Source organism: Phragmites australis, chromosome 17, assembly GCF_958298935.1.
Source record: "Phragmites australis chromosome 17, lpPhrAust1.1, whole genome shotgun sequence".
NCBI classification, from domain to species: Eukaryota; Viridiplantae; Streptophyta; class Magnoliopsida; order Poales; family Poaceae; genus Phragmites; species Phragmites australis.
Genome location: NC_084937.1, coordinates 28,636,189 through 28,704,786, shown reverse-complemented (window position 1 = coordinate 28,704,786; position 68,598 = coordinate 28,636,189). Strand labels below are relative to the sequence as shown.

The window sequence follows — 68,598 nt, the reverse complement described above, 5'->3', positions numbered from 1 at the left end:
ACATGATGGATGGTATCTTTGCTTCTGAATTGCTATTACACTCATGCAAGATCATGTTTAATAAATATGTGCTCTTATATTATTTTATATTTATATGTGAAATTGTGTCTATGCTCTTATTATCGCAATATATACAACAACAACCAGCAGCAGCATTTTCTTTGTGCTATCTTATACTTCAGATGTGCTTGTCTACGTTTTTTTTCCTTTGAATGTGCTTGTCCATGTTTTTTCTTCTGTAGATGCGCTTGTTTATGGTTTTTATTATTCTGTTCTTCAGAAAGCAATATTTATTATAATTTTCACATATGAAAATAAATAGCAGGGAAGTTTTGTATCTGATGGTTACATATTTAGAACTGATGAGCCTTTGGCTAGACATATTAAATTTGATTTTGTGGGCTTGTACGTTTTTTTTTTTGCAATAATCCTGTCTGTGTCATGAACACTTTGTGTCCATACTTCAAATATGATCAAGCCTATCAGTATTTGTTGTATCTGCGTATGTCTTAAGACTAGCGATGACAACAGATACAGTATATATAGGTAGAAGCTATAAAAACATATGTACCTATTACCTGTCATAGGTAAAAATTATCACCCTCACCTACTACCCACGGGTACGCTCATATACCCGCCAATATAGTAAACATGTATTGAACATAAGATCAAGTATATAACAATAATATCATCCATGTAAATATGCATCTTAATTAAGATAATAAACAAGTATCTCACAGATACATAGTATGTATATCACATTACTATATTACTATATAATTTACACATACAACATATTGTTCCACAATTCAATAATGAGTCAACATATCAAATGTGTAGAGCGGGTACACAAATAAAACGGATACAGATAAGCCTATTTCATAACCGTCCCTGTGTACCCGTTGAGTTTAACTTCAAACCCACGGGTAAAAAATGCATCTCAAACCTGCATCCGTTAGGATTTTTACCCATAGACATATGAATAAAATATGCTTATTGACATCCCTACTAAAGAGCATATTGTTCAGTCACATCATAGTTCTTCTTGTGAACTTTGATGGCAGCGATGGCACGCTAGTCTGATTAAGGTTCTGTTTGTTTAGGTTTTTACTTTTGGGCTTTTATGAAAAGCTATGATTTTGATTTGTCTAAAAAGCTGCTTTTGGAAACAGGTTGTTAGTATATATAATAATTTTTTGGCTTCTCAGTACATAGCTTCTTAAAAAATCGTCTCTCAGCGAGCTTCTCAGTTTTGGTTCATTTTTCTCAGAAGCAGGTTTTTGATTTCTCCAAAACACTTTTTTCTAGAATCCTATTTGTTCTGGCTTCTGACAGCAATAAACAAACATGGTCTATTAGAAGTCAGAAGGCACTTCCCTGAAACCTTGTTTATTCTGATTTTGTGATTACAGACTTTAATAAAATGGTTTATGTCACTATTTTTAATTTAAAATAAGTATAAGTATAAGATGGTTCACCCCAACTACACTGAACAAAATTTTGAAATTAGAAATATCTAACTTCAAAAAAATTTAAAACCAGAGTTCTACCAAACAAGCCCATTATACAGGCTGACAAGGCCCCCACAAAAAAAGAAATACTAATCCCAGCTGGTATCGAGCTAACAGTCGGTGCCCATTCTAGACTTAGCGGCTAATCTTCCCTCTAAGCTCTCCATTACTTTGTTTATCAGTACCGTGAGAGAGTTGCACTTGCATGCTCTGCCGTTGCACACCACGCGTCTAAAAAAATCAACTAAACTTCATCTGAAATGTCCATTAAACTTCGCAGACTAAGGCCCTGTTTGTTTCAGCTTCGGATTCTGGCTTTCAGCTTTTATAATTCGAAGCTGAAACAAACAGGCAGCTTTTAGTTATAGCTTTTTAAAATCTGCTGGTTGGATTGTGAGAATCTGAGAAGCTGGTTTTCCTCAGCTTTTGATAGATTGTGAAAGTCCATTTTACTAAACTGTCCATTAAATTTTTTTAGAATCTACAGTCTAAAAGTTTTTCACAATCCAGCTTTTCACAATCCAGCTTTTAACAATCCAGCTTTTATAAGCTGCTTTTCAGAATCTCTAGCTGAAACAAACAGGCCCTAAGGGACAAAAAAAACAACTGTAGGTGTGTATATATACCCTCTTGAACAGAGCTGCGCTGTTCTCATGAGATTCCTAACGGAACACGCGAAAATTTTGAAGCGAAAGCCATTCAACCGAAACAGCCACCACTTACAGTGCTCTTTTGAATTTTCTTTCGTGCAAACTTCAATGGCAACAAAGTCTAAATGTAACTGAGCTTGCACATGGCAAAACAGACAAAATATCACAAAACAAGAGGATGCCACCAATCCCATCCTCCAACAATGGACTACCATGTCACAGACATACGCAGCACTGATTGAATAACAAAGCACAGCTTCCTGCGCATCACAAAGCAAATCAGAACAAAACAAGACAACTACAGATGCAAATCGCAGAGGGCCACCAGCCTTGTGCAAAGAATAGGCTTGTATGGATAGCTTCGCACCCGGGAAGAAGACTCTTCAAAGTATAAAAACGCAACGAAACAAATCAATATACTGTATGCCATGGAGCAATTGACCTGCAGAGAGACATCAAGAAGCAAAATTCAGTACGGGCAGGACATAGGAGGATAAAAGGAGGTCAATCTTGATCAAATGCTGAAATGCATTTACTTTATAAATAAAAATGTAGTAGTGATATCCAGACTAGTTTGGATGCGCAAAGAAGTAACTCAAAGCAATAAATGAAATATAATCATGATTGACGAAAATAGGAATTCTAAAGCATTTCATTGCAATGCAGCAATCACGGGCTCATGGCATAAACAATGACCTGTATTCTGGTACTCAAACAGCAAAACAAAAAACTGGAGAAAGGAACCCTAAACTGGTGTAAACCTCCATAAACTCATAACCTTTGAAGACAATCTGACCTGCTTGTTATAAATCGTGCTTAAATTTGCTTAAAAGAACACTTGAAAAGAATTTTATCACCGGAGCTTACGTCAAGGATAAAATTAGTAGTGCTTACTGCCTAGGTCGAAGTCCCTCAAAATAGACCATAAAAAACTGTATAGCTGGTATAGTATTCCCATAAATATGCTACTGTCAATTTCTACATAGCAACAACCCTGTTCATCTGAAATCTAATGGATTGATGACATAGTGTTGCTCCTCCAATGAATCGACACCATAAATGTTGAAAGGAAAAATATGTGAAATTAGCAACGTCTCTTGATGACAAAAGTGGAAACAGCACCAAAGTTGTGGTGACGATTCGAAAATCCTAGAGCTTGACTGGTTTAAAAACCGTTGTTGGAAAAAAAATGCAACAAACTTGTGCCACAACAATCACATAACCACCACAACCACCTTCAAAGCGAAGTACATCAACTGTACTCCAAACAACATGTCACAGTAAGGCCCGTAGTCTCAAACATTTTACATCATCAGATGCAAGGATGCAGGCAAAGGAAATGAGCAAGGAATATCATAACTGCAAATGAATATCCTATCTGCATATGAAATAAGCCTCACCTATTGAAAGGGAGATAAATATACAGATATTATACTCACCTAAAACAGAAAATTGACGCTGATAAAAAAGCCCAGAAATTTAAAATGTCTCAGAGCAACTTCATTTGTACTATATATACTCCAGTGCAGTATGCAATTGTGGAACTCTTCTCCTAAACAATGGCTCAAGGCGGAAAGATGGAACACCACGCAGCCACCGTTTAATGTCATACATTTCATTGCAGGCTTGCACGATTTCATCAATCTTGAAGCCCAAACCTACAAAGCAAATGGAATAATCTTAGAAACTAGATCTCCAATGTTTCTGAGAATTCAAGGATAACTTTGAAAAATAAGAGTGGGATTTGGAAACATTCGGTATAGTATACAATGCAAATTTCAGCATTAGCAGATCATAGCCTCACAGTGCTAATGCCACAAATGCACATTATGGGACTCACCCACTAGCAGTTAATGAATGTGCTACATAATAACTCAATTTTCTTCTACACAAATGTCATCAGAAAAAAGTTCAAAAGATATAATATTCATAACAATAATACTAGGTGAACAACCCAAAAGCCAAGTTCCAATAATCAATTTAACAAACTCAGTGCGTCTGCTATAAAGGGTTCACACAGCAAATGGTAATCAGCACAATCTAATTAACACTTTGCATAACCCCTGTATAATCAGCAGCATGAACAGTGTAGTTCTCTCATGGCAAAATTATATAAAAAGGAGTAAATTTCTCTTACCATCTTGGGCAGTTTCATTTGCACAGTGGTTTTTTACCAATACAGCAATATCTGTAGCCGAAGTTCCCCCAAGTTTAAACTTTTCAATAGCTGCCATCAGACAGTCCTCCCACATTGGAAGGCCTAATTTAAATTCCACAACTGAACGCTCATAAAGGAGCATACCCCACAAAATGTTTATCTGAGACCTCAAATTGGAAGCCTGTTCAGCCGCGTCATCAGTGGATACATCCTTGATATACTCCTCAAGGCCCATCTTCTCTAGCACAAGATTCTCCTGGCTAGGTTTGGATCGATTCTTCAGACGCTGTTCTTCCATTTCCTCCCACATTTCTATACCCTTCTCAATGTTATCCTCAGCTTTGTTAAAGAGCTCCAAGACTTCAGATGAAGGCCATGTGTCCAAATCCACGTTACTCCCAATAGCATAGTACCATGACAGTTTTGCTTGCTCAAACTGCTGATGTGCAAGTGCAAGAAAACCTTCAAAAAAGTTCGGTTTGACCTTCACGGCTTCTTCATATCTCTTTCCAGCCTTATTGTACTCTTTCCTTGCCCACTCATACGCCTCCTTCACTTGCTCAAGCACCAATTCCCTTGGGGAGTCTCCTGACAATAACAACCTCTTCCTGGCCCGAGACATATGAACATTACCCCAGTGGAAAAATGCAAGCGCTGCCATCTCCTGGAAGTTGCCCTCAGCAAGTTGAAATACCTCCTGCGCTTCCTCAGTAGTAATAGTGTCCTCAATGGCCTCGGTGTAGAGCTTCATACTAACCTCATGGAGATCCAAATATTCATCAGAGCTGACCCCAACATGGTTCTTGAAAAGCCGAGCAAATTGCACAATCCAATCATCAATGCAAGTCACCGTGCTCCTTTCCTCATCCTGCCTATTGCTTCTGGTACTTCCATTATCCGAAGTGTTGTTCACATTTCTCTCCATCGGCCCACTATTGTTGTCATCTATGTAAGGTTCATGCTCTGGGTTGGCCTCAGTGACATAGAGCCGAAGTGAGCTCCCCGGCTCAGCCAACTCTTCAGCCCATTTCAGCTCATCCTGATTGGTGATTGTCACAAGATCACCCTCCTTGTCCTTGTATTTGACAAGAACTGCCTTCAACCCGGGAAACTTGCTCCTGACGGCCTCGCGCAGCTGTGCCATGCTGCAGCTCGCCGGCACCTGAGCCCACCTTATGTCCTCACCAAACACAAGTTTCACCTGCCTCTGTGGCTCCTCCACCTCCTCCACAGCTTCCCCAGCCTTCTGCTCCTCCACCTCCTCCACAGCCGCCGCCGCCGCTTTGGCCGCTTCCTTCCGCCCCTTCTTCTTGCGCAGTTTCTGCTTCGGCGCAGCAGCGACCACCTCCTCCGGCGTGGGCATGATCTCCTTGTCGTTCAACACAATCCCCTTCTCCTCCATGGCCTTCTTGACCCTGTCGGCCACATCCAGCGCGGTGAGGTTGTTGGGCTCCAAGGCTAGCACCTTGTTGACGTCCCTGCAGGCGAGGTCGAGCCTCCCGAGCGCCTCGAAGCAGCGCGCCCGCTTGAGCAGCGCCTTGGTGTACTTGGGCGATGCCTCCAGCGCGACGTTGCACTCGTTGATGGCGCGGTAGTAGTCGGGCGGGCTCATCTGCATGTAGCAGGCGGCGATGTTGCTGTGGAGGTAGGCGACGTCAGGATGCGCCCGGGGCAGTAGCTTGATGGCCTTGTCGTAGTTGAGGAGCGCGCGGTCGTAGTCCCGGCGCTGGAAGAGCTTGTTGCCCTCCTCCTTGTGCTCCTGCGCCATGTCCGTGAAGAGGGTCTCGTCGCCGTCGAGGACCTTGGAGCCGGAGCGCTCCAGCGACGCCGGCTTGCCCCCGTGCTCGCCGGACTTGGCGGCGCCGCCGCCGGAGGCCCTCTTCTTCTTCAGCGACGGTTTGCCCATCTCCGGTAACAAATCTACAACCAAAAAGGCCTCCCTTTCCCCCTTTCGCAATCACACCAACTCCACAAATCCTCAAGAAAATCACAAAATCGATGGAACCAAGGCGGAATTCGACAAAAGTCCCACCTTTTCCCGGGCAAATCCTCAGAAACAGAGCAATTCGAGGCTGTAGCTCGTCTGAAATTCCAAGAACCAAATCCCCTAGAAGGTCGGAGCCTCGGAGGAGGAGAAGAAACCCAAGCCAAAGCCGCGATGGACAGAACGGAAACCCACAAAACAAAGCAAGGCAACACGCGATCGGAGCAGGGAATCTCGCGGTGGGAATTGTTGGGATGCGTGGAACGGAATAAACGAACAAGCTGCTGCTACTGTTTCCCCCTTCCTCTACGCAAGCAATCGCCAAAGCGAAACGAAACCAACAGCAAAACAATTGTATTCTGTAGCTGAGCTTAAGCTTCCGGTCTAATCTTGCTTAAGCTTCTTCAGTGGCGTGGTCGCGTGACGCAGGTGCTAAAGAAAAAGAAGAAGAAGAAAAAGGAATGGCCAGCGCTGCTAATCTTTTTTTTGTTTAGTGCGTGGTTGGTTTGCGGGAACACGGGACCCGGTCGGCGTCGGCGGGCGGGTGTGGTGAGAGCGGAGACGCGGGCGCCGCCAGCCGGCCGGCCGGCCGGTCGATGCGCATGCGCTGGGTGTGGAAGCGACGGTGGTTGCGCTTTCAGACAGACCGGGCCGGGCCGCCCGTGACCAATGTGGACCGGAATACATGGCACTGGTCAATGGGCCCAACCATCCGTCGGCCCGCTCGACTCATTGACAGCGCCTCTCTCCGTGACGTGCGTCGGCCAATCAGCGCCTGCCACGTCAGAATCGCGGCTTTGACTGACGTGTGGGCCCTCCCCGTCCCGCCACGGCTTTACTTCTCCCTTCGATTAAAAAAAAGGGAAGAGGAAACTGAAGTGAAGTCGCCGGCGCCGCCGCGGCAGGAGCCAGGAGAGGAGGGGAAGCAGGAGCGGTGCCCGGCGATCTCAGCGGCGCGGGAGAGGGAGCGGAGGCACGGCGAGATGCATTCGTTCGGGCACAGGGCGAATGCTGTGGCGACGTTCGCGGTGACGATACTGGCCGCGATGTGCTTCGCCGCCTCCTTCTCGGACAACTTCAGCTCCCCCTCCCCCACCGCCTCCGTCAAGGTACCACCACCTTCTCCTGCACCCCCGTATCTCTCAACTCCGTCCCGCCTGTCCTGTATCCGATCTCCGCTCGCGTATCAGGCTTGGTTTGTGACGACGAGCGTGGGCACCTCGATCCGCCTGTAGACTCTAGCCGATTAGCTCGTCTGGCCTCTTGCGAATCCATCTGTTGTGCTAACACGATCCCCGCCGTTTCAACTGCGCAGATCTTGAACATAAACTGGTTCCAGAAGGAGTCCAACGGCAACGACGAGGTGATCTCCGTGGCGTGCCCCTTTGTCTCGTCCGATTTGGTCAAAGCAGCATGAGATTCCCTCAGAGATAGCCATGAATTGTTACGATTAGTCTTTCTACTGTAATTTCAGGTTAGCATGACGCTGAACATTTCCGCCGACCTTTCATCTCTGTTCACGTGGAACACAAAACAGGTAATGTGTATTTTCTGGTTCTTTATAATCAATTCTCTCAGTGTTCACTGTTTCCACATTATTAATAAATTCATCTACATAGTATGGTGTTAACAAGTAAGATAGTGATAGAAGAATCAAGTTTTTTCTGTATGAACCATAGTGAAACAGAGTATGTATTGGAAAAATGAAAAGGAAGGCAAATCATCCACCACACAAGAAGCACTAGCTCCTTAATATCTGAAACGAAATGAGAATTTTTGCCTCTATGTTCTGGGCACTGTAATTCATAGTGAAAAGTAGAACGAAGATGGCTTGTCCATAGATTTGGGTGTAGTTCTCTTATGCTTCTGTGCTGCTGAAGTTCTAATTCGCCCATTCTCTTTATCCTGTGTAAGCAAAACTTATGAAGGCTGCCCTACTTCTGGTCGCTTAATGTTACTTATCTTGTATAATTGTAGGTGTTTGTTTTTGTGGCAGCTGAGTATGAGACTTCACAGAATGCACTGAATCAAGTAAGTCAGTTGATAATTATTCTTGTGTAGTTGTGTTGATACTCTTGTATTCCAAACATCGCTTTCTGTATGGGAGAGACTGAGGGAGAGTATAAAATTTGATGTGCACCTTGAATGCCTGCAATTTTCTATTTAAGACTGCATACTGAATCACAGTGCATCTAGGCCCCCAATAGAACCAAGAGACTTGCTTCTGCAAATCCGCATCCAGCACTACGATGCTGCTTTCCCTAGTTCCTCACATGATCTGTATTACTGTGGGCCAATATGGGTGCTCATGTGATTATAAGTAGCTGCAGTTTCAGGCTATTGCTAGTTTGGTACATACTTGTAGCTCGCAGTAATGGAGTCACATATAACTTTCTTCTTAGTCTACTCTTCAACACCCATTGGGATCTGTGGCATAATCGCTTTTCCTTATTTAGTGGTTTTGGAAACTGAATTTACTTCAATGTGCGGTATCTTTTCTAAGCCACACAATTTAACCTGCAGTGCTGTTTGGCTTTTGCATGCATTGTTGATTGGCCATTTGCACTAGCTGAACTATAGTTAAAGCATATATTTGTAGAAAGACACCCAAGTTAATTGATACATTCGCTTTCAAATCCTGTTGATCTAAACATGGTCAAAATTGACATCGGTACTTGATAAACATTTCTAGCGTGGTGTCGACTGGCCCAAAATAATGTTTAACTTCTGGACAGACAGTTTACTGGATGTTATCTTTATCATACACGCCTGGTGTTGGTTTTCCAAATTTTGGGTGGGTGTAGTTTCCATGATACATCATATGACTTCATGGGGTCCTGTTAAACCAATATGATGTTAGTTCCTATCTTATGGAATCATTTTCCTTGCCTGCCGCCATTCTGCAGTAATTCAGGTTTTCCTCTTACAATTATAATGTAAATGATTGTATTTGGTTTATGTCACAGGTTTCTCTTTGGGATGGAATTATACCATCAAAGGAGCATGCAAAGTTTTTGATCCATACCACAAACAAGTACAGATTTATTGATCAGGCAAGCCCGTTACATAGTTGAATTCTAATTTAATATAATTTACGAGATTTGATCACTGATTCATTGTGACTGTGATTGTCCACATGAATTTTGGCATGATTATTCTGATATCTGGATGAATGAATATCCTTTTCCTTTTCTGTATATGTTATTTGAGATAGGGTATCCTGAACCATGTGAATCATATTATGTGTTTACACTGCTATCAACTTACTAAAATTCTGAACCCATCTAGACTCTAGTTTTCGTATATGGTGCTTTAAGATGGAGTACAGCTTTTGGTCCTGAACTCACACCCATTTCCAACTGACCATCTTTTGGTCTTCACTTATTAATTTTTGGCTACCTATATCAGTACAGATTGACCGTTGCTGGTGTTATCTACATCCAATCTTTTGGTTAATACCAAATTCTTCTGTTTTTATTATTGGATATCTATACCATGTTCTATGCTTTATTCAGAGCGGAGCTGTTGTATATCGCAACTGTCTATCCAGTTATTTTGCTCTGCGACACACTATTTTTCAGAAATTGCATTGCTTGTTTGATTTATGTCCTCTTTTATCTCATTACAGGGAAGCAATCTAAAAGGCAAGGACTTCAACTTGACAATGCACTGGCATATTATGCCAAAGACTGGCAAGATGTTTGCAGATAAGATAGTCATGACAGGTTATCGGCTTCCTGAGCAGTACAGATAGTCAGATAGATCCTGAGCGGCAGCTTGATGGTCGCTGTGCTATGCAATGGTCATTACTGGGAGCAGAGACCTGCAAGAAATTTTAGCAGCAGTGACATAGCTGATACTGAGCTTTTTGTTGTAATCTTAGCCGAACATGTAATCCTATGAGCAACTTTAGCTGAAACCAGGCGAAGCTAAATTAACCCTGTTGAGGAGATACGTACTTTTCAACTTTGGTTCGTCAGTTAAAAGTTGAGACAGAATTTGATGGAAACAACTTTATTGAGCCCTTGGGTTGCAAAGCACATTGATGCCCTATTTGTCTCTCGAGAATTATCCTGATTCCTGCTATACTAGAATTGTTTATTGTGAAATTCCTTAATTCTAAACAGGGCTGAGTTTTGTTTATATTGTCTCGTTTAGTACAATATGTTGATGTGAAAATGTTGTCAGGTTTTCCTACAAGAAAGAAAATTGGTCCGTATGTAGTATGGAGAATATTCGTGCTTGTTGGGAAGGAGAAAGGGTAGCTGCTGGAGGAAACATGCAAGCGAGCACACAGGGTGGTAGCGGTGGTAGCAGACTAGCAACAAGCTTCCTGGACACCACGTCGCCGCGGACGCTGAGACTTCTCCGTGAGCGGCGGCGCAGGACCGGAAGGAGCTTTGGTCATCAGCCTGCAGGCTGCAGCAAGCGTCGGTTCGGCATGACCGGCGGCAACCGCGAGCCAATCGTCATGCAAGATTGCAAGGTGAGCAAGTGTTTCTTTGCATTACACGGGGTGGTTTTATAGTTGTAGAGATGCTCTGACCGGAGCCATGCTAAGCAGAGGCGGATTTTGGGCCTGCGCAACTGGAGCTGCGGCCCAGGTTGTGGTTAAGAACACTTATATTTTTTTTTTCAGACCCAAGCTGCTATTATATTGATTGGCCTAGGCTTCATTTAGCCTATGGCTTAGGCCAGCGGCCAATGTCAAGGCTAAATTTTCCTCCAGCTCTCCCTAGCAATCAATTCGTCATCCGTGCATGTCTCGGCCTGAGCAGCTGAGCTTGACGGCCTCCATCTCTTGCTTGCTCTATCTCTCTCAGTCCCTAACTCACTCGTAACCTCATACTGCTAAACCCTAACCACAGTGGACACCGTCATCCAGTTGGGCGCAGGGTGCAGGCGGCAGGCCGAGCACCTTGTCTCTGCCTCCAAATTCCAATCGCTGCTACCCTCCCTAAACCTAGGTCATCCTCCAATACCTCCTCCTATTCAGTCCACCGCTTAAACTTTTGTACGATCCTTGATGGCAAGAAGAAGGTGCTGCGCCACCCCCTACTGAAGCAAGTGAATCTGGTTGTCTCTCTTATATGTTTGGATATGTAGCAATGGACTCATACGATTCAGATTCTAACAACTGTGCTTTTTGGCTTTTTTGCAAGAGAAATTGCTTGCCCTTCGATGTAACTAAACATAGGAAGCTACTTGGATGGCTTAAAGAAGATCTGCACATTTGTGGGCACAAGGTTCGAATGTTCCCCCCTCCTTTATAATGAGAAAAGTGATTATTTGGACTTATGGAGACATCTGGGTGGTATTTAGGAAAAATATTTACTTGTTTTTTATTTAGCACTTTATACAACTTGGTTCTGTAAGACTTTGTCAGGCACATAGTTCAATTTGTGCAGCTCAATTTGCAGTGGTGCCATTCTTGTTTGCTGGCTAATTATAATATCATCTTAAGTGCAGGGGAACTCTTAATGTGTTGTATTAGATTTATTTTATGGCTGAACATATAATAGATTTGGTATAATGGAGAAAGGAAGGTTATTATTTAGGGTTTGTTACCACATAATGTCTCTTTTGGTACTTTAGAAAAAACGATCTCAATTTCTTGAATTCTTTTACTTTCTGCCTATAATTCAATTTGGGTTGGTTCATCGTGACTTTATTCAATATATATTCTCTACAATTTTGGAATAAGATATTGAATGAGTGGTTGAATCATGGGATCATTTGCTATATTGAGCGAGATACTTTTACAAGCATTAAAGATGAAGATATTTTATATCATTTTCAAGAACCAAATAGTTGTATAAAAAAGCTATCTCGATTAACTCCAGTTAGTGCTAGTGGTATGTTGCATTCTTGATTACTAATTTTTATTCATTAATTAATTATAATTTTACATCCTAATTTTTTCACATATGCAACTTGTAATTATAGTTCCAGTTTCACACGCTATTGCTGATGAAGACATAAGAGGCTCGAATGAATGAAGTACTCATTAATTAGGTAAATACTTTTGTATTATTACATGTCATTATTACAGAAATAGGTTTATATGTCGGCCCATTAATGCCAGTTTCTTATGAGCCGGCAGTGATGGAACAACTGCTCGGCCTCAGCCACGAGCCCAACATCAGCGCACATGCTCAACAGCGTGTTGTAGAGGATGTTACACAGGTATGACAGCTTCTTCTCTCTCATTTGCTCCTAGAGCTGGAGCGCGTTGCGGACCCATCGTGTCCTCCCTTAGATCTTTGCGAGCATGGTGAGCGTGCAATTGTTGAACTCGACGCCCTGGGTCGGTCATTTCATCGAACAGGTTGCGCGCAAGGCCGAGCTTGTCGGTCTGGCCCAGCGCTTCGAGAAGCACGTTGTAGACGAAGATGCTGGCATCTCCTTGAAGATGAACTGGATGCCCTCGTAGTCATCGGCCTCACTAAACATCTTGGCGAGGACGACGGAGGCAACGTGTTTGAGCTTCGATCCGCTGCCCCTAGCGAGGTGTTCGAGCATGAGCACCTCCTCCTTCATGCCGAACTGCGTGTAGACATCGAGCACGGTGGAGTAGGTGACCTCGTCGGGAGGACGTTGGCGGCAGCGTACAAGCGCTCGAACCACTTGACGGCCTTAGCAGCGAACTGTTGGCATCAGTGCGCGATGGTGATGAGGGTGGAATAAGTGATGTTGTCGAGAAGCATGCCACATCGAGCATGTCGAGTGCGAGTTGATCGGTGTTCGACCACTAGCGCGCGGCGTGGAAAGACTTGAGCGACGTTGAAGAAGATGGTGTCGAGCGGGAAGATGCCATGGGGGAGCGTGCGGAGCCAGTGGAGGATGGAGAGAGATTTTCGCCAAGGGGGGTGGAGGTAGTTGAGGAGGAGGAGCACGTCGAAGGGGGAGGGCGGGAATGAGGCTGCAGGGAAGCAGGAATAGAGGGTAGCGGCAAGGTCGACGTCCTCCGGGAGGGCATGGATGGTGCGGAGGAGTGGCTGGAGAAGGGCGGAGGAGGGGTGCGCAGAGGGGGAGTGGCGGCGGCGGCGGCGGAGTGAGAGAACAATGGGCTTGTCTGGAGGGGTTGGCCCATCTGGGCACCGAGGTGGGGCGGTTGGCTGGCATTGGCACATGAAGAGGAGGGGCCAGGGAGGCGACGACTGGGATTGAGGGTTGAGGCGCGGGCGAAAAGAGTGGAGCTGGTGCATGGGAGGCGCGGGTGCGTGCGGGAGGCAACGATGCGTACCGGTGAGGGAGGCGGAGGGTGCGCGTGGGAGGCGAGGATGCTCACCGGTGTGGGAGACGGATCGAGAGAGTTCGAGGAGGACGTCGACGACCGGCGATCGCGTTCGCACAAGAGGCAATCCTGACCCTTTATTTTGCATCCAATGGATGATAAAAAAAAAAAGATGATGTGGCCACGCTCCCATGCATGGGATGTGACCAGATTGAGGTTAGAGATTTCAATGTAGCCAGATAAGTCCAACTGAATCCTGCTGCTGGGCACTGTTCTGAAACCCAAGTCTGCATGAAACTTGGCATCTCGGTTGAATCTGTTGAAGTACTGAAGAAGTAATAAAATGGCAATTACATGTAACTACTAGCAATATATGTCTACCTTGGTCACATACGGTTAGGAACCCAACCCTGATATTTCAGCATTCATAGAATGAGATAATTCCATGGCCCTACCGATCGTGCTGATCTAAACATCCTTTCATGTTCATCTGACTACCTCTGATTCTGAACAGAGCAGAACAGAAAACTCGCGTATCGTATAACATTTTCCCCAGAAAACTGGCGTTGGGTTCCACCTCCTTGATCGACATATTCCTGTATAACACAATTCTCTTTTCTCTTGTCCTACGTGTAATGCTTAGAGGGATACAACCCTGAGTCCCCCAACACTGGAAAGGCCTGCATCATCGGCAGCTCGTTCGTTGAAGGACACCTCCTGGATCGCGGACGCCGAGCCGGCCTCGTTGGCGAGAGCGTTTCTTGCATGACCACAGGCAGGAGGCAGGCAGCACCCACCGTGGTCGACGGTGAGCTTGTTGGCCAAGTGCAAGTTGAGCGTACGATTGCCACCACTCCGACGGCCTTCGAACACTCACGGTGCCATGGTCGCGCGGTAGACGATGAAGCACCGACCCGGAGAACCACACTTGTTTGCTGACCTCAACATTTCTCCCCTGCCTGACCTGAGAGCTGGGCCTTGAAGTCATCTCAGTGACTCTAATGCTATTCTGTTCATGGCGGGAATGGAAGGGAACGGAATCCACGTTGGCACGCGGGGATAGGTGCGTGGGTCCGCGCTGCGTGTGCACTGCGTCTGCATGCATGCAGAATTGGAGACGCAGGAGTTGAGCTTCGCTAGCTTTGGCGCCAAAGGAAGAGAGACGGGAAAGGAGCGGAGCGAGCAGGTGAACCCAAGCGGTTGAGTCCACGATACTTATAATTTCATTAATTATTGGTTAAAATATTTAAAGTTTGATTTTTTTAAAATAAAATATGCCATGTATTTTTGAACAGGTGGAGTAACTTTTAAGCCCAAGAAAAGGGGCATCGCCTTTGACTCTCCAGTGGTCCGGCCGCGCATTATCCTCAAAATGTAATGTAACATCCTAGTTTTCAGCAAAATATCGAAATTACAGAATCTTTGCAAAAGAAATGATTCAAATCAAAAATCAAAACCTTTCTCTTTTTCTCCTCTTCTTGGGCTCAACTCCGACCGGCCCTCTCTCTCCCTCTCTCTTCTTTCCTTCCGTGTGGCCCACCCCACCCTCCGACCCACTCCCTCTCTCCCGTGGCCGCTCGCACTAGCCCAGCCCAACCGCGGCTTTGTCTTCCTCCCACCTCTTCACTCGCCGCATGCGCTCGCGCCTGAGCTTGCCGCAATTGGACCCCATCCCGCCTAACCACCTGCCACCTGCCTAACCCTTTGCCACTGTCGTGCCACCTCCACCACGCTATCCCCCTCTCCTCTCTGCGAAGTCGTCGCACACAAAAGTTGGTGACAAGCGCACAGCACGCGCGCGGACCAAGCAACGTACGACAAAAAGCAAGTCACCGCTACCCACTCTCTCCCGCTCCCTCTGTGCTCGCACGCGTGGTCACTGGCGCAAGTTGACGCCGTCCCCGCTATAGAGCCAAAGGCACACACTACGGCCCGACTTTCTCCATGATTGTCGGCCGCTGCCGTGCCTAACCCCCTCTTCCGCCTATAAAAGGCCCTACCCGAGCTCCTTCACACCTCGCCGCCTTCCACCGAGCACACTGAGGCAACCTTCACCTTCCTCTCCTTCTCTCCCGCTTACACTGTCATTTTTCCCTCCGCTGACAGTGCTCGTTATCGATCCACCTCCAAAAGCCACCACTGTCCAATTGGACTTGCGAGAAGCTCCCCCAGACTTCACTCCACCTCCCTCACCCCTTGGCCTAGCCCCTCCCCCTCTCCCTCGAGCCGTCACCGAGCCGCCATGGCCCAGCAGGCTCCGTCTCCGTCGCCGATCGCCGTTGATGCCCCACTAGCCAAGCTGAGCATGGATAACACTTCCTCGTACCCCATACACACTCCCAACACCCAAAACCCCGAGCCAAATCAGCTCCCACGTGTTTTCCCCATCGACCACCGTTGTTTCAACTCTGGCAAGCTGTTGGCCCTGTTCCGACCATCGACCATCATTGAGCTTCCCGTCACCCGCTCCGCCACCTCATATCGACCACCATGGACCCCCTCTCGGCCCAATCCGAGGTTGAGAGTCGTCAGTGGTGTGATCCTCGTTGAGCACCTGCCACGAACACCCCAACATCGACGTCCCAGCGCCACCCCACCCCACTGCTAGCACGTGTCCACCACGTCGGCGCCACGACGGCCGCCACCTCAGCCGACCCCACCCCCTTTAGCCTAGTCAGTAGCCACATCAACATGTCCACGCCCCTGATCCACCGCGAACTATAGACTAGAGTTCAACCGGTCCACAAGATCCATGAAATCAATCTACAACACAATAGCCTTTTTCTTTTTCCCAAAAATCCTTTTTCTAAAGAATATTCCAGGGAATAATCTTCTTTTATTTTTTCTGGATTTATTTTCTGGCCAACTTCTGAAGCCCATATCTCATATGTTTCAATTCCAATTTTGACAATTCTTCCACCAATATTAATCTAAATTCAAATCCTATCTATTTATATCAATATCATATTTATTTCAAATTTATTTGTATTTTATTTATATTTATTTGTGTGTTCGTGTTGTTTGGCTGACCGCGTTTTAGCGACCAGAGAGTTCGAGGAGGAGGAGGAGGAGCCAGGAGCGCAAGACTTCGAGCAGTACCCACTCGAGGACTTCAACAAAGACAAGTCTTAATCCATTTCCCTTGTTGATCATTTGAACCTAAATTTTATCATCATAACCCATAGCAGCTATTTTTTTTTCACCAAATGATTGCATAGAATGTCATTTATCTACATAATTTGAAATGTTGAGCTAGTTATGTCCTGATTAGAATAGCCAGGCTGATTTCTTTTGACTTGGATATAACCTTGGTAACCCTAGGACAGTCGTCTCGGCAACTTGTATTATGCTAGATGAAAACCTTGTTACTAGTATGCTTAGGATTGTGTACCTTATTGTTACTTCATGTTTAATCTTAATTGGTGTTGTGTGAGTTGTTGGGATGGGAAGGCTTATCAGATAATGTTAATAAGATATAAACTGTTAGAGTTGGGGCAAATCAGGGTTTCCACGGGAATGTTTTGGGAGTTTAAGTGCTGCTTGTGTGGCAGGTTTATTGTGGAGATGTTTGTCTTGGCTTGATTAAGAACCGAGTTGGTGTGATATCCTACCTAGTCTTCACCGTACAACCACTTGACCCTGTAAATGGCAGGGCTTAATCTAAACCCCACCAGCTAGTCTACTAGTTGTTCGGAGGTAGGAGTGTAATGGGAGGCTATGGAGCAGGTATAAGTAGGTGCATGCTTGATGACCCAGTTGGAGACCTAGTAAAGGTCAAGAACCCTTGGTTAGCTCCCGTAGGCAGCTAGTGAGATGTTGTTTTGGTGGGTAATGTCTTTGTTGAGTCGCACTACCATGACTGTGGTTTGTACCGAACTCAGCTTGTGGGTAAAGTTTACCACTCTTCGAATAACCATATCCATGATCATGGACGAGCTATGGTTCGATCACAGCAACTAGCATATGTTGTGTGCGTATTCCTTAGAGTGTGACTGGGCAAGGTGTGACCATTTTTTTGGAAAATAGGTCCGACAGTATATCGTGGGTTGCTGTGGATGGAGTGTCCGATAACATTAAAAACTTGGGCCCTGGTAACTTTCACCGCGGCTGAAACCTCCCTTCACTTAATAATGATGATATGGTTTTTCACAAAACCCGTCTTATGAAAGTAAACCCTTGCATGTGTTAACTTGGCTTTTTCGCAAAAGTTAAACTTATTGATTTCAGAGGAAGATCTGGATTTCACTGACGCTGACGGTGAGGCTGGCAAATAGTCTTGATCGCATCCGCACCTGAGTTGCTTGTGGAATGGCATGCTCACCATGCTAGCCATGCTGTGCACTCTGATATCATGGATTGTGTTTCTCGCAGGGCTTAACATAATCTTTTGTATATTATTAGCTTGGTGGGGTTATTTCATCATACCCTTTGTTGTATAACTATGGTTCTACCTATCGTAAGACTTATATTTACCTGCGACTGATCCAAGGATTGGTAAAAGTAAAGTTTTAAGCACCGGAGATGACCTGAGGCGCTTCATGTAACATGTTAATAATGTTCTCCATTCACTCGTTGATAGGTGTCCTGCATGCCATGAAGAATAAACTGGTGAATTGAAGTCCTTCTGAAGCCATTCTATTTATCTATGATCAGATCAGATCTGATACCTTAGAACATCTGATACATTATTATTTTCTTGAAGTGTTGCATGTTTGTATCCTAATGTTTGCAAGCATCCAAATAAGTGTGTGCAATATTATGATCAACAATTAGAATCAAGCAAATGCATGCATGTAATAAAATTCCATTGCTAACACTAGGGATTATGGATCATTTTGTGGTGCAGAATTTAACCTCTCTCTCATCTGTGATTGATAGTGAACTAGCAAGATGGCCAGCGCAAATAGTGTGGCTAGACTCATTGAACTATCTTTTTATATATTGCCTGATTTTTTGAATTTTTAACGAATTCAATCATATATAGTCACATAGGCTTGTTCAATTGGTCATATAAACACTCAGACCTTGCACTCGCTCTCATGCCATTACTCTACAGTTCTGATTGGCAAAGCTATATACTCTTTTCATCCTAAATACTTATTGTTTTGATAAAAATCTGATTATATTTTTAAAACTTTAGCCGCTAATAATTTCTAAAATATTTAGTTTAAGGAATATAAAAAACCCCATGTGTAGATTTATCTTGAAAAATATTTTCTTAATATTATATTTTTATTAAATATTATAATTATATTTTAATAAAAAATCATAGTTAAAATGGTACATCCAAGACTATAAAAAATCAAAGCTATTAATATTTATGATCCGAGCGAGTAACCTCGGAATCACCTCTGGCTCTTTGCCCGGAACGGAATATGTCGCGAATCGGACGGCCACGGGAGCCACATCATGCATCTTCTGTGCACGAATATCCACCAGGGCTTGGACAAGACGTCGCATGCCAGCATGTTCTGCTATTCCTATATCTTCATGTTCTATATGTCATGTATGTTTTGCACACAAGCTTATATCTTCCTTCCTCGTGAGTAGCATAGGTAGCAGCCGTCAGATATGCAGTTCGGCCGAGAGAGGTCAGTCAGAAAAAAGAAGCCCAAGTGACGTCCGAAACCAAGATGCATGGCCCAGCAGACTTCAGACGAACCACCGGCCGGTAGTACGTACGTACGTACTAGTCCTTCGAGCCCCGTGGATATACATACACACGCTGCAGACACTCTGTATACACGCCGTTTGCTGCCTGTACAGGACAAGATTCACAAGTCTGTTATTGTTAGGAACCAAATCCAAGATTGCAAACATACGGACAGAATTATTGATGGGTACCAGACGAGCCGAATCCGGAAAGAAGCCTGGGCAGGGTGGCATCATGACGAGGGAATTGAAACTTGAAAGCCAAGGCCCTACGCAGGCACTGACGAGCCAGACGGGGATCGGCACGTACCAGGCATGTCACTGTGGCACAACAGTCGGCCCTGCCGGCTTTAAACGGGCACGCCGTACGTGGGTACGTCCCTGGAAATAAAGCAAAGCCGCGCATGCGCATGGCCCGGAAAAACGAGCGCGCATCTTGATGCCATTGCTAATTTACGACCGGCGGCGGCAGAAAGAACGTCGGTCGACTGATCCGATCTCGATCTCGATCTCGTTCGCATGCAGTACGATCTGATGGAATTGATCATTTTCCCTTTGGATTGGAAGCGCGCTCCAGGGTCATATCAGTTCGAGATAGATCGACACCATCAGCTTAATTACTGGTTTGCGTACGTAGGTTTGGAGGGCGTAGGAGGTGTTTGCCTGCATCGGTGGGTCGATTGGGTATGCATGGCATGGCGCGCGGCGGCGAAGGCGTTCGCTGTGGTGATCAGTCAAGGGCGGCATGCAGGTACGTAGCAGCAAGCTCGGCAAGATGGGACAGGCGGTGCAGCGTCAGCGTCGTCGGGTCCGGCGATTGGACGCTGCCGCGGCCTTGGAATGGATTCTCATCCTCTCCGCGCCCTGGCAGTATAGCATGTATGGTCGGTTCGCTCGCTCGTGTGTGCACCCGGGCCACACTCATCATGACTCATGTATGCACGATGCATCCAAGAGATAGGTAGCACACGAAATGCCATAGCCAGCACCCGTGCGCCACCAACGTACCGTGCGCATGGCCGGCCGGTCACAAAAAAAGCAAGGCAAGAAAGTAGTAGTACAAGGCATGTCCATGCATGCGTACATACTCCGCACGCACTAAAGGGACCGGCCGCGCACGCGCAGAGAATCCAGCCAAGACCAGTGAACACTCATCTATCCGGTACTACTGCTGCATGCACACTGCATCCAGTAGCATACGCCACGCCATTGCCAGAACTTTTTTTAATAATGGAAGGAAATTCCAGCCTCCACACCGGATGGGGCACATGATCTAGGTTATTATTAAAGTGGTAATGCAAAACAAAAATATGCTTAAGAAAAGCAAATAAAATAGCATATTATATGGTAATTATCAGCACTGTGTTCATCAATGTACATGCATACGCCATCAGACTAACCTTACGTCAGATAGTGGGGTGTAAGGCATGCGTACACTGATTTCCTCTGGTTCAATGTCTGCAAATATCACACCAGCCATCAGATCGACATGCAACGATATATCATAGTCATAGTGTGAAACAAAGTGTGCCTAAGAAAGCAAATAAAATAGTACATCATATGGTAATTGCCAGCACTGTGTTCATCAATGTACATGCATACGACGCCACCAGGCTAACCTCACAACAGACAGCGGGGTGCAAAGCATGCACACCCTGATTTCCTTTAGTTCCAAGTCTACAAACGTCACGCCAGCCATTGCATCGATAAATGATGGTATATCACAATCATAATGCGAAATAAAAGCGTGCCTAAAAAAGTGAATAAAATAGCACACTACATGGTAATTGACAACACTGTGTTAATCAATGTACATGCATATGCCATCAGGCTAACCTCATGGCAGACAGTAGGGTGCAAGATATGCACACCTTGATTTCCTTTGCTTCTGCGTTGTATACGAACATCACGTCAGCCATTGGATCGACGAGTGATGGTATATCACAGTCATAGTGCGAAATAAAAAAGCATGCCTGAGAAAGCGAATAAAATAGCACACTGCATGGTAATTGCCAGCATTGTGTTCATCAATGTACATGCATACGCCGCTAGTCTAACCTCACAGCAGACAGTGGGGTGCAAGGCATGCACACCCTAATTTCCTCTTGTTCCATGTTGTCTGCGAACGTCATGCCAACCATCAGATCAACAAGCGATGGTATATCACAATCATAGTGCGAATAAAAGAGTGCCTAAGAAAGCAAATAAAATAGCACACTATATGGTAATTGCCAGCACTATGTTCATCAATATTCATGCATATGCCATCAGGCTAACCTCGCGACAGACAGTGGGGTACAAGGCGTGCACATGCTGATTTCCTCTGCTTTCACGTCTACGAACGTCACGCCAGCCATCAGATCGACAAGCGACAGTATATCACAGTCATAGTGCCAAACGAAAGCATGTCTAAGAAACTGAATAAAATAGCACATTATATGGTAATTGCCAGCACTGTGTTCATTAATGTACATGCATACACCACCAGGCTAACCTCACGATAGATAGTGGGGGTGCAAGGTGTGCACACTCTGATTTCCTCTAGTTCCACGTCTTCGAATGTCACGCCAACTATTGGATCGACAAGCAACAATATATCACAGTCATAATGTGAAACAAAATCACGCCTGAGAAAGCGAATAAAATAGCACACTACATGGTAATTGACAGCGATGTGTTAATCAATCTACATGCATACGTCGCCAGGCTAACCTCACGCCAGACAGTAGGGTGCAAGGCATGCACACCCTAATTTCCTTTGGTTTCACATTATCTACGAACGTCACGCCAACCATTAGATCGACAAGTGATGGCATATCACAGTCATAGTGCGAAATAAAAGCATGCCTAAGAAAGCGAATGAAATAGCACACTACATGGTAATTACCAGTATTGTGTTAATCAATGTACATACATACGCCACCAGCCTAACCTCACGGAAGACAGCTGGGTACAAGGCATGCACACCTTGATTTCCTCTGGTTCCATGTCATCTGCGAACGTCACGCCAGCCATCAGATCAACATGCAACAACATATAATAATTATAGTGCAAAATAAAAGTATGCCTAAGAAAGCAAATAAAATAGCACACTATATGGTAATTGCCAGCACTATGTTCATCAATGTGCATGTATATGCCGCCAGGCTAACCTCACGATAGACAGTGGGGTGCAAGGCGTGCACACGCTGATTTTCTCTGGTTCCACGTCTACAAATGTCACGCCAGCCATCGGATCGACAAGTGACGGTATATCACAATCATAGTGCCATAAGAAAGTGAACAAAATAGCACACTACATGGTAACTATCAACACTGTGTTCATCAATATTCCACATCCGCGAACGTCACGCTAGCTATTGGATCGCTAGCTATTGGATCGACAGACAATGGTATATCACAATCATAGTGCGAAATAAAAGTGTGCTAAAAAAAACAAATAAAATAGCACACTATATGGTAATTACCAGCACTGTGTTCATTAATGTACATGCATACGCCCGCAGGCTAATCTCATGATAGATAGTGGGGTATTAGGGTGCAAGGTGTGCACACCCTGACTTCCTCTGGTTCCACGTCTACGAACATCACAAGCGATGATATATCACAGTAATAGTGCGAAACAAAAGCGTGCCTAAGAAAGCAAATAAATTAGCATATAATATGGTAATTGACAGCTGTGTTCATCAATGTACATGCATACGTTTTCAGTCTAACCTCATGACAGACAATAAGGTGCAAAGCATGCATATACTGATTTTTTTTCTAGTTACATATATATGAACGTCACGCCAACCATCGGATCGACGAGCAACGACCTTGATATGATCAACCTATTGCTCGATCGGGTGACTGAAATTTTACGAAGTTCCAGTCAATGTTGAATTGAAGGTTGCTGATGAGGTTTAGCAGCTGGGATTAGATTTCGATGGGGGGATTTCATGACTGCCGGATTTAGAGGAAGGTCGTGGAAGGCATATCGGTTCGACGGTGGCGGCGGACGTAAGGTCAGGGTGGCGAGGGGGTGGTGGCCGCCAGATGGGATGGCTCTGGACGATCATGAAACTTGGTTAGGACCACGGGCCACGTCGTCGGAGGGGAGCATATCGGTTGACGTCTAGCATGTCCATTTTCTTCTCTTTTTCTGCTAGAGGGGCGCCTCGCGCGCGACCTGTGGGCCCCACACGCCGCGTGGGCCGTGCGACCCCTCCACCTGCCGGTCGCCCTCTCTCTCTCTCTCTCTCTCTCTCTCTCTCTCTCTCTCTCTCTCTCGCTGCGCCGCGGATGCATATATTGGCGAGAGGCTGCAGCCAGCGCTCGCAACCACTCCCACTACTATTCCCCCAGCCGGGAGATATCCTAAACTCCAAAGCATCGGAGGCGAAGGGGAAAGCAACAAGCGGTAGGGCTCGCTCGCGTCCTGCTCGCTAGCTGCTCCTCGCGTGAATTCCTCGCCTTGCCCTTGCGCTATTTTAATCATATCGATCCCCTCGATCGGTCGGCTGCTGGTTTGTTTCTCTTGTTGTTTTCAAGCGTTTGTTGGATGGTACTGGGAGAGTCATCTCCTCCGATCCGCTTCCAAGCGGCTAGCTGCCTTTCCCCAATCCCTCTCTCTCTGTTCCTCGTTTGAGCCATTTCTCTCCGGCCTCTTCTCTGAGCTTGGCACGGAGTTGAGTTTCTCTTGTTTTGATCGATTTCTTCTTTGCGAGTGAAACTTGTTTGTCATCTCCCTTCCTTTGTTCTTTTGCACAGGGATGGGGGTTTGGTTTGGTTTGGTTTGTCCCGTGGCATATATGCACAGATCCTTTCTTTGCTAGCTTACTGCTAAATCTTGGTCATATTTATCTCTTTCTCACACAGCTCTTTTCGTTTTCTTTCTTGCTCCTCTTTGTCCTTTAGATCGGATCTCACAGAAGACGCCGGAAGCGAGGCAGATAGATACACAGTGCCATGTCGCCTCTCCGTGACTTCGACTGGCCGGTCACCTGAGTCCAACAAGGGAGTTAGCTGCCAGTAGCACATGAACCTGCTGACTAAGCCATTGGGGCAAGGAAGCTAGGGAGGGTGAACAACCTGCCGGTCTGTGTGTTGTTTTCTTGCGATGGCGGCGGCCTCATCCGCGCCCTTCTTTGGGCTCGGCGACACGCAGATGCAGCCACAGGCCTCTTCTCTGCAGCAAAACTCCACACCCGCTCCTGCCACCGCTGCCGCGCCGCCGAAGAAGAAGAGGAACCAGCCAGGCAATCCAAGCAAGTCTCCTGCCTCTTCCCGGTCGATATATGCATATAACCCTAGCGCTGGATGAGCTTGTTCGTTCAATCGGACGATTTCTTTTCATGTGTTACCCATCGGCTGATATGTCGTGCGTGCAGATCCTGATGCGGAGGTGGTCGCGCTGTCGCCGCGGACGCTGATGGCGACGAACCGGTTCGTGTGCGAGGTGTGCAACAAGGGGTTCCAGCGGGAGCAGAACCTGCAGCTGCACCGGCGAGGGCACAACCTGCCGTGGAAGCTGAAGCAGAAGAACCCCAAGGATGTGCGGCGGCGGGTGTACCTGTGCCCGGAGCCGACGTGCGTGCACCACGACCCGTCCCGGGCGCTGGGCGACCTCACGGGGATCAAGAAGCACTTCTGCCGCAAGCACGGCGAGAAGAAGTGGAAGTGCGACAAGTGCAACAAGCGCTACGCCGTGCAGTCCGATTGGAAGGCGCACTCCAAGACCTGCGGCACCCGCGAGTACCGATGCGACTGCGGCACACTCTTCTCCAGGTCCGTCCGTCCATTCCATTATTCCCTTTCGTTTCCTCGACCAAAATACTTTGTATTTTCCTAGAACACACGTACGTACGTGTAGATTCTTGTTGAAGGCCTTGTTTCTTCATATACTTCTTTACAAATTGTATTGGCATGATTGTGTCATGATGAATTAGTTGATGAGGAGTTGATGTGATGCGTGTGCGCTAGGGTTAGGGTTGTCGCTAGCAAAGGTCTCTCTCTGTGTAGTTTGCTGGTGAGAGAGAGAGAGAGGGGTATTCTAGGAGGAGCTGCTCCCACGTGAATTGCTCTTGTCGGGAGGGGACTGGAGATATGCGCGCAGCACACTTCTGTTCTGACATGGTCATTTGAGGGCATGCAGTTCCTCTTTTTCACCTCGGAATCCACGCCGCCCTAGCGCCAAGCTTCCAACCCCTTTCTCTCTCTCAGCATCCCCACCTGTTCACGTGATGACACTGCCCTCTTGCAAGCAGCCACACGGCCAGCCATCGCCGCAGGCTTCCTTCCTTCTCACGTGATGCATGGCAAGTCGCCAGAACTGCGCGCGCACGCGCTCTGCTGGGTGCCGGCTAGCTTTGACCCCGGCCGCCGGCTCCAGCTAATTATTTCCATGCCCGCGAGCCTGTATTTTCTCTCTCTGCTGGTGCTATCTTCTGTTTCTCTTGGTATGTAGTGCCTATAGCTAGCTTGCTCCATCCATTAGAGCGCATGCATGGCGTCAATATCTTGGGCTAGCTTGGTTTCGGTTCAGTTCTGTGTCTTTCTTGCATGATTTTGGTTTATTTGCCTGACCTGCTTACAGTATACAGTTTGTATTCAGTCAAATGCTTTGGCATTCGTTTCAAAAAATGCTTTGGGCATGCATGGGATATGAGTGACTAACTGGACACCGTTTTACATTCTAGCATGGTGTTTGTTCGCTGTATCTGCAGTGTTGCTCCAGCAATTAATCACTACACTTAAGAGTAGAGAGCATTTGATTCACTAATGCTCTTAATAAAATGTAGTAGCACAGATATGTAATTATTGTGCCATAAATAAGTAGCTTCCAGCCATATGTAAAATTCTTACTCCATAAATAAGTAGCCCTCCTGCCAAAAAAAAGGTAAATTAATGGTTAACTAGATAGATTAAACTCAAGATTTCGTAAATCCTTTTAAATTAACTAAAAGTTATGTTGATTACTACTTTACCTCTCTCTCCAGCACTATGTAGTCTGAACTACTACTTGCTATTTAGCTTCATGCATACAGTAATAAAGAGAAGGTTAATGTTTCGATTTGCTTTTTGACATAGTTGTCCCAATTAATTGCATACCTATGCATGTCTCACTGCCAGTAAGGTATCTTCTAGTGCTTGTTTCTTAGACATTAATTAGATGTACAAGTATGTAAAAAACTAATGTGGCAATCAATTTAAAGATGATAGAGAAGGAGCTTGTTTTTTATAGAAGAAACTAGCTTTTTAAGCAATTCTAACCGATTGTGAGACAATTAATTATCTTGAAAAACCTTAAGAAATTAGTAGCACATATGTATGTATTGAAAGCTTATTTTTTAATAATAATTTCTTATACTCTCTCTTCTCTTAGACGTCAGCTAAGAAATAAAGTATCGAGAGCAATCAACATGATATTTGGTGGAAAATACACTTGCCCCAAATTTGATAGCCTAAATCAACATCTGATTTAGATTGGATTGAGTGTGTCTTGGGATTCGACTTTCATGTCGATGGCATTGATACATGTTTTCTTAAACAATGCGAATATTTTAGAACTCTCAAGTTTCTTTTTTAATTAAATTGAAGCTATCCCTGCAAGGTTTGGTAAGTTAAAGCTGTACACTACCCTTGTATCTGTTCGTCAGAATGTAACTGCATTGCGCTGAATAGTCATGGTTTGATAAATATCTTTAGGTTTTGACTTTCTCACGTGCGCATGCAGGAGGGACAGCTTCGTCACCCACCGCGCTTTCTGCGACGCGCTGGCTCGTGAGAGCGCGCAGATGACAACTTTGGGCGCCGGCCTCTACGTCGGTTCCGGCAGCATGGCCGTCGGGCTCTCCGGCGCGGCTCCCCAGATGCCTGGCTTCGCAGACCAAGCCCAGTCCTCTTCAGCAGCAGCAGCCATACAGTTCGATCACATCATGCCATCGTCCTCGGGCTCCTCCATGTTTCGCTCTCAGGCGTCGGCATCCACGTCGCCTTTCTTCCTCGGCGGCGGCGCTCCTCCTCCAGCCCAGGATTTCTCCGAGGACGGTAGTGAACACTCCCAGGGCGGCTCTCAAGGCGGCTCTCTGCTCCACGGCAAGCCGGCCTTCCATGGCCTGATGCAATTCCCTGAGCAGAACCATCCGGGCAGCAACGCCAACGGTAACATCCTGAACCTTGGGTTCTTCTCTGGAAACAGCGGTGGCTCGGCCGGCAGCCAGGACGCGCGCCTTGTCTTCCAGGATCAATTCAATGGCAGCGCTGCAGGAAACGGTAGCGGCGGCAACAACAGCACCGAGCAGGGCAGAGTGGTCGCGTCCGTCGGAAACCACCTCAGCAGCAGCTTCCCTTCCCTGTACAACTCATCTCAATCGGTCGGCCTGCCGCAGAACTCGGCGACGGCGCTCCTGCTCAAGGCGGCTCAGATGGGCTCGACGTCGAGCAGCCACAACGGTCCGATCGCCCTGCTTCGTGCCGCCGGCTTCGGTGCCAGTGGGCAGGGCACTAGCAGGGCTGCAGCAGAAGGGACGGCGCACGAGACGTACTTCCATGACCTCATCATGAACTCTCTGGCGGGCGGTAGCGGCGGCTTCTCCGGCGCCGCAGGGTTCGGGTCCGTGGACGACGGCAAGCTGAGCACAAGGGACTTCCTCGGCGTCGGCAGGGGCACGATGGCGCCGCCGGGGCTCCACATCGGCTCACTTGATCCGGCCCAGATGAAGTGATCGATCGATCAGCGAATGAACAAACAAACAAAACAATAACATGCAAGAAGTCAATAAACAGAAGAGCATGCATTTTTGCATGCATGCAAGGTAAGCTTCTGAGAGAGAGAGAGAGAGAGGGTGGTTAAGTATCTCTGGAGTCAAGTGAACTTAATTTAGTTTTGTTCATGCAACTTAATTGGTTCTTGCATCCATGATGCCTTGGTGAGTTAGTAATATTGTAGTTTCTGTTAGGGCTGCAATTTAATTCTGTTACCCGTACAATTTCGTGATGATTTTCATGTGCTTAATTTCGTTTCGAAATGGTCTCCCTTGATGTACGTCAAGTTCATCATGCGAAGGCCGGACCAGACCAGAATCTAAGCCGCAGGATATTTTGGACGTTTACTGCTTGTCTCGTGCTGTTCTGGATATGTGCTTGGTTGCATGATATGATGTGGTTATATTGCATGTTGGTTTATTCTCTGGGTCCTGCTTCTTTCAAAGTTGAAAGAGGGCAGTACAAAAGTGTGATGATTAGATTTAGTATTTATAATAGTTATTATAACAATAACTGGTTTAATCGGCGACTAACGATCAATACATCCACTGATAAACAATGCTTCGACCATTATAAATAGTGCTCTAACCATAATAAATAGTACTCTGACCACAGTAAATAATACTCGATGAGATGAACAATAACTTCGACTAGTGAATAATACTTCATGACCACGATCAGTAAATAATACTTCAAGACCGCAACCAATGAATAATACTTTAGGACCACGACCAATGACTACGATCAGTGGTCACGACCAGCGAGGCGATCAGTGACTACGGTTTGTTTCAGTTGTTGGTCTTTGGGCATGTGGAAGAGCTTGTCGGATTTAAGTACAAGGATATGTCAAGCATGTAGTCGAATACAAGAAGGTCGAGCTGCAATAAAAGATATTCGGGTAGATATATGAGAGTTTACAGGGTCGATTAGGAAAGGTATGTTAGTTATAGAAATTTTGGAGATCAAAAGGTATAGTCGAATCATATCTGTAAATCTTGTTCGGTTTGAATTAGAAGCTCTGATCTCTTACGACTAAGACCTATCGCCCTTTAAATATGAGAGCGGAATGATCGATTGAAAAAAAAGAACCAATCGATCAAAACACAAACTATCTTTCATTTTTATCTCTATTCACTAGATTTTTAGTCATGTCCTCTCTTCCAATCTACATTGCTATTTGTTCTTGATCTCGATGATCAAGGACAAACCGCCAGCCATCTGCGCTCTGACGGGATCCCTCCTGAGCGTGGGTGGCGAGGAAGGTCCAAAAATGCAGTATCACGACCGGGGTATCCTAGGTGCTACTCACCGGATTGTGCACATGAGGTGCCAGCCAGCGACCGCGCATTCAGTCACCATGTCGCAGGAGCAAACCCCGCGACCAGTCTTCTCTGGTCGCGTGGCCAGTCTTCTTTGGTCGCGGGGCAGGTATGCGTCTAAACAGTCTAATCACAATAAATTCTTTTCACTCAAGTATTTCCCTTCCCCGGGTTCTCTTTCTGGTCGACCAAGGTGTGGTCGGCGCAGAGCTGCCATAATGCTTCGGGACGGCCTGACAGGCATGTCAAGAGGTTTTTTGCAGGTGCGCAGGCGGTGCGTGAGGATGGGACAGGGCAGTCTAAGTGATCGGGATGACGCAGGCGGTGGAGCGATGAGACAGGCTCTGTAGTGTCATAGATCAAATGGGATACGTCTGTTCTTAATAATGATGGGTCTAGATGGGAAGCTCTAACTAGACCTGGGTCTATGTCTTGACACACCTGTAAATCCTCTCTCCCTCTGATATATAAAGGGAGGAGTACTAGACTTGTAAAAAGATCCAGAAGGAGGGGCCTAGAGGCAAAAGGAGGCCGAGAAGAAGGCTTGGTAAGAACATCATCTATAATCAATTTACATCACAAGAAAAGAACATACAGGCTGTAAGACTATTACCCAAGGGAGCCTGAACTTGAATAATTATTAGTGTTCTTGAGTTGCACATACACAAACAGATCCAGTAGACACTCCCCAACCAAAAATCACGCATATTTCGTCCTATACTCCTGAAATACACCCATACTCCATAAGTATTCTAAATGTTGCTCGCCAAATTTATGAAGTGACAACTTTTCGTGTCAACCGGAGTCATGCATGCATTAGTTGTAGGTCGTCGATCAGGACAGCACAGGATCGACAGAACAGGGTGCTACACGAAGATAGACCAAGCACGCATCCCAGTGCCTAATACGGCTGCTTGCTTCCGTAATCGCTCCTATAACTCGTGCAACAATGCTGCACTGTTCTGATGAGCTCGTGCTATGGGTGCATGTGCCCTTCTCTCTCTGCACACATAAGGGATGGATTTGCATATACATATGCAGGCACATCGAAAGGAAGCTAGAGAACATGTAGAAGTAGCTAAATGCTACAGAACAAGGGTAAAGGTCTGAAGGATTGTCCACGTGAAGAGAGAGAGACGGATGCGGAAGTCTGTGGTGCAGGTTCAGAACTAGCCAGGCCTGCGTTTACTGCGTACTACTGTTACACACAGGAAGGCTTTCACAGGGAAAATGTTTGTGGCGATTGGGTATGAACGTACCGTACAGTGCTGTATATCATTGTTCAGGGAGAGGAACAGAATAAGCCCGTACATGGTAGCTTAGGTAACTGTGAGCCTGTGACTAAGTATATACGTACCTTGAGCATAGGCGAAATTGTAGGGGAGCAGTAATTAGCCGTAAATATGAATGCAGGCATATCCAAAATGCAGATCACGCACGCCTACAGCTATAGGCGATAATTCATTTCAACAAAACTAATGCAGTTGTGTAAATATGAAAGTAACTCGTTAAAAAAAGAAAATATGAAAGGAGCAACAGAAACTTACGCATGCTTGATCTGTAGTCTAGCTGGTTGTTAGTTTGGGTACAGGCCGTACAGCTAAGTATAAACTTGTTTACTAGTGGTAGTTTTTTCTCCCTGCTTTGTTTACCTTTTCGACTCCTACTGATTTGATTTTCCTATGCAACTGAAACGGTATTTTATATATTGACAACATGGAAATAATATCATTATATACTCCGACCAAAGCATCCCACATTCGGATTGTTTGTTGATGGTCAATCAGCAAGCTTGATCGATTCCGAGTATTGTCCGGACGTTCCCCTCATTTCTATTCCTCTTGAACGTCTTCGTAGAGGTTCTTAAAAATTCGCAATGAAGAGTCCAGGGTTCGATCGACAACACCCCTGGAACCCGAGAAGGGTTAGTAAAAAAGTGTATGAATTCCTCTTTTCTGGTTGCTTGCACCACGGAATAGAGATAAATAACCCAAGGGTTGGTTCGCTTTTTCTCATGATTTCGGTATAAAAAAGCAAATCTTGATTGACGTGGATGCTTTTGGATGCTTCTAAATCTAATAACCAACGCTGAATATTCTGAATAGTTAAATTTAAAGAAAAAGCGACGGTTAAATTTTTTTTTCCAGAACAGGTCTCCCTAAATTTCATTACCATACAGTAACGAAATTACAAACAGTTTTCACCGATAAAACAAAACGCAGACTACAAGCTAAAAGAAATACACAGCTCCAAAAGCTACCTACGTAGCACCGAGAGCCGTCCCAAACAAACATTCACACAACTGCTCAAATATGTACATAGAAGTCTCTACGCGAACGACCATCATCATACACGACGCTAGAAACAAAAGATAACAAAAACCAACAACACGACATACAACATAGAAACAGATGAGAAAGCCGATTTGCATTAAGCGACGGTCAAAGTTATGCAAGTGAAAATGAAAAGTCAAAAAGGACGTCTTTTATATGGAGTGGTACGAGGGAAGAGAAGCACATTTCGTAAGAACTAAGAAGCACGTATATACGCCGAGCTGTTATCTTCTTTTCTCTGTTCTTTTTAGGAAACAAAAACCTGCGTGTCTGTTGGCAACCTGCATGCATGCCTGCCGTCGACGACAAGTGGATGAATCACACCGGCGCGCGTACGTGCGTGCGTCTTGCGATGCCAAACGCCATACTACCTTGGTCGTCCTCTCTCAAGTCTTTGACACGACTGTCGTCTGTCGTCGTCGTTTTTCTGTTCCTCCGGAGCCCAAACTGTCGTGTCCGGCGTGGAAAGCCGAGCCTCTGCCCGGTCGTCGCCCGCAGCGGCGAGTCACACGGCGCTGCGCCGCTGCAGAGGCGCATGCAAGCAGACGCGTCGCTCGCTTCTTCGCCTTGTTTGGTGAATCAAGAGCTTGTTTGGTTGGGCTGCTCCGCTTGGCTCGCGTTCGCTCAATCAAACTTTAGGAGAACCGTTTGGTTGATAGAACGAGTCTCATGCGTTTGTATCTGTTGGTGCATTTGGCTCCGCTCGTGAAGCATGAAAGCTACACCGAAAATAGTTGTAGCTCTCATGCAGGTCTGGTGAATGCAGCTGTTGTGGAGCTGAACCTACTCATCAGTGACAGCAAACTCCCTTATACAGCCTCAAATTTAACCTATCAAACATAAACTCAAATTCAATCTACATCCGCTTATCAACCAATCAAACATTTTTCTTTTCTAAAATACAGCTCTACATCCTGTTTCATCTTATTCAAGATATATGATATAGTCGTACAAGACTTTGTACAGAAAACCACACACAAACTGACCAGCGATTCAGCGGCAGCTTTCCTGTGGAAGTTTTCTACTGCTCCTGGATTCTCGCACAGTTAAACGACACGCCGACACGACACTTCTGCTGCTGCATGGACACAGGGTGACGGCCGGGCGTAGGAATTTCTGCGTGACCTATCGGCCTATGACATAGGCCCAAACTACATACTACTACTCTTGCACGAAATTATTGATCTTTTGATGCATGTCACGAATCACGAGTGTCTATGCATGTCACGAATCACCAGTGCTTTCACATAATGTTTGGTTGAAAAGCGAGATGTAATAAAATAATTTTATTTATATATTTGATAATTGAATGATTCTATTTATACGTAGATGTTTATTTAGTGGATGGAATGAAACGAGTCTATTTTAATATTTCGGATTCACTGTCAATATCACGTTCGAAGTGTGATAACTATGTTCCACCGTTTTTTAAACAGTTCTGTTTCAAATTTTTGAAAAACATTATTTACTTTTAAATCACTCCATTCTGCTGCTCTACGTCTAAACAGTTAAAAACATGATAAATTTATCTCGTCCCATCCTGTCTCAAAAACATGATCGAGACTACATGGATCGATCTGTGATGAAGCGTCTGTTTGTTTCCGCTGCCAACTTTCTTGAATATTGACCCCTGCACCGCAGCCTTTGCATGCATAAGCAAAAGGCCCGGTAAAGAGATCCGCGCTGCGCTGCACACATGCATGTCCACTGCCTCTGATCTCTTAGCTGCCTCTCTCTGCGCTGCAACCGATGCTTTGTTGAAAGCCCTGGGACAAAAGGAAGTACTGCTGCTACTTTCTCTCGAAATTATTGGTGGCGATGGCGGCATGCTTTGCTGCATTGTCCAATTCGAATCTCCGGATCCCATCCATCGGTTGACCGAAGTAACGCATCATACGCATGCTCCTGGAAAAGGGAATTAATTCCGTATCTGTGCTGCGTCACACGTACTGTGTGCCGTTCCAAGTCCTTGAGTTAGTTGTATAGAATAATACCTATTTATATTGAGTTAGTTGTATAGAATATGATGATATCATAGAAGCTTGGGTTTGGTTGTTTGAATTTGCATTGGTATGATAACCTAGTGAAATGAAAAGCAGCAGGCGCGGCACGGTGGAGGCGGCGCCGGTTTCGCCGGCGCGCTGGGGCCGTGCTAGCTTCAGGCTCGGCTTGCAGCACGCGCGCATGGATGGATGGATGGATCGATCACACATGGGATGGGACGGGGCTTGTCTTTGGCGCTGGCTCGGCGCCGTTGGCGCCTTGCACCGGGAGGCATTAGTTGGTACGCTCTGGCCATGGTCTGCCGCGCTCAGGCCTCAGCTCAAGCGTCGTGGCCTGTCCCAGGGCAGTAGTCTCAGAATAGTCTCTCTATCCCAGGGCCAGGGGCGATGGAGTTGTTGGCTTGCTCACAGGATGGAATCTGCATGTGACGTACGTCCTTGAGGCCCGACGGGTTTGATAATCCGAGCGTGTACTTTGGACGCGCTTTAGTTGAAAATTGAAATGATTAATTGATGGTCCACGTTCTCGATCGGATTGATGATTTGATTCATTAGAATATGATAGCTGTCTGTAAATATGTATCTTGTTCATTTTCGGGAACAATTATAAGATTGCATTTTTACATTTGGTTTCATTTCGCCTTATTTGTTTCACTTTCGGTATCTTTTGTGCATCTTTCTGAGACCGGCCTCGCCTATGATTTCCCTATGTACAAATGTGCATACCACTGTCATTGTTTCATCTAGGAAGCTTTTTTTTTTAAAAAAAAGTTTTGTCCCTACCGAAGTGTTGCGCGAGAAACTTTGGTTCATATGTTATGCATAACTGTATTAGTATACAGAATATACGACAGAGTATATGAACAACGGGAGGATGTAAGAATCGAAAACATGTAAACTTTATTCATTCATTTTGAATTCATAAAGTATAGTTTTTCTTATTATACATGTTACTTATAAAATACAGTTTCTCTTATTATACATGTTACTTCACAACGCACACGCTATCTAACTATCTCAATGATCTGGCAATTGCTTCTGCCAATTACTTCATCTTGGTTCCCGGGGCTTTGTAAAGCGACTCCGATTAATTACATCCGTCTCTTCGGACTACCTCCGATTAGGAGGCATTGGCGGTTGTTATATCAATGTCATCTTCAAGTATATAAGACTGTAGTCACACGCAACAAAGATCAAACAAAGTGATAACATTAGCAATAAAAAATAGTAAAGAACGAGATAACAATCTAGCATGAGCTTTTGGGACTATTTATACATCCCCGATCATCACCAGCCACGTATAGCCTTAGAATTGTATATGTAGCTATGAAGAGGTGGGCTAGGAATGCAGCACGACGCGTATCTTCTATTGAAAACGGCAGCAAGGCCACGATCAGGAGCTCCAACGCCGTGCTTGACTCACTAACTCCCTCTTCGGACCTCAGACTTGTCTTAATCGGCCATCTCCAAAGGCAACGAGCCACACATGCTGGGTGATCACTGTGGTGGGCCACAAAGGCTCCTGCCGCGATGGCACATATATTTTCTGCGACTCGGTGTTATTCACTAGCTACAAAGGCACAAAGCCACACAGGCAGAGGTGATCACTGTGGTGGACCATAAAGGCTCCTGTCACGATGGCACATATATTTTCTACGACGCAATGTTATTCGCCAGCCACAAAGGCACAACACCACAAAAGCAAAGCCACACAGGCAAGGATGATCACTGTACAGGGGGCGGACCTGCTATGGTGCAAGGGTATTCACCTGAATACCTAACTTTTTTGCAAAAAAAAAAACTAGTATATAGAAGCTATACATGCATGCATATACTACCAGCTAAGCCAAAAGCTACCAACCAGGCCAAAGTGAGTTGGGCTAGATTAGCTAGCAGCTAGACCAAAAGGCAAAAGCCCATTGTGGCCACTGGCTAGCCATCACCCAGCGGCCAGTAGAAGGAGACCGAAGCTCTCGGCTCTCTCGTTGCTCTGATCTCCAATTGCTCTCGTTGCGCTGAGCTAGAGGCTGGAGCTGCTCGCCTACTCTACTGGCTGCATGCTAGAGCGGTGCTGCGGTGAAGGTCGAAGCCCGGAGGCGTGGAGCCAGACTGCTGGAGCCTTATGAGCTCCACCAAGTCCTTGACGTTAAATCTGCCATGGTCAAGCACCTACTCATCTAGGCTAAAAAGCTACAAGTGCCGAATGCCCTTTCGTTCTCCTAGTCTCTCAATCTGGTTTTTTTTTTTTTTGTCTTAGCCTCGATGCTTAGATCTCGCTATGTTCCCTTTATATTATCCATTATGCTGGTTGAAATAAAGAAGAATCTCAACTATGATATTATGTACAAGCTTCTTAAATCAGTGTTACTTCTTCCTGTGGCAACTGTTAGTGTTGAGAGGGTTTTTCCTTCAATGAATTATGTGAAAAATAAGTTGAGAAATAGAATAGTGATCAATATTTGAATGATTGTTTGGTTACCTTTTTGGAGTGTGAATTTTTTGTCCAAGTCAAGGATACTGATATCATAAATCGGTTCTAAGATACGAAGAAACGCAAAGTTGAATTGTAATTTTCTTTATATATTTTATAATCTGTACTATTTGGATCATTTGTATCCTAACTTAAGTTATTATGGAATATTTTTATTTTACATGGAACATTTTTTTTTTTTTTTTTTTTGCGTTTGAATACCCAGCTAATAAATCTTAGATCCGCCACTGTCACTGTAGTGGACCACAAAGGCTCCTGCTAGAATGGCACATATATTTTCTGCAATTAGCATCGAAATCAAGTAATAGGGACAACCAGCAATATGGTCCTCTGAAAACATCTTAGCCCTGCAACAGAATGATCAACACGCAAATAGAGAACAAAGCATAATAGAAGCCTGAGCTCGAGAGTAGGGGCGATTCCAAGCAAAGCCCTCTGAATGAACTTGCTATGCGACAAGATGATCACCAGCATTCATCTTATAACAAAGGGGCAATGGCATCAGCAACCATAGCCCCATAGAAATCAGTAACCAGAATAGCCATAGAAGGTAATCATTGGGCAAACATCAGTAAGCCTCCATAGCATTAAACCGAAGCCACAGCAGCAACCAACACATGCACTGCTATCATTTGTATCTCAAACCGGCAAAGGGCAATAGCATGATTTGCACAATCGACAGCAGCAAGTTATAAGAGCATGAAGCAGCCATCAAACCAACAGCAGGACAGGGCCGGCAGAGAAAAGGTAAACCACGGCACCTTAACGAGGGCAAACTAGACAAAGGCACGGTGGCACTCAGACGCCCTGCCGACATGCCGGCGGCTCTGACTCCCAGCCGGCGGCATATGAACGCGGCAGCAGGCGGAGAAAGGGGCGGCGATCACACGCGCACCAATCACAACAGCGGCAGCGACTGCGGTACGCATCAACACGGCGACTGACCGGCACAGGTCCATGTCCATGGCACGTATGAACTCAACAGCAAGACAGCGAGCACAGAGACGGGCGGCAGCACCACAGCGCGAAGGCTGGGGACAAGCGACGCAAGAACAAAACCATGACCAGCACAGGCACGGCTTGACGGCCGGTCACAAGCACATTGCATCATCACTATCGGACTCAGGCCAAGGTAGCAAAAGGAGGGGATGGAGCGGCTGGACATTCAACTTGAGAGATGGCGGCGATGGAGAAGCTCAGGCCGGCCATGGCGATCAGCAGTGATGCCAGTGCGTTGGTGTAGCAGTGAGCCGGACCGGCGGACTCTCGTCAAGTGGCGACGATGAGGCACCCCAGGCGCTCGGCGAGCTTGCAAACGGGCAGAGTCTCCGGCGTGCGCGGCATCGGGCTCGTGTGAGAGAAAAGGAGGCGGCGGAGTGGGCATCGATGCCCTCGAGGCGAGGCTGGCGGCGCCGCTCGCACGAGAGGGCGAGGGGAGGAAGGGAGAGGAGGCTGGTGCGCTCGGGTCAGCTGGGCTTGCCACATAGGGGAGAAAGGAGGAGAAGGTGGAGATGGGCAAGCTCGCCTGGGCCGTAGAGAGGAAGGGACAATCGGGCCACCATAGGCCCCGCTTGGTTGGCTTGATAGGCCAGGCTGGCTTGGGTCGCGAGAGGAAAGAAGAGGTAGCACAGTGGGCCGCGAGAAGAGAAATAAAGTCCAACTACTCCTTTTCCTATTTACCTCTCCTGTCCTTTTTTTTTACTCACTAGTTCGATACATATGTTTTGCAGTAGTAACGCGGGAGCGCGCGCTGCCAGCGAGTGGCAGCACGCGAGAAGCGGTCCCACGCGGGGAGCAGAGCGGGCGAGCTGGATTTCCGGGAGTGAAACGTCAGACGAGCGGAAAAAAACCTTTTTAAGTAGTACAGATATGATATGCATATATGCATGCATAGTTGAAATACGGTATGGAGGGGGAACTTATAGAGGGAGATGCCAAGGTGGTGTCCCTGAAGGAAAGGTGAAATCAGAACTACATGCTCTTTCCAGCTGGTTTGACAGATCCAACAATCTTACCTTGTTGGCCGTTACAGGGACGTTTAATTAGTGATGGCCTGATGGGAGCTTTTAATCTTTTATGATGGACTCTGGAGGTATGGTAAGAGATCCGGTTTGGGGACTCTCTTTCACAGTAATGGTAATGTCTACCATGGAACATGGAGGGATGACCTCATTCATGGAAAGGTATGGCAGTATGGTGCAGTTCTATGTAAAAACCATTTGTCTTGAATTCTTGATTATAATATACAGCCATGTGTACATGGAAATACTGAAAAGGAAAATAGAACTAGCAAAATGCGATTCGGTTTCACAGTTGGCAGTTAATTTATATGCATGTTGATCATTATTTAGCTAATTATTACTTCAGATTTATTGATTTCAGCATCTTTTATTTAAAACCCATTGTCTTGAATTCTTGATTATGAATATACAGCCGTGAAATATCCAAGCACCTTTACTTATTCAAGCTGTACATTCTGAACATGTATCTTTGTATCGGATTGAATAGCGCAACCTCATGACGCTCCATGTCATTTACTGAGTTTCCCCCTTTTATCTATGGCCGGTACTATTTTCACAGTGGTGACCGTTGGTTTGCGAATTTCTGGAAAGGGAAGGCTAATGGCGAGGGTAGATTTTATGCCAAGGATGGGAGTATCTTCTTTGGCCATTTCCAAAATGGATGGCGCCATGGGGAGAGTCTGTTGGCAGATCTGCATATTCTTTTGAACAAAAGAGGGACTTAACTTTAATATTGATTTTGGGTACAGGTGGATTGAAGTTTGGGATGAACTAACATGGAGAAATAGGGTTCGGATCTAACTACATTTTCCAGATGTTGTCGGCAAAACTTTGTTTCCAGATCTCAGATGCTGCAAGGCACTCTGTTACGAGCCTCCCCATTATACACGAAACCATTCTATATTCAGTCTTGACAGAGGTAAATAGGTGCCGGTTGGAAGCACTGTTGAAGTGTTGATGCCTAATTTTTCAAAGCTGTAGACTGTAGTAATTTCTGTATATACCACTAGAAGTATGGGAGAAGGTATGTTAGGTAAACACCCGTTGGAAGTATAGCCAGGCGGAGCCGGCTACCAGGAATTGAACTATTGATTAGAAAGACTTAAGATATTAGGAGAGATATAGGAGAAGGAGATTGAGAACTAAATTAATTTCTCTTACTTAATTACAATGGTGCGTAGCTACTCCTTTATAGAGGAGGAATTACAATTCAAATCCAATTTCAAATCCTAAATTACCTAATTTATCTCTAACTGAATTAGAAACTAATTAAACTCTGTCTCCTAATCCAAATCAAATCCAATTTCTACTAAATTTATCTCTTACTTAAATGACAAGTCTTGATCTTCTGCCATAACATACGTTGAACCGGCGTTACAGTACAGTCGGTACTGTTTGAGCGCATGGACACTATTTTCTGCGTGTGAACAATAACCTCTGCACATAACAAGACCTTTTTCGTACTGTGATGTACCAAGCTGGGAACAGCCAGCCGCTCAATTGCACCTATACCAGAAGTGTGTTTGATTAATTTCATTGATAACCGCTAGATATTTTCTTCTCTGGTTAGGCTGGTCTGTAGTCTGTACATGGATGAACAAGCTCTCATGACCTTGCTCCTCATTTGCAGTTGAGTAATTGCAAATGTGGGCCCAAATCAGATCCTTTTCCCTATTTTATGTTCCCATCAATATCATCTATCTATTATGTTCCAATAATAATATGTAATGTTAGACCCTGTTTGTTTCGGATTGTAAAAACTGTATTATGATTAAAATCTAAAAACTGAAACCAGCCTTAGTCAAATTTACTTGTTCACATGGCTCAATCAGTAGGTGCAGAAATTATCATGAAAATCACGGTACGATAGAAGGTCAGAAGTGAGAATATCCATTGCGTAGCTAGAGTGCTACTGTCGTCACAATCAACAAATGAGACAACAGGTAGCCCATGCGCCTGTGCCTCAATTCCCTCTTAATTCCTCTTCTCTATTTTCCAAAATTAAACACTGCAGCAATCGCCTCACATTCTCCACCTTATGTCACCACAATTAATAGAGAAGAAGATTTCGATTTCATGGTTCCCAACCTATCCAACTTCAATTACATTGATTTGCAACGGCACTCTATAATCTGTCAATTAGCCGTTGCATAAAATGTGCTATTTCTTCCCCTTCTTACTTGAGGCTTGATTCACTTTTAAATAGATCACCGGTTCACATCTTCGGTACTTCATCGGTCACAGGAGTTCAGAGAGTGAAGATGGAGCTATAGAGTGAGAATGCCGAAACCACTTAGCAAGAAGGGGATTGTTAATTGCTATTGCAACTTGCGAGTTCATGGCAGTTTTTTCTTAGTTGTTTATTTTCATTATCTAAATTATAGCCTTGCATAATTTTCTAAAGATAATTTGATTCTTTATGTCATTTTCCAACTAGGAAATGCCCTAGAGTTAAAGTGTCCATCTTCCAATCGTTCTAGGTACTTTTGTTCCTTATCTAATTCTTGTACAATGAGCTCCTTTCATACTTTGGCTGCTACTATATTCCCTAAAAAATATTGTTCTTAGTAGTCAAATGTTATAATTTTTACTTTTTAATATATTACCGTTGTCACCGAACAATGTAGTCTTGGAGGTTAACTTCTAAATGTACCAAATATTTGATTTTCAATTGAAATATAAATATTCTTTTCTTATAGGAGCCTCCAATTTTTGTTTGCCCAGGGCCACCGAGACATCAGAACCGGCCTGGATGAATGCTGTTGGAATTGTAAAGATCTCTTTAGTAGTATAGAAGATTGTGAGTTTTTCACTTCTGGACAACGTATTGCTTGCTTCCGATGAATGGAAGTCGCTTATACCTGACGGGAATTCTGGATTTCGAAGTTCGGGTGTTTGAGTAGTTGAGTGTGCTCAGGTGATCAGCTACAGGCAAATCTGGGCAGATAACACAAGGTAATTTTTGAAGGGTAACAAGTATACATATTTATTCAACTATTCTGGGAGTGGACCCTCGGGAGCTCAAGTTGTACTCGCCTTCTTGATCTGGACGGTATCAGCATCTGCCAGATTCCATTCATTTGCCTTGCTGTTTCGAACTCTTGAGTGAGCAAAAGGTCAGGTTCACGCCGAGTTTCCCGAGATACACTTTGGACACGTCTCAAGCGGTTCTATAGGTTTCTTGCGTGCTATTTGCTTCTTCTTTTTAGAGAGAGAGAGCAGGTAAGGGGTTTGGCGTGCTGTTGCTTCTTGAGGACGACTGATTGCTATTTGAGGATTTCATTCGGATGCAAGAGATCACGGATTGAAATCGCACAGGGTAAATGTCAGCTCGCCATTGGAGTGCTCTCTTGAAAGAAAGAGCTGCCCTATTTGGCATGGTCTCGTGGTCCATCCATTCCGCGTACGACCGACTCAACACTGACCACCGTATCCTGCCTGCCTCGAAGATAAAAGTTGCAGTCCCACTCGCTGGTGGAGTGCTGACCGCGAGGAGAGGGCCGAGCCGACGGCGACCGCCCGACGCGGGTCGCCGTCCAAGTGGAGAGAGACCCGTACGTGGAAAAGCGCGCGTCCTAACAACTGGCTGTGCCCTCTCGCACCGCCGTGCGCGCGGCGGCAATTGGAACGGCTGGGCGGTGGTGGTGGGTGCCCCGGCGCCAGCACGCGCGGCAACCACGGGCGGGCACCATCGATCACCTGCACCAGGTGGGAGGAATGAGAGCTGATTGACGCCGACACCGTCGGCTCCTGGGGCAGCCAGGTGCAGCACCGCGAGGACATGCCGACAGGACGAGGCAAGGCCTCGATTGCCCACCACGTGTCCCTCCAGCGCGCTGGTCTACACGAGTGTGTTTACTTACGCGTAAGGGCTTTAGTAGAGTTACAAAGTATATCCCAGAGGATTAGAAATAGACTTAACGGATGCGATGACTTAAAAAAAAAAGAGTGTTTAGTTATTTATATGGATAGATATAATAACTATGTACTTATGGATTTAATAAATATATAAAAATATTTGGTTGTCTATATATGTAGATACAATGATCTTATATCTCAGACTAACGAGAACATATATAATACATACATTAGACTAGACTTGAGAGAAGCTCGATTCGAACGTATCCACCGGATCAAACTTCAATCGTATAATTATATATATGATACAGAGAGTAACTGTATATATAGACAACTAAATGATATTCTCTACGAGAATATATTATAAACAAATTAAAAATACTTTTTATAGAACAACCAAGCACAACCCAAATATTGTATCAGACAGGCTGGGCCACGGTGCCGTTGGTCGCCGGGATCCATCGTTGAATTGACCAAACAGATGGACTGCAAGGCATCATGTTTATCTACTGATGCCAATTACTGTATCAGGGGACACGTACAAGCATGGCCCAACCTCGATGTGTGGCAACAGATTAATTTGCTGTGATTTAGCCCGACGAGATAGTTTTTCTTTTTCAGATGATCACATTGGAACTGTCCCAAACACTGTAAGTTTTGATTTGGGATTCACACCATACTGAATATACGCTCTTGCTACAGATTGTGGTGCATCTACAGTTACTGCTTTAGCAGGATGAAATTATGTGCCCCGCCGTTTATCTGGTTGCAAATAGAGCAACCCCTTGGTCTACAAGGGACCCTGCTAATCAGCGCATGCGCACGAGCAACCGTCTACGCGGACCATCTCGACAGCTCTCATCTTTCTATTTTTGAAATTTTTTCTCTCTCTATATATATTTTTTCAAAGTTTGCATGAGAAAAGTTTATCTTAAAAAGTTTTAAGAAAAAAATTGCACAAGAAAATTTGGACGAAAAAAGTCTGCATGAGAAAAGTTTGCTCGGAAGTTTTAAAGAGAAGTTTTTTTAAAAGAAGTTACGTACTTCTCACACTAGAGTCGTTCACGATTTGGGCTTCAGCAGGCACGCGGGAACGAGTAGAATTGTGGTCTACAAGTCCTTCCGCAGAGGGTCCATCGCCCCCATCCATTCTGGGTTCCCATCCCTTGCCAAAATCCCTGCCGCATGGTCTCCCGACTTGGCATTACAAAAGGCCCGCCATGGGAGGAGCTGCCTCCTCCACACATCGCGTGGTCGACCCAGCAAGCTAAGCTATACTCGTGGGGGGATCCGCCTTCCATGCACGGCCACTAGACATTGGGATTGCACTAGTGTAGCTTGGCTCGACAGCCGCGTCGGAACCTGCGATTTGGAGCCTCCTGGTTTTGTTAGATTGAAACCAGTGGCCGGTCACCTGCCACCGTCAGAAGAGGTGACAAACTAAGTTAAAATATACTCTATTTTATTTGTATTGAATGATTGATAAATATGTTATTTTAGTTTAATGATTTTTAAATTGTATGTGTATGTATATGTATTGCAATGATATTTATAATTAATCAAAGTTACAGAGAAAATAAAGTTGACGTGTTTGTCTTTGAGTAAAAAAACTTAAGCATGCTGGATGATCCAGCGATGGGGCACTGTGAGCGTTAGAGTAATTCTTACAGAGAGGTTGCAGAATCAACTCGTATACTTGAACTCGTCGACTGGTCCGACGTTAAAGGATTGAACACTTGATGCTTCACTAAATCTTTTCTTGCAAAGAAGATGCAAATGGAGGTCTGGTGGCAGTAAACTCGCCACATGATTCGATGATGGGTTGATGAGCATGTCGGAGTATTTTCTATAGAGAGGATTTCAGATGGCATAATATAAAGAGTTGCACACGCCAAGATGACCAGACGCTCATGAGGTATGCACACCAGATCATCCGGCGTTCACGATTTCTCTGATATATGCTTTAACCGAGGATTTTGATTATAGACTAATCTATAATGGAATTGAAAATATGTGTTTGCTTGTCTAATGTTGTGCAGATGATGGATGCAACTTAGCAACCGATGATGGGATGATCAGAGCCAAACGGGGTGCTTGGTGCCAAACGATAGATGAGTCAGGCAGAGTCAAGCATGATCCTAGCTGTAACATGGAGGCCAAGCAAAGCATCGAAGGAAGGATGAAGACGGTGTGTTGATAAAATCAAGTGAATGAGATGTCGGTGCAAGTGATAAGACTGTCCAAGGGATCAGAAGTGGAAGAGACTTGTCGGCGATCAAGATCGCAAGACAGAGTACACACGTAGATATCAGGATGCTTGCTTAAGGTTGAAGCACGTAGCAACGAGTTACGCTTTGAGAAGTGTGTGAGGTGGTTTCGCGGTTTGTCCTCAAAACCATAGAGGGATGAAGTCCATGTGACATCATCGCAAAGCTTGTATCAAGACGAAACTAAGTCATGAATGTGCCACAACCGTTCGATGAATAGAGAAGAAAATGAAACAAAATACCCTCAATGGTAGATAGAAGTATACTACAAAAGAGGAGTATTTTAGAAGAAAAAAAAAAAGCTAGAAAACTTAAATGTCAATAAACATAGGCCTATAAATAGATTAGTAGTACTATAGGAGAGGGTGAACCAGCCATTTGAGTCCATTAAGTTATCCATATGAGAGTCTTATGCTAGAGTTTTAGATGAAAAAAAGAAGAGTGCTTAGGCTATATATTCAGTGAGAGCTTTGTGAGAATAAAGCTTCGTAATCTATCTAAAATAGGACTAATTTTTCTTTTTTATGATTGTGCTAAATTTTTTCACCTAGTTGGAATCATTTTTCTCGTTGCTAGAGACATAAAATTTACGTACTATGGTACAAAATTAGGTCTTAAATTACTTTACCTCTAAATCATCAATTTAAAGAGTTTCTTTCCTCGATATCTACCCTTTTGGATCAAAATATTCTTTTCTTCAAGAAGTAATCTTTTATGACTATAACTTGTAGAATTAGTTAATAAAACTTAGGTTCATATATAACCATAACAGCCACGATTTTATTTACATTATTGATTGCTACCTGTTTGTTTTTAGATTTTAGTTCTGTTTGAGTTTAAGGTACGTTAGAGGAGTGTGTCACCTCTATCTAATTATCATTCTAGGTCCTAGAGAGAGTGTGTCAAGCAACAGACAAACTAACAGAGGCCCTCTGCTCTGTCGATCACTCTATATAGCTCTGCTCACCAGCTTCAGTTCCATCCCTCTGTTGATTCTGATCCATCCATCTTTCCAAGTACGTTCTAGTCAACGTGGCATATACGTACGTGAGCCATGATGTCCGGCAACCGCGCGGTGAGGTCGACGGCGTGCGCGCGGCGGCAGCACCACGGCCGGTGGTCCTCGGACACAGCGGTGTTCTTGGCCAAGGTCAGGTACGGGGGGCGACGTAGCCTGGCGCCGTGCTCCGTGCGCGCCGTGGGTTCCAACACCATTGGCTGCCTCGAGGCCGAGCAGCCGTGGGGCGGCGTCGCGCTGCCGAGCCTGCAGGTCGCGGCTCCGGCGCCGGGGGACGCGCTCGCCGTGCCGTTCGAGCAGAGGGTGCACGAGGTCGTGCTGAAGCAGGCGGCGCTCGCGGCGGCGGCACCGAGGACGTCGCGGATGGCCGCGCCGGAGACGATGGCCGGCGGGCTGAAGGCGGCCTACGATCAGTGCGGGGAGGTCTGCAAGGAATACGCCAAGACATTCTACCTGGGTAAGCGAGATAAAAATTTCCTACTAGTCTTCTTGTTGATTTGAATACAGTTCTGATTAGTTTTGTGAAAAAGTTTTGCCGTGCTCGAGGTACATGTATACCGGTGTGTAACTCTGTAATTAGAATAAAAGATTTACTGCTAAAAAAACAAAGCAAAAGTTGATAATTGTTGTACACGCTCCCTCTGAGTTCAGCCCCTTGGAATCGCGTGAGATTTTAGGTGACGAGTTTAGGAGAAAGGGTTAAGGTTTGGGATTCATCGACGACTCTAGGGGTTTGAAGAGGATGGGGGCGGCCAAATTGATGGTGGGCTACAGCGTGACTGTACGATGAGATCACGGTGATACTATCAGAGCCATCGGTGACAGGAGAGCCATTGGTGACAGGAGGCGATCTCAAAAATTAATTGCTTAGTGAGGAAAAATTAGTGACGGCAGATCCGATGATAAGAAAACTGTCGGAGATGGAGGAGTTCAATAGGGCAGGGGAGCTTAGCGAGACGAGGCAAAGCAGTCCGAGTAAGAAGGAGGCTAGCAGTTGCAGGAGATAGAATATGACCTGATGGCGTCCGTTTTGAATTGGACGCCTGGAAACGGTCGCTTGAGATGGCCTCCGTTTTTAGAGATCTGGATTACATCATGGCCCATTCTTGTAATATTCTTGGTAGAAGCGTTGACTGCTCAACTTCTTGCTTATTCTTTTCTCGATTACAAATGATGGCTTACCTGCACACACACACCACCAGGCACACATCTCCGTTGCGTCCCTTGTGACATTTGTACCTGTTTACTCGCCGTGCCATTCAGAATTTGACGATGATCTTAAAATGACAGCGTGCTAATGTAATTTAATTAATAACTTCACATGAGTATGAACTCTATCATGGACGCCACTTCACAAAAGAAAAACGAAAAACTCTATCATGGACGCATCAAGATGTAATCATGCAGCAGAGAACACCACGCTATTTTAATTTGTCAGCTTCCATAGTAATCAATAGCCATTCTCCACTGCACATGCATGTGTGTGATCTGAGCCCGAGCTGCGGTTGTTCTTCTGTTGCAGCGACGCAGCTGATGACCCCGGAGAGGAGGAGGGCGATCTGGGCAATATACGGTAAGCAGCTCCCCACATGTCCATGTTCCTTTCGTCTTCGACATGGTATGTGAATTACGGATCCGGATCCTCTGACTTCAGGGTACGAAGTTACGAGAGAACAGTAAATTGTGAGTAGATAAACGGTTCCCTGACTTTAATTACTGTAGCAAAAGTACTGTAGCACGTTTCCGTTAATTTACTGTATTAGAGGATCCGATTCCATGAACAACAGGGCGACAAGCCTTGTCGTGAGACCTCTTGCAGAATAAGACATGTAGATCGAAACGATACCTATTGGTGCCTAATACGCCAACGTGTAAATCTTCATGGCTAAGTACTAAGTGGTAGATGACACTGATCACAGACGTGGTTGCCCATCAGTGTGGTGCAGGAGAACAGACGAGCTCGTCGATGGCCCGAACGCGGCCCACATCTCGGCCCTGGCGCTGGACCGGTGGGAGTCGCGGCTGGAGGACATCTTTGCCGGGCGCCCGTACGACATGCTCGACGCCGCCCTCTCCGACACCGTCGCCAGCTTCCCCGTCGACATCCAGGCACGTGATCCATCTCCATAAACAAACACGTCAAAGTCGCGTCTTTTTTACACATCCATGGTGAATTTCCCTGACCCGATAGCAAGACATGCCGTATCTTGACTTCTGCGTGCGCTGCAGCCGTTCAGGGACATGATCGAGGGGATGCGCATGGACCTGACCAAGTCCCGGTACAGGAGCTTCGATGAGCTCTACCTCTACTGCTACTACGTCGCCGGCACCGTCGGGCTGATGACGGTGCCGGTGATGGGCATCTCGCCGGACTCCAGCGCCAAGACCGAGACCGTCTACAAGGGGGCGCTGGCCCTTGGCCTGGCCAACCAGCTCACCAACATTCTCAGGGACGTCGGGGAGGAGTACGTCTCATCGCTTGTGTCATTTCAGATGTCTAATCTTGCAGTCATCTCTGATTTCAGTTTTCTTTTCAGATGTCTAATCTTGCAGTCATCTCTGATGTCAGTTTTCGTATTTACACGTACGTGTGCTTCACGTGTTGACAGCGCAAGAAGGGGAAGGATCTATCTCCCACAAGACGAGCTGGAGATGGCCGGCCTCTCCGAGGACGACATCTTCAACAGCCGTGTCACCGACGAGTGGAGAAGTTTCATGAGAGGTCAGATCACGAGGGCGAGATCGTTCTTCAGACAGGCCGAGGAAGGCGCGACCGAGCTCAATCAGGAGAGCCGATGGCCAGTGAGACATGCACCAACTTCTTTGCGGGACCTTAATTTCTTCAGTATCACACAGCATTGTTTCAAATTACGTAACAACCTATAGTGCCTGACCTCAGGTGTGGGCTTCTCTGCTTCTGTACCGGCAAATCCTCGACGAGATCGAGGCGAACGACTGCAACAACTTCACGAAGAGAGCCTATGTTCCGAAGGCAAAGAAGCTCATGGCATTGCCTAAGGCTTACCTGAGATCACTGATGCTCCCCTCTTCTCAGACTCAGAGTCAGAGACACTACTCCAGCCTCACATAAAGTGGTCACTGCACATGGTACATACCAGTGAATGATGTACAAATTCCTGGTCAGGTCACATGATCTACATGTGGTATTATTGTTAGAACATTGTACTCAAAGTTTTGCCATGTACAAAGCACTGGATATATATATGTATACTAAAAACGATCTGTAGAGTACAAGTGAAATAAAAACAGAGAGAAGTGGGAGACCTTCTTGCTTAGGTAGGTGCCGTGGCGGAATATAATATGCTGTCACTCGTTGCTTCACTCAGTGAGCTAGCTGCTGAAAATTGCAAACGTCTCTATAATGCTATACGAAATAATACTATACGAAATAATACTATCTTTAGTAGCTTAGGTGTAAGGTTAGGTAGCCCACAGAAAGGTTTAGTCAAAACAACATTCATGATAAGGAGCACAGATGGCATCGTTTGCCATTGTGAAGGATCATAGCATGAGCTCACCAAAATTTTGCATCGCATTACTAAATTCAGTTTATGCAGGGGTTCTCCCTATAAACATGGGGACAGCCATGCTTGTCTGGTGCATAATAAGAATATATGTTTTCTACTCGTTCTTGCTAGTGTGCATAATTTCATAATCTGAACTTATGGAATAAGATACCTTATATCTATAACCATGTCTGTTCATATCTATATAGTATTTCTATGAAATCTCAGTCTACTTATATGTACCATGTTTCTAGCCAAATGGCACCTTGCAAGCTTGTGATGTCCGTTCTCTCCATGCCAATTGCCTCCACGACATATCATACATATAATTTATATTCGATTTGACCTTATAAACTTGGTGTACCAAAGCTGCATGAGCTCAGATGAAAATAATCCGGAAACCTTGCGTGCTTCTTTCTCCCAACTTTTAATTTATGCCCTGCAGAGAGAGAGATTGCTGGATGCACGATGCAATTATACTTCTCGCAAAGAAATTGGAAAGAAACTGGAAAGCAACCGATCGAGATATTTTGCCCGTCCTCTTCAGACGATATTTGATGTTATCTAATAAGATATCGTGGCTGTTGGCTGTGCATGATTAGAGCACAGTGTCCACCGTCGGCACAGCATTGTTTATACACCTAGCTATCTGCACGAAGCAGCAGCTGATGATCGACGTGCCTTGCTGACGAAATATTTTACAGAAAGGAACCTGTGGAAGTTAGGGACGGCTGATACGCGATGAGTCTCTGCAATCCTTGTTGCTCTCCGGACAGCCACACGGAACACAATGTTGGTGGGAGCTGGGGTTGGAGAATTAAGAACGGATTTTCTCGGCTTAGATTGATTGAAATTGAGGAAGATTTCAGTTGACGCTAATTTCGCCGGTGAGATTAGGGAAGGAGTTTAGGGATTAGGGTTGCTGGCGGTTTTCTTTGGTCCTTGGATATAAAATAGGTTATGGGGGTGGAACGGTGAGGTGAGCGCTGCCGATTGTGGGTGAGTGAGGTTAGGGCGGGGGAGTCTCTTCGACAGCACCGGTGAAACCGGTTTAGCGCGACGAGAGTGGAGGTGGTAGACTCGACGACGGGGACACTAACGGGGACGAGAGAAGGCAGGCGGGAGGTGGGGGAGCAAGCGTCGACTGCAACGAACGATAAAGACGAGCGGGGGAGGTGGGAAAGAAAACAATCATTGGATCCTTTGATCTCAATCAGACGGAACGTTGCTGGATCGTTTTCAATCATTTGAAAATTAGTTACCCTCAATTAAGAATGTTTAGTGGTACCAACTGCTTATTAAAAATTGAAAAAAGTAGAGGAATCAGCTATTTTTGATGTTTAGCTTTCTTCGTTTTGGAGCTTAAGGGCAATGAACATGACAACGATATGGCATGGACGCAATCCTGACACTAGCTTTCTTCCCACCTCTTATCTATCTTTGGATCCGTGCCACCGCCTGTCGCTACACTCACCTACCTCCACCACATGCGACCAACGACTTCTCGCCACTTCACCTACACCTCTACTGAGCCAGTCTCTCTACTCAGGAGCTCTTCTAAGCTTGGAAGTCAGAAGCCACTTGAAATCAAGCCCCACCAGAAAATAATCACCGTCAAACAGTCGCCTGATCGCATATGTCTTTAAGTTTTTGAAGTGTGTTATATATATAATATAAAGGGGCTGAGTGGCCTTGAACACGCAAAGAATCAAGTACGGCCCACGGGCTGGGCTGACATGCAGTTCATCGCACTACAATGGGCCTTGTCTAACCCGTGCACGTGCAGCTCGCTCGAACGGCAGACGGCACACTGCTGGTGCTGGCCTGCTGCGCTGCTATCCTTCGATGCTTATGCCCGTGGTCGCCTCCCACCATCTCCCCTCCCTCCAGAAGCTGCTACACCAATGCCGCTCCATCCAGCAACTCAACCAGCTCCACGCTCACCTCCTCGTCCAGGGCTCCTCCGCCTTGGCTGCCGTCGCCTCCTACTGCGCGCTCTCTGGAGACGCTGTACACGGAGGTCTCTGCTACGCCCGCTACCTGTTCGACGGGATTCCCGACCCGGACAGGTTCACGTGCAACAACCTTATCAGAGCATACAGCGGCAGCAGCTGCCCCCAAGAAGCGCTCTGCCTTCACCGTGGATTGCTCAGACGAGGCACGCTGCCCAATGAGTTCACCTTGCCGTCTGTCCTCAAGGCGTGCACAAGATCGCAGATGTGGGAGCACGCGCTGGCTGTCCATGGCGTTGTTGTGAAGCTGGGCTTCGCACAGCAGGTGTACGTGGGTAACGCGCTTCTGCATTCTTACGCGTTGGCTGGCTCACTGGGAGATTCTAGGCGGTTCTTTGATGAGATGGTGAACAGGAACGTGGTGTCGTGGAACTCGATGATCGGTGGATACGCACAGAGAGGGGAGGCTAGAGAGGCATGCACCTTGTTCAGAGAGATGAGGCGTCAAGGGTTTTTGACTGATGAGTTCACGCTGGTCAGCTTTCTTCTCGCCTGCTCACAAGAGGGAAACCTTGAATTTGGTCGGCTTGTGCATTGTCATATGTTGGTTAGTGGATTTCGGGTTGATCTGATTCTCGCCAACGCTTTGGTGGACATGTATGGTAAGTGCGGTGATCTGTGGATGTCTCGTAGATGCTTTGACATGATGCCCCTCAGGAATGTCGTGTTGTGGACGTCCATGCTTTGTGCCCAGGCAAAACATGGATCAGTCGAAGCTGCAAGAGACTGGTTTGATCAGATGCCAGAGAGGAACATAGTCTCTTGGAATGCCATGATCTCTTGCTATGTTCAAGCTGCTCGATTCCGCGAAGCATTGGATCTTTACAACTCTATGCGATCTCAAGGTCTTACTCCAGATGAGGTTACCTTGGTTGCTGTCCTCTCTGCCTGCGGGCAAAGTGGAGATTTGACTTTTGGGAAGATGATACACCGTTGCATCAGAGAAAGTTTCCATAATCCTAGCGTCACTCTAGTTAATTCACTTCTGGACATGTACACAAAATGTGGTCAGGTTGACACAGCTATTGGCTTGTTCAGTGAAATGAATAATAAAAATGTAATTTCTTGGAATGTGATTATTGGGGGCCTGGCGATACATGGGCGCGCACAGGATACAATCGTGTTGTTCAGATCAATGGTACGCAACTCCTTCTTGCCTGATAAGATTACCTTTGTGGGCCTTCTTTCTGCATGTAGCCATGGAGGTCTACTAGAAGCAGGGCAGTATTACTTTGAAGCTATGAGACGAGTTTACAATGTTAAGCATGAAGTTGAACATTATGCTTGCATGGTTGATCTGCTTGGTCGGCGTGGCCATCTCGAAAAGGCTGTTGATCTAATAAAAGATATGCCAATGAAGCCTGATGTTGTGGTCTGGGGCGCATTGCTGGGAGCCTGCAGGATCCATGGAAATGTAGATATTGGCAGGCAAGTAATCAAACAACTACTTGAGCTCGAGGGAATCAGTGGAGGCTTGTTTGTCCTAATTTCGAACTTACTGTATGAAACTCACCACTGGGAAGACATGAAAAAGCTCAGGAAGCTAATGAAAGAGCGGGGACTGAAAAAGGACATGGGTGTCAGTTCAATTGAATTATACAATAACATCCATGAATTTGGGGTGGAAGACATTAAACATGAAAGCTCAAAGGAGATATATGCAGCAGTTGATCAGTTGTCACGTCATTTGGTTTCTCTACATGTCTTGGCTGTGCAACAAGAAGAACTATTTGAAGGGTGAAAGGGTCTATTTGGGATTCTTGGCAGGATCAATTAGAAGCTCAGAATGTTAGGATACAGAAGCAGGCTCCATACAAAATGGTGCTAATGTTCATTGTCAAGCTTTTATTAGCCTCTCTGTTGAAGCCTGAAGGTAGGGTATGTTCACAACACATTTCTGAAAGTGCGTCCAGGTTCATCTGATAATGGATAAAATAAGTGTAGACACTCAGTTTGAGGTACAAAGTCAACTTATGTAGAAAATAATGCAAATCACAGCTTATTCTCTATCCTTTGACATAACCTTCATTTAGCTTGCTAATTGGTTTGATTTCTTGCTTTATGTAGATGTCATGGTTCGTTGGGCAATCCACTCAACCAACTGTACAGATAGTTAGGTGGTTGTATTACATCCTCAAATTCAGTTATCGTTGTCTTGTGTGATGCTTCAATGGTTCTGGAGAGACATCCTTGAAAGAAAATGATATCTGGAGAGACTAAAGCTCAGAAACAATGAATTCATCAAAGATTAATAGTGAAGCATTTTGATGGGCAACTGGTATGGATCTGAACTATTAGCCTTTCTGGAGGCCGACCTGTCTACTCTCTACTGACATGCATTTTTCTTGTTATTTCAAATTACGGCCAGGTTGATTCTGCCATGGTGATCAGAGTTTGAGACTCCATATCTGAAATCTGAATCGACCAAAGGTAGTATTTTCACCTTAACACTGTGCGAGCTCTTTGGTTGGTCGAACATTGAACAGCCGCAAGATGGGATCGATACATGCCCACATTAATCACATTAATCAGCTCAGTGATGCTTGCCACATGTTTTCTTAATGGTGCAGCGTGTTACATTATAGTACAATAGTACATCAGTTCAGTGGGGGCCTGCACTTCGTCGCTGGCCAGCTGAACGCAATGCAAGAGAAGAGTGTCCATGTGCTGTGCTTTGGCAGTTAAGCGCCGAAAAGTTGTGAGTTGACACTGGTACACCGCACACATTATTGGCCATCCAGAGCTGGAGACTCCAGGGAGCCCACATCACTCCTCATCGATCTGGAATTCTGGATTGGTAGCTTACTGGTTGGTACGCCTTTCTTGTCATGCTGTTGCAAGTTGATGGCTAGATGATTTGGTTCTGGCTAATGGGAATACAGATGCTTTTTGGAACCTGCTTTGTTCTTCTTTTTCTTTTTCTTTACAAAACATGGAACTGCTTTGTTCTTTTGAGTTCTAATATTGAACAAAGCATGTTCCGAAAACTTGCTTACGATAACTTGCATTCGGCCTTAATTTAGAAATAGAAAAGGAAGACAGAGTATGTATATGAACGATGAAGAGTTCATTTTATTTGACAAGGATGCCAGAATGATGAAGATTTTCATTTTATTGGCGAAGGATGAGTTATATGATCACCAGAGAAGTAGTACACAAACCTATACTAGCCTATAATTTGCGTGAGTGGAAGATTTGTTTGTAGATTCTGAAGATGCGAATACCTTTTCCAATCATGAGCACAATTGCTCACAGAACAAAAGAAGCTATGATCTACAGGACCAAGTAATAAAGTTTTGAATGTCATAAAAAAGTAATAAAGTTTTGAATTAACCTTAAGCCAGCTCCAGCAGCGTCTGTAAAATTGAGTCTGTAACACTGTGCTCGGTACTGTACGGTCCTTTTACCGATGCTGGCTCCCGTATTGGTCTCCAACAGATGCCGTATCACCTGCTACATGGATATGGCCGGGAGGGAGCGTGCTCTAAATTTGCAGATTACTATAGCGATCCTCAATACTGTTTATAAGTATGACTGTAGGGTTGAAAAGAAGATAAGAGTAATGAAAGGTAGGAAATATGATAGTTGTTAGAGATGAAAAAAATAAATGATGTTATAATAGTGTTAGTGAATATTATAATAATATTAGAATAAATTTTTAAAGTATCTATTAAAGATAACTCTAACAAATAAATTTCTGCTTTGTAACATGGTAAAGTTTTTAGACATGTCAGGATGCCTCCCCCAAGCCCCAAGGACACATGGTTGGGCAATTCAACAACCTGCACCTCTGCAAGTGCCAACAACAGCATTAAATCAAATCATAAATAGTTGTACCAACCGAATGAAATAATCATAAATAATCACCGAGACAAGATTGCTATACGGCCAAAAGGGATTTGGCAAGCATCACGCAATCAAGGGTGTACAAGTGCATCGAAGTTGGTTAGTTTAGCTCTTGACAAAAGCATGCAGCAAGAACTGCGGCTCATCGGTTATCTCAAATCCTTGGAATATTTGTTACAGTAACAGGAATAGCTGGCACTGCAATACATATATTCAGAATATGAATCTGATCAGTTATTAGCATCAGAAAAAAACCTTGACCATAGGACGAAAACGTCTCCTGGTTTTGTCTTAGAAAAAGGAGTACCGAACGCTTTAGAAAGGAAATCTGCGAGCACCTGGTTCGAATCCGGGTGACGACCTCTCGACTGGAGTCTGGGTTAAACACTTAAACCTAGCGCTAGCTTGGCTCTCCAGCATCAGAAAAAAGACCATGCCTTTTATAAACCAAGTTGGGAAAACATGAGTATGAATTGTCACTGTAATGTCTACAAGCAATCCAATGCAATGGCTGTGTCGTGTAAACATCGTGTCTGCTCGGGGAAACAACAAATCTGTGCAAACAGACTATGCTACAAAAGAAAGGGAGAAAAAAAAACTTAAAAGTAAGAAGCAACTACAGTTACAGATGCAACACGACCATGGATTTCAGCCTGCAGGACATGGCGTCGGCCTCCGTCGCTGCATTTTCCCGGCCAATCCGGCTCCACTTCTGCTCGGTGTCGGAAATCCGGCAGGCCGTCACGAAATCGAGGACCTGGCCGAAGATCCTGAACATCTCCACGGCGTAGATCCTGTCCCGGCCGACGGAAAACGCCGCATTGGGATCCATCGGCGCGTCCGGGTGCGGCGACGCCTCAGTCCACTGGAGTGAGCTCCGGTCAAGCTCAAAGATCTTCCGCACCACCTTCTCCCTCAGGTTCACCGGCCCATGGCGGTCGCACCACGACACACAGAGCATGAACAGCCGAGACGCGCAGCACACCAGCGTCGGGCAGTAGTCGCGGAGCCGAGGCGGCGGCCGGGACGTCTGGATGACAACCCAGGAGCCCTTGTCCAGATGGTAAGCGACGAGCGTGTCGGACTCGCAGTAAACATAGAACATCCGGCCACAGACAACGCCGGAGCACGCCAGCCCGACGTCGGTAGGGAACCCGGCAATTTCAACCCACTTGTCGATCAGCGGATCGTATATCTCCCCGGACACCAGTGGTTCATCCCAGTGCCCGCGCCCACCAACGGCGACAATGGCGAGCCTTGGCTGACCTCCCTCCTCCTCCTGTCTGCTAAATTTGTCATGAGACGAAGCGAGCTCTATGGAATCAGTGTCCTCGTTCAGCATGTCCCTGAGCCGGAGACGCCTGAGGGAGAGCCGGTGCGGGTCCTCGTACACAGCGGAGGCGCCTCCCAACCGAGACTTGGCGCGCCGGACATGCTTCTCGGCGCGAGCGTGGAGAATGCTGCAGCTGGCGGACATCTCAAACACCCCCAGCACCGGCCGAGACCGCGCCGTCCGCATTGGAGCCGCCTTCCGCCACGAGCTGGTGAGAGGGCTGAACACCAGGACTCCCTTGTGGGTCTTATCCTTGCTGGCATCCGAGCCACCGGACCGGCCGCCAACGACGTAGAGCTCGTCCCCGACGCCGGCGACGGAGAACAAGAACCTCCCCTTCATCCCGCCCGCCGCGACCGAGCGCCACCGGTGCGCGGCCACGTCGAGCGCGTGCACGGCCGGGGCAGGGGCGGCGCCCCACCCGACGTCCCCCTCGACCCCGAACAAGAACAGCCACGGCGTCCGGCGCGGCCCCCTCTCGCGGCGCATCCGCAGGAACTGCGGGGCGACGGTGAGGTCCCTCCACCGCCTGCACACGCACCGCGCGGCCAGGAGCGAGGCCAGCGGCAGCCAGCACAGCACCATCTCCATCACGTCGTCCGGCAGCACCGCCAAGGACGCCGCGGCCTCCGTCACCACCACCACACCCCTACCAGCTCCCGACGGCCGATGCGCCGCGGCGACGGCACCCTTCTTCCATGAAAAGCACTGCACCGCGGCGTCCTCCTCGTCGTCGTCGGCTCCCGGGGCGCACCGGCGCGGGGCCGCGGCAGCGGAGTCCATCTCGTCGCAGGCGCAGACGCGGCACCCACCTGCGCCGAGGGGCAGCCTGATGCAGCTCCTCCTCCGGCGGTGGTCGCCCCGCTTCGCGTCGGCGGGAGCATCGTCCCCTGGCTCGGCGCGGAGCAACGAGGAGAGACTGTTGCTGCCAGATCTCTGGAGAGCTCTGGGCATCGGGGCAGGCGAGCGTATCCGCTAGGTGGAGAAGTGGTGCGTGGAGGGAATTGTGGGCGTATCTTTGTTGTTGCACGTCTGAAATTTAGGAGATTGAATCAGGGACGACGCAGGTTTTCAGTTCGGGGAGGGGTTTATGGGGTCCGGGTTTGAAGGGATGTCTGACAAAGCAGACTGATTTGGCAGAGTAAGCAGGTGCGAGGTAAGGTACTGGGGTGTTGCCGGTAGTGGATGGTGTAGGATAGCCGATGAGTCAGGATGGGTGGGACGTGTTGGTACGTCAGGTTAGTATGATGGGAATGGGATTGTGTTAAAGTGTTTGGGATATGATTTTTGGCATGTACGAGTTTTTTTCTTCTAGTTTTTATGCCTAATTATTCTCTTAGTACGGTAGCTACTTGTTCTCATATGATTTTAACATAATCGGTCACTGATCGAATATGATTAGCTATGTTTTCAAGCTATGATGTGAGCAAATTTGGTACATAAAAAGTAACAGGAGATGGTATAACAAAATATTCCACATGTGTCAGTTCATAAGGGATGCCTGACCCTTTTGATGATATATGTGGAGCACTATATACCACGATTTGGTAATAAGATGTCTATACATTGAGATAACCTCCAGCTCTATAAGCTTGAGCCGAAGTTGAAGTATGGTGCTTAACATATGGTGTTTGATATAGGTTTTATGTCACACCAATTTTAATAGTATGAGAAATGACATGATTAGGTGCAACATTACCTGGGTTATTCAAGTAAGCGTAAGAAACACTAGGTAATGTATTATCGATAGCAGGAGGAATTAAAGCATTAACATTACTAGCAACAAGTTGTTTGTTGTAAAACTAAAGGCCGAATCCTCTCAGCCAATGTATCCTCAACTATTTTTTGGACACTATTAATCACAGTCGCATCGACAGATTAATCGATCCTATTAGCAACATCCTCATGCGAGGAATGAGGTTAAGCACTTACAGTGGTTAGTACCTTAGGGTTTTCGACAAAGGGTGATGGAGAATCTTCCTTCTTGAACACGCCTTGCCGAGTCTTTACGTAGCGTGAGAGCAGTTGTTGCTGACATTGCTCCAAGTCAGCCTCGATCGCTAGACGCGCTTCTTCCAGCAACTCGTCGTAGGATACCATGATGATATTATATCTATTAATATCTAATGTAAACATGTCTAGGGCTTTTGAATTCGGCTAGAAAATAGCCGAAAGTCTTCTTCCTCGGTGGAGTCGTGAAAAAGTATGTTGACGCGAAAAGATATCACGCCAAACACTGAGCACCTCGTGTGCAATATCCGACCAACAACACCTAGATACCATGTTCGTAGCGTTGCATCGCTGGACCTTCGTTGTCACCCACACTCAAGACAGACTCCATCAAAGCGCAGATAACAGTGGCTTGTCCTTGTTCATCGAGATCAAGATATGTAGTAATGTAGATTGGAAAAGAGAACAAGACTATAGAATCTAGGCAAAGGGATAAAAAAATGCAAGGTAATATAAAATGTGTTAGATCAATTGATTGATTCTCTCAATCGGCTATGACCCTCTTATATTTATAAGGTGACAGGTATTAGCCATAATAGATTAGGACCCTTATAATTTAAATCAAACAAAACATACAGATATGATTTGGTTATGCCATCTAGTCTCCAAACATTCTAAAACTAACATATATTCCTTATTAAATCACGTAAACTCGCATATATCTACCCGAATATTCTTTATTGTATAGTTCGGCCTTCTCGAACCCGACAATCTGCTTGGCCCGAACCACGTGCTCAAAAATCAACTAGGTACTGATTGATCCGACCACTTGTTCGGAAACCACATGCTCGAACTCGACCATTGCTTCCATCGCTCGGATATGCTTATGCTCTCAGATTCGACCAGTCGCTGCTTGATCCGACCACCTACTTGGTCAACGTGCTCGAATCTGACCAGTTACTGCTCAGAGATGCTCACGCTCTCGTATTCGACCAATCGCTGCTCGGTCGGACCACTTGCTCGATCAACGTGTTTGAATCCGACTAATTACCACTCGGAGATGCTCACGTGCTCGGATTCGACCAATTCCTTTACCTTCTTAGAGACCAACGATGTGCTCGGCCAACCATTCCACCTACTTGGAGACCAACTGCTCAGTTCCACCATGTGCTCGCAGACCAATGGGCTCGAAAGTCAACAACATGCTTGAAGACCAACGTGCTCAACATTCGACCACATGCTTAAATTTTGACTATCTGTTCAAAGATCAACGTGCTCAAGATTATCTGGTCGGAAATACCAGCCTGAAGATCACCAGGTCGGGAATCATCTACTCGGAGCTTATATGATCGGAGATCACTTTTTAGAAGCCCTCCTAAATGTAGACAATCTGCTCAAAATCCTTGTGATCGGAGAGTCCATGCTTGGATCAGCCTTCCAACTTTAGCCTACTCCTCAGACTCAACCAGCTTCGGCTTTTATCTTCTCATCTCTCTAACATCGGATGCTCCGATGTGTTAAAAATTTTAGGTCCAAGACTCTTCGCAAGATATCAACACTGACACAATCGTCGGGGCTGCGGTGGTCATCATCAATTCAACGTCGTGAAGACGAGGGCCTTGAGCCACCAGGTGGTGCCGGACTTAGGGAAGGTCACGAGGAGGACGAACGTGCGTCTGGCCCCCAGACAAAGGGCTAGCTAGGTACACGCTGACACTGTGCCTGTAGGACCTAGGTGCTCAACATCATATGATCTCCAGCATTTGCATAATTCTATGAGGCCCGCGCGCGAAGGACCCCGGCGAGACCCCCATCCGCGCCGTGCACGCTCGATCGCACGGCGCTCGCGCGTGCGGGTCTGCGTGCGCGCGGGCACGTGTCGTGGCACGGCGCGGGTTTACGCGAAAGACCGGGCCTCACGTAATTTCCTTCCCATTTGGGGTACTGGACATTTGGTGAATATTTCACTAGCCACCCTATGTCCCCGAGGTGACATGTGCCAGTTGGTTTCTCGAGTCTGCATTTTGAAACGTCCGTTTAATAAGCTTTGGACTGATTTTCTTTTACAGTATCACAATATTTACTTCAGTTGGTTTAAAAAAAGAAAAAGAAAAATGTTGCGAAGGAAGAAAGGCACCGTGACTGAGACAGTGTCCTTCTTCCTTTCTTTGATTCCTTCATTTCCTTCGATTCATTCTTTCTTCCTTTGTACATGGAACGAACTATAAAGTACCAATAAGTCTGCCTTCTACTGAACACAATCTTCATATTTTCTAATTAGAGGCTTTAGGAGCTCCACGGTAATCCTTAGATGAGACATGCTAAGAAATGTTTGTGGAAACAAAAAATAGACTTGGAACAAAAGTGTACACGGAACAAGTATTTCATTAATTCTTTTTTTGAATATACAGAGTACATGAGTCCACGACAGTTTGCTTATTCTATCTTTTGCGTCGATGCTTATGAAGATTATCTGACTGTAGAGATTGCGTAGTTCGCCGATTCCCGAGGCCAAGTTAGGCGCGTCCGGTTAAATTACATCTGCAAGGCAAGCCTGCAGAACACCTCCGATTAAGCTGCGCTGAGTCGTCGTCTTTGAATTTGTATTGCTCGCCATATGCATAGAGGTTGATGTAGATTCAATAATTAGTGTTTGCAGATGTGGTACGGGTGGCTTTTGTTTCGCCGAAACCCGGTCACGGTATACAACCGTTACGTTTGCTATATGGAGCGGGTGTCACGATGAAGGGGATGACTTTCACCTCGTCGGTTCCCAGTCATGTATGTCTGCATTCATCGGACATGGATGTATGGTTGCTTTTGCCTCGTCGGTGCCCAGCAATTGTGTATCCGTTTCCATTCATTTTGAACGTGTTGGTAGTATAGTGACCTTGCCTCGTCGGCACTTGGCCATAATCCCGTCTAGCCTCATCGGTCATAGACGTGTGAACAATGAGGGTGGCTGCAGCCTCGTTGGCGTTTAGCCATAACATTGTCCGGCCTCGTCGGTCGCGGACGCATGGTGTTTCAGGCCTACTTGGTCACCTTGACACCCGGCCATGATGTCGATGTGTATATTTTGAATCTGCATGTCTCAGCCTTGCGGCTAGCGCTCTTGCATAGATGATGCTTGCTTTATAGGAATTATCTCTCCCGTGCGTATGCACGAGGCCAAACTGTATCTTTGCACCGGCAAAATACCGGATTGTATCACATGGATGGCAGTGGGATCTCATCCTCACAGTAATTATATGGCTCAGATGGTCCGTAGACCCCATCACCGCGCATGCAAATACCATTATTTTTTATCGCGATGATTGCTACTCACCATAAATCATGGTTTTAACGGACGGCTTCATCATTGTCGACAGTGGCTTGACGAAGATGAGGTTGACGCAGACGAAGATGAGGTTGACGCCGGCGACGGTATTCCTCCTAGACAGCGAAACTTCCAGCCGATGAATTCGTGCAGGAACTTTCTATCACTATGGATGTGCTTTCTCTCGGATGGATAGATGTGCGTGCTCTGTATGGCGTTAGGGAGAGGATGTGCGCGTGCGCATATAGATGGAAAGGTCGGCAGGGCCTCCGGCGGCTGGGCGTCGGCGTTTGCGTCTGCGTGTGGATGAGAAAGGCAGCAGGGTCTCCGGCGGCTGGCCTCCTTTCAGCGTATGTATTCGGTCCTTTATATAGGCCAAGGCAGCCCCAACCATCGGTTCAGATAGACACGCATGACTTGTTCAAATCGATTCGAATTTATCTCCAACAACGTGATCCTTATCTCTAGTAACCAAGCTATTAACAATATGCATGTGATTAAGTGCTTGAATACGTATGCATGGTCCTGTTCGGCCACATGCATGTACAACTTGAAGTCCCTGGTGTATACGTGCAGCATATCTATACGTGAGCTAGCCGCGTATTCGTTTTAGTCGACGTATACAATCGAGACGACGTGGAGGCTGGCCGCGTATTTGTTTTATTGAATACATATGCATGGTCCTGTTCGGCCACATGCATGTACAACTTGAAGTCCCTGGTGTATACGTGCAGCATATCTATACATGAGCTGGCCGCGTATTCGTTTTAGTCGACGTATACGATCGAGACAACGCGGAGGCTGGCCGCGTATTTGTTTTCGTCGTAGATGGGAGTTGGCCGCGTATTTGTGAGCTCATATACATGCAGGACTCCAACTAATTCATCTTGGCAAGTACTGCACGTCACATGTATGGAATTATTTTCTCTTTTTCTTCCTTGCTTCCCGAGTAGCACAAATATGATTACATCAGTAAAAATATTTATCAAACAAGAAAAAAAAGAAATACTAGAAAATCTCACAAAATTTTGATGGATTTTTAGTAAGATTGAATCACAACCAATAGATCCAAATAAACTTTGGACTGACTTAATATTATATATGACTAAGCCCATTAGCCAAAAACTAACTTAAGAAATGCCCAATAAAGATACAAACAACCGAATGAGACTCATCTAAAATAATCAACATAAGAAAGGGCCCAACCACTGTATATAGTCTACTACGACTTATTTACCAAAGCAAAAATAAAGAAATTATCGATCACTAAAATAATAAATTATTAGAAAGAGCAACTTATATTTAATTGGTAGCGCTATATTATAATTAACTATGTGTTTGCATAACCTAAAACTATATCTTTAATTATATACATTTGAATTGTATAGTGATTATAGTAACATTTTTAATCATATGAATTTGAATTATATAACGAAGCGATCATCTAACAGGTCTAGCCACGTAATTACGCGGGCTAATTGGCTAGTACAATAAATGCCTAAATGATCATTATCATTTGATCATAGTCTACTGCAGAATACAGCACACACCAAATGGACCAAAAAATTTTGGATACAGAAAGAATCGCCTGGCCAATACGGCTATTCTGTAGTCTATAGAGGTATAACTAAGTTGTCACTCCTCTTTCCGAGACCGATCACCATCTTCACTCTCCTCCCTTCCTTTTGTTGAGCTGAATCGTTGAGCACCACCATGTCCGACAAACGCAGCCACACCCGGTGACTTCAAGACAGAATGGACATAAAGATCGTCGACCACGTCGTCAGCGCGATCGCGGCAACAAGGTACGTCCAGAGAAAGATCACTGAGCATTCCTCTTGTCCAACATCAAACAGCTGAGCCATGGTTCCTGAATCGGAGCACAGAGATGGTTGGCTTCCATGGAAACAGAAGCAGACGTCTCCGGAAAAGAGAAGCCGTTTGTGGTTTCAGAGTTTCAGTTCTTACCAATGTTCATCGCAGGAGGCAGGGCGAACTGCACCATCAGCACATAGCGGTACAACGGGTCGTGAGGCAGGAACCCGACGCCATACGCGGCATGAACCACGGCGATCCCGATCAGCGGGAGGATCACGAAGCGTATGCAGACGATTGTGAGGATCACCGTACGCTTGAGAGCCGACTTCCGCAGCCCTGCACGCACGGTCCGTCAGAGTGATTTCCCTTTCAGTAAATATACAGGATGGATCACTGAACTGCTAATAGTCTGACCAGTAACACCCACCTTGCGTCAGGTTTCCACCTAGGATGAGGGTGATGCAAGGTATTGTGCCATTGCTGCAAGAGAAACAAACAGTGAGTCACACTGAAGGACCACTGGAAAGTATATGTTGCAGGTGCATAGCAGTCTGCACTATGTGCTTACCCCATTAGTTGGAGGGAATCCTGTATGACTTTGAGAGGAGCTCCGTCGCCAATGATTAGAGATTTTAACCATGGGACTAGGCCAACAACAAATCCAATTATCTGACGCAAGAAGGTAGCATGACATCAGGGTTTTTTTTTTTTTTAAGGACCATGACATCAGATTTACTCCAGTCTTGTGCCATTGTGAGGTGAGAAGTAGTGAAAGATTGCGAGCTGATATGATAATAAAAGTAGTAGCTAGTTAGGCAGAAACATACTGCTGATATTGTTGGTGGGGCCATCAGCTCCTCGATAAACTGGTGGACAGCATCCTTCAGATTTGTCCAGAATCCTTTGTTAGCGACCTCGCTTTGGCAGGACAAGAGAGGGGCTTCCTGCAGTTTCTGACTAGTCAGTTTCTCTGAAGATGTCAATTGAACAAAGGCAACCATGGTCGATGGATGCCGTGGACTGTTCTGAATCTGAACTTACCATTTCATTCTGCTCCCTTTGTTCACCAGGCTTAACTGACGTCGAAACGGGCGCCTCCTCGTCAGTGTAGGCAGCTGTACCATCTTCTTTAGCTTGCTCCGCGTCTTGCACAGAATTCTCTTCGTTGATGTCGGCCGGGCACTGAATGCTTTTAGACTGCATTTTGTGGTACAGTTTGCCTGCCTTCTGCATGAGGCTGTATGTATGCGTCCATATAAAAAGGCCACCGAGCTGCAGAATACAGAGTAAAATAGTTCATCCAGACAGCAGAATTATCTTATTCCTTCAGCAAGATGACGCAGAAGATTTCTTCTTACAGCCATGGACAATGAAGAGTAGGAGAGCCCGCGTGAGCGGCAAATGCTTCGATCTTCTCCAAATGGGTTAGCATCTTCGTCGCAGACAGCCGGAACAATGATCAAGAGCAGGTTCCCAAGATTTCCTGCATTTGTCAGTAGATGTAACTTTTAGTATCAGCATCAGTGAAAAAGGTGAAGTATATATGAAGGAGAATGAAACATGAAGTCCTCTGAGGAAACTGAACCTGCTGAGCAGAAGGCAATGATCAAGCTCCTGAAGTGTTGTGGTGGCTTCAAGATGTTGCATGCTATCCAACCTAGAATGCCACCAACCATGAATGTGATTGCTATATTAACTGGCATAAACCACCTTCAGAATACAAAGCTTGTGTTAGGGGCAGGGCACTTGAGTTACAGACAGGCAAAAGTGCAGACTTGTAGCAACATTGTTTTTCTTTGTTTTCCCTCTAGACTCTGAAAATATGTCAATTCTACTCACCAAGAAATGACATCCGCAAGCGTGACCGTCTTTGCCAGGGTAGCGAACACCAGAGATGGGGTGAAGACAGTAAAAATAACCTGACATAAAATTCAGTGAGATTGGGCCGTAATAATATTTAGTTGAGTGTGAAAAATTCATATGATAACGAGAGCTTACCTTGTTCATATCCCTCCGAGCGCTTGTGGTCAGAACATTGCTGTAACCGGAGGCGAGGTAAGCTCCAATGACACCTATGAGCAGGACCTGGATGATTGGCATAGAAGCCACTAGAAACAATGACAAGAAACCCATCCTTTTCTGTTGTAGTATTAAGCTTTTCTTTATGTCTGTCTACTCGATCCCTTCTTGATTGGCTTGCTGTATGATGCCAAAGGATAATTTTCAGACGTCTCCTGATTATATGACAAGAGATTATCCAAATTCTGTACTGGATGTGTAACCCTGATGAGACATAAACAAGTAAGCACAAGTGTGTAGATGAACCTGAGGAGAAAATGGAAAGAAAAAAACAATTGTCCTACTTTCTAGCAAATGCTAGTCGGAACTTGAAAAGGACAGCTCCACATTGCTTGGATTGTCTTGTGAATGCACAAGAGGCGAAGTCGTGATGCACTTGCGCGCCTCTCTAGCTATGGCTTAGAGAAATCATGGCAATAATGACAAAAACCAGTTCACGCATTTCTTTTCAAATTAAAAAAAGGAAACAGAATAAAAGAAGGATAAATACCAAAGAAAAATTATGGCCATTAAAACTTATTTGAAGGCCGAGAATTTCCATGCACGCCATGAGGTTAAGCAGTTCTTGTGTTCACGGCTGTTTTGCAAAAGAAACAGGTCTGCAAATGACTAGCGCATGGTTTCCAGAAGCAGCCGTAGTTCTAAGCTAAATTGTGAGCCCAGGACATACCCAGATCTCCATGCCAATCAGAGCCCAGAGGTTGAAGGAGAAGGAAGCAAGAAACAGAAGCAGTGCGTGCGTGATGCGGCAACAAGACGTACGCAGAAGCAGGGCCTCGCCTCACCTGAGGAACGCGCAAACGGTGGAGGAGGAAACAACAAGAGCAGCCAAGCCGACGAGGCGACGGAATGGTGTTCGGAGCCGGGAGGGAGAGCGGAGGCCTTATATACCAGGCGAGTCTGAACGGCAACACACGCAGAGGCTCAGCCGGAAGAGAGATGCCGCCTGCACCGCATCCGCCCGGCAGTCAGCTGTCAGCAGCATCGCCATCTCGCGACCTGTCCAACGCCTCCTCTCCTCTCTTGCAGTCGCCAGTTCAATCTCGTCTTGTGTCTGGCTGCTGATTAGATTACTGGAACGATTAGTTCACTCGTCAACGTTTCGCTGCTTCCTTCCTTTGCTATTACGTGCGCTTGTCGCCATCGATCTCCCGCATAATTGGGCTGCCATGCAAGCAAAATATACGGCTGTTTTCTCATAAATGTAGCAAACATTTATTTTAAGTTATGTATGTGATTTTAATGATTAATAATGATATAATTAATGGAACTAATATATTTGTCAAGTATATATTTTAGTAGATCTTATAGATATAATATATTAAGAAGTCACTGAAGCGTTACTCAGAAAAGTTTGAATTAGACGAGTTAAAAAAAATACTCATCGAATGGCCTAGCATTTATTAAATTGTACACGTCAGAGTGTTTTTATTCAAAAGAGATCATTCTGGTTTACACGCTGGATGGTCCATCGTTGAGGTGATAAACACACCGGAATATTTTACAGGATGGTCTAGTAGATAGAGTTTGAACACGTCAGATGGTGTAGCCATAAGGATTGGCTACATCAGAGTATTTTTTTAGAGATATTGCAATGGCTTGTTTGGTGTGGTTATACACACCGAATGGTCCAGTAATCAAAGGATCTATACGTCGGACAAATGAACAGTGAGAAGTGCGGTTGGCTCAAGTCTACATGCCCGAAACATTATGTGTTTACAATGAGTTTGAGTGAAATTTCAACGGCTAGTTTTTGCTGATATACACATCGGATGGTTCGGTGTTTGTACTGCTATTGACGCCAAATCATCTGGTGTTCACAATCTTTTTTTACCATTGGAGCAACAGCTAGTCCGATGAGTTAAGGCTATAAATACCCCTACTTGGTTATTTGAGTGTGCTGGAGTTCAGAGAAACTCATATACACTATAAGACATCCAACCTATCAAAGTGTTAAAGTGACCATCTAAGAAAATTAAGCATAAGATTAATGAGTGATTAGTGTTAATAGCCCTAAAGAGTTATTGCTATATGTTGCTAACTAGAGAGATATTAATAAGTGATCTTACCTTATACCAAGTGATACGTCGACATCTTAGAGTCTTGGTGACTCATCGACACATTGAGCCTTGGTGGCTCAAGTTTATCAACCCCTGACTTGGTATGGAGCGGCGGCAGGACTCTTGGACGAGGACTCAAATACACTTATTTTGATGGCTCCAGCTCCGAAGTGAAGACGACGGTAAGTGATCGGAAGAGAGGCTTGTGGTGAAATCTTACCTTGGTGACTTAGTGGCTCAAACTACTTGAGACCTAGATGCCTCAAAGGTCGTAACTGGATACTGTCCGGGAGCTATAGCCTAGGTGACTGCTTTGACATGGACTATGGATGATGTTGATGCCATCGATATCACAGGATAAAAATACATTGTGCTAAGTTTGCTTACCCTATCTTCTTTACGTTTCTATATTTACATACTTGCAACTTATTTTTACATGTTCATTTTTAAAGTAGTTTACTATGATTGGCTATAGATTAAAAACTTTTTTATATTAGAGTAGACACACTAGATAAATCTAGAGTATATTTAGATAGGAATTAATATAGATTTATATTATAAAAATTTTAGAGCTAATAAATTTTAAGTACCTAATTCAATCCTATTTTAGAATGTCACCGATACCTACAATAAAATTATTTCCTCCCATCTGGTTGTGTATTTGCAAGATTTGTTATGTCCAACCTGATCGAGATGTACATATCTCAAGAAATTAAATCCTGCTTGATCCATAACTACTACCAAGCTTTGCATATGTAACCAAATATTTCCATCTGAATTATGGAAATTTCGCCATACTATTAACTGATGAGTACGATATATTGGCAATGAAATTGGTGTTCAGTTTCCAGGCTGAGAACGTTTGTGGTTTAAGCTAAAACTAGCAAGGTGGTTCACGTTAATAACGTATCTAGCAACGTTGTAATATTTTGTTATGATATTTTTTATTAAAAATTAGTCTATTTTTATTATTTATTATATTTTATTTAGACTCTTTATTTAGGTATTTTGCTTCCTATATCGTATAGAAATCGAATTGCTAAGTTTTTATAATTTTTAATTCTAAATTTAGCTATTTATTAATCGTATTTAATATAAACTCTTTGTTAAATCTCGACCGTTAGATGTTCATAACAATGAATGGTCTAGATTATTTTTTCTTCTTCAGATTAACTTGTAATTTCGTGGTCTTGAGAGTGAATGTGATTTTATTTAGACTCTTTATTTTGATATTTTGCTTCGTAGACCGTATGAAAATCGAAAGGCTAATTTTTCATAATTTTTAATTCTAAAATTAGCTATTTATTAATCATATTTGATATGAACTCTTTGGTTAAATCTAGATCATTAGATATTCATAATAATGAGTGATCTAAATCATTTTCTTTTTTCAGATTAACGTGG

General features: G+C 45.4%; 8 protein-coding genes and 1 pseudogene across 17 annotated transcripts; 5 read left to right on the top strand and 4 right to left on the bottom strand.

The window, feature by feature from the left end:
- Positions 1 to 2,241: 2,241 nt before the first annotated feature.
- Positions 2,242 to 6,834, bottom strand: LOC133897407 (protein PHOX1-like). Its single transcript, XM_062338137.1, has 3 exons — positions 4,299 to 6,834; positions 3,601 to 3,819; positions 2,242 to 2,603 (listed from the first exon to the last, which is right to left on the bottom strand). Exons 1-2 carry the CDS (start codon positions 6,223 to 6,225, stop codon positions 3,671 to 3,673), a joined length of 2,076 nt encoding a protein of 691 aa, XP_062194121.1. The 5' UTR covers positions 6,226 to 6,834; the 3' UTR covers positions 2,242 to 2,603; positions 3,601 to 3,670.
- A 318-nt stretch (positions 6,835 to 7,152) lies between these two features.
- LOC133897408 (signal peptidase complex subunit 3B-like) lies at positions 7,153 to 10,356 on the top strand. The gene is made up of 6 exons (XM_062338138.1): positions 7,153 to 7,412; positions 7,619 to 7,666; positions 7,778 to 7,840; positions 8,281 to 8,334; positions 9,270 to 9,356; positions 9,932 to 10,356. Exons 1-6 carry the CDS (start codon positions 7,287 to 7,289, stop codon positions 10,055 to 10,057), a joined length of 504 nt encoding a protein of 167 aa, XP_062194122.1. The 5' UTR covers positions 7,153 to 7,286; the 3' UTR covers positions 10,058 to 10,356.
- A 2,022-nt stretch (positions 10,357 to 12,378) lies between these two features.
- On the bottom strand, positions 12,379 to 13,428 carry LOC133897061 (pentatricopeptide repeat-containing protein At5g46580, chloroplastic-like; annotated as a pseudogene).
- Positions 13,429 to 23,455: 10,027 nt separating this feature from the next.
- Positions 23,456 to 28,287, top strand: LOC133897339 (protein indeterminate-domain 5, chloroplastic-like). Of its 3 annotated transcripts, none has more exons than XM_062338040.1 (4): positions 23,456 to 23,594; positions 24,092 to 24,441; positions 24,565 to 24,961; positions 26,910 to 28,287. In XM_062338040.1, the coding sequence occupies exons 2-4, from the start codon at positions 24,294 to 24,296 to the stop codon at positions 27,898 to 27,900; spliced, it is 1,536 nt and encodes a 511-aa protein (XP_062194024.1). In that variant the 5' UTR covers positions 23,456 to 23,594; positions 24,092 to 24,293; the 3' UTR covers positions 27,901 to 28,287. The 3 variants fall into 3 exon arrangements, with proteins under 3 accessions (XP_062194024.1, XP_062194025.1, XP_062194023.1); XM_062338041.1 differs by having other exon boundaries at positions 23,536 to 23,634; XM_062338039.1 differs by lacking the exon at positions 23,456 to 23,594 and adding an exon at positions 23,656 to 23,861.
- An 8,394-nt stretch (positions 28,288 to 36,681) lies between these two features.
- Positions 36,682 to 39,145, top strand: LOC133897511 (protein ACCUMULATION AND REPLICATION OF CHLOROPLASTS 3, chloroplastic-like). Its single transcript, XM_062338271.1, is given in 4 exon segments — positions 36,682 to 38,045; positions 38,119 to 38,160; positions 38,162 to 38,273; positions 38,651 to 39,145. Coding segments are annotated over 4 exon segments (576 nt in total). The 5' UTR covers positions 36,682 to 37,805; the 3' UTR covers positions 38,833 to 39,145.
- Positions 39,146 to 45,134: 5,989 nt separating this feature from the next.
- On the top strand, positions 45,135 to 48,592 carry LOC133897354 (phytoene synthase 3, chloroplastic-like). 5 transcript variants are annotated; one of them, XM_062338063.1, is made up of 6 exons: positions 45,137 to 45,707; positions 46,773 to 46,823; positions 47,187 to 47,359; positions 47,480 to 47,715; positions 47,788 to 48,052; positions 48,137 to 48,592. In XM_062338063.1, the coding sequence occupies exons 1-6, from the start codon at positions 45,287 to 45,289 to the stop codon at positions 48,266 to 48,268; spliced, it is 1,278 nt and encodes a 425-aa protein (XP_062194047.1). In that variant the 5' UTR covers positions 45,137 to 45,286; the 3' UTR covers positions 48,269 to 48,592. The 5 variants fall into 5 exon arrangements, with proteins under 5 accessions (XP_062194046.1, XP_062194043.1, XP_062194047.1 ...); XM_062338061.1 differs by having other exon boundaries at positions 45,138 to 45,707; positions 48,150 to 48,592; XM_062338064.1 differs by having other exon boundaries at positions 45,144 to 45,707; positions 47,860 to 48,052; positions 48,150 to 48,592.
- Positions 48,593 to 50,491: 1,899 nt separating this feature from the next.
- LOC133897965 (pentatricopeptide repeat-containing protein At2g22410, mitochondrial-like) lies at positions 50,492 to 54,203 on the top strand. 3 transcript variants are annotated; one of them, XM_062338802.1, is made up of 4 exons: positions 50,492 to 52,662; positions 52,857 to 53,067; positions 53,158 to 53,219; positions 53,360 to 54,203. In XM_062338802.1, the coding sequence occupies exon 1, from the start codon at positions 50,623 to 50,625 to the stop codon at positions 52,528 to 52,530; it is 1,908 nt and encodes a 635-aa protein (XP_062194786.1). In that variant the 5' UTR covers positions 50,492 to 50,622; the 3' UTR covers positions 52,531 to 52,662; positions 52,857 to 53,067; positions 53,158 to 53,219; positions 53,360 to 54,203. The 3 variants fall into 3 exon arrangements, with proteins under 3 accessions (XP_062194786.1, XP_062194787.1, XP_062194785.1); XM_062338803.1 differs by having other exon boundaries at positions 50,492 to 52,667; XM_062338801.1 differs by having other exon boundaries at positions 50,492 to 52,747; positions 53,360 to 54,202.
- Positions 54,204 to 55,124: 921 nt separating this feature from the next.
- On the bottom strand, positions 55,125 to 57,196 carry LOC133896596 (F-box/kelch-repeat protein At5g42360-like). The gene has a single exon (XM_062337196.1). It carries the CDS (start codon positions 56,920 to 56,922, stop codon positions 55,258 to 55,260), a length of 1,665 nt encoding a protein of 554 aa, XP_062193180.1. The 5' UTR covers positions 56,923 to 57,196; the 3' UTR covers positions 55,125 to 55,257.
- A 4,952-nt stretch (positions 57,197 to 62,148) lies between these two features.
- Positions 62,149 to 66,081, bottom strand: LOC133897480 (protein PIN-LIKES 7-like). Of its 2 annotated transcripts, none has more exons than XM_062338211.1 (11): positions 65,920 to 66,081; positions 65,054 to 65,338; positions 64,895 to 64,974; positions 64,641 to 64,765; positions 64,414 to 64,538; positions 64,097 to 64,327; positions 63,883 to 63,999; positions 63,624 to 63,724; positions 63,483 to 63,535; positions 63,206 to 63,391; positions 62,149 to 63,107 (listed from the first exon to the last, which is right to left on the bottom strand). In XM_062338211.1, the coding sequence occupies exons 2-11, from the start codon at positions 65,186 to 65,188 to the stop codon at positions 62,983 to 62,985; spliced, it is 1,278 nt and encodes a 425-aa protein (XP_062194195.1). In that variant the 5' UTR covers positions 65,189 to 65,338; positions 65,920 to 66,081; the 3' UTR covers positions 62,149 to 62,982. The 2 variants fall into 2 exon arrangements, with proteins under 2 accessions (XP_062194195.1, XP_062194196.1); XM_062338212.1 differs by lacking the exon at positions 65,920 to 66,081 and adding an exon at positions 65,419 to 65,869.
- Between the last annotated feature and the right edge of the window lie 2,517 nt (positions 66,082 to 68,598).

What these genes read in the sequence shown, in the direction of transcription:
- LOC133897407 (XM_062338137.1), bottom strand. Translation starts at nt 6,225, where the DNA reads ATGGGCAAACCGTCGCTGAAGAAGAAGAGGGCCTCCGGCGGCGGCGCC. An exon ending in AAATGAAACTGCCCAAGATG is followed by an intron (nt 3,820 to 4,298) that starts GTAAGAGAAATT and finishes TTTGCTTTGTAG; the next exon opens with GTTTGGGCTTCAAGATTGAT.
- LOC133897408 (XM_062338138.1), top strand. Translation starts at nt 7,287, where the DNA reads ATGCATTCGTTCGGGCACAGGGCGAATGCTGTGGCGACGTTCGCGGTG. An exon ending in AGTCCAACGGCAACGACGAG is followed by an intron (nt 7,667 to 7,777) that starts GTGATCTCCGTG and finishes CTGTAATTTCAG; the next exon opens with GTTAGCATGACGCTGAACAT. An exon ending in CACAGAATGCACTGAATCAA is followed by an intron (nt 8,335 to 9,269) that starts GTAAGTCAGTTG and finishes TTTATGTCACAG; the next exon opens with GTTTCTCTTTGGGATGGAAT.
- LOC133897339 (XM_062338040.1), top strand. Translation starts at nt 24,294, where the DNA reads ATGGCGGCGGCCTCATCCGCGCCCTTCTTTGGGCTCGGCGACACGCAG. An exon ending in GAACCAGCCAGGCAATCCAA is followed by an intron (nt 24,442 to 24,564) that starts GCAAGTCTCCTG and finishes TCGTGCGTGCAG; the next exon opens with ATCCTGATGCGGAGGTGGTC. An exon ending in TGCGGCACACTCTTCTCCAG is followed by an intron (nt 24,962 to 26,909) that starts GTCCGTCCGTCC and finishes GTGCGCATGCAG; the next exon opens with GAGGGACAGCTTCGTCACCC.
- LOC133897354 (XM_062338059.1), top strand. Translation starts at nt 45,287, where the DNA reads ATGATGTCCGGCAACCGCGCGGTGAGGTCGACGGCGTGCGCGCGGCGG. An exon ending in GGCGATCTGGGCAATATACG is followed by an intron (nt 46,824 to 47,186) that starts GTAAGCAGCTCC and finishes GTTGCCCATCAG; the next exon opens with TGTGGTGCAGGAGAACAGAC. An exon ending in GCTTCCCCGTCGACATCCAG is followed by an intron (nt 47,360 to 47,479) that starts GCACGTGATCCA and finishes CGTGCGCTGCAG; the next exon opens with CCGTTCAGGGACATGATCGA.
- LOC133897965 (XM_062338802.1), top strand. Translation starts at nt 50,623, where the DNA reads ATGCTTATGCCCGTGGTCGCCTCCCACCATCTCCCCTCCCTCCAGAAG.
- LOC133896596 (XM_062337196.1), bottom strand. Translation starts at nt 56,922, where the DNA reads ATGCCCAGAGCTCTCCAGAGATCTGGCAGCAACAGTCTCTCCTCGTTG.
- LOC133897480 (XM_062338211.1), bottom strand. Translation starts at nt 65,188, where the DNA reads ATGGGTTTCTTGTCATTGTTTCTAGTGGCTTCTATGCCAATCATCCAG. An exon ending in CTCGGAGGGATATGAACAAG is followed by an intron (nt 64,975 to 65,053) that starts GTAAGCTCTCGT and finishes ATTTTATGTCAG; the next exon opens with GTTATTTTTACTGTCTTCAC. An exon ending in CCCCACCAACAATATCAGCA is followed by an intron (nt 63,725 to 63,882) that starts GTATGTTTCTGC and finishes TTCTTGCGTCAG; the next exon opens with ATAATTGGATTTGTTGTTGG.